Raw genomic sequence first — 72,089 nt, 5'->3', positions numbered from 1 at the left:
AAGAAAACCCGCTTCTCTTAAAAAGTTAAAAACAGAAGACAAATCAACAATTGCATAATCACTTAAGAGCAGCGCAGGGTGAAATGGGATGCACTGGTTGTAAAACTGAGTAAAATACTTCTTTCTTAGTTTTTCGAGTTCTGGGCATGATAATAAAATATGGTGTATTGTGAGCTCGTCTCCACATCTTTCAGAAAGAGGCTTGTCCTGATTGGTTAGTAAGAAATTATGCGTCAGGTGTATGTGTCCGATGCGGAGACGACATAAAATTACTTCTGTAAAACGTTCCTGGTGTGTACATGTCTTCCATTTGCCGAGGACAGGACAGGCTTTACGAAATGCAGCTTGTTGGTTATTTCATTATCCCAAGCTGTCTGCCATTTAGCCTTCAGATTTCTGTGTATTAATTTCATGCAGTCTTTGTGGGGCACGCTGACTTTTCCAATTTCACGCCCGCGAGCTTGTGCAGCACTGTTGTCGGCTCGTTCATTGTCGTCTATTCCAACATGGCTCGGCACCCAGCAGAATTTTATGATACGTCCCTGTGTTGTAACTTTTTCCATGTTATGTACTATGTTTCCTACTAAGGGTTCGACTGCATTTCTGGAATGTAGTGCTGTTAGCAGACTAATCGAATCTGTGTAGATTATGCTCTTTTCCAAACGGTTATTTATTATTCTCCTTACAGATACAGAGACACCATAACACTCTGCAGTAAAATTGGATGCACAGTTTGGTAGCCTTACTATCTTTTGCCAGTTTCCTTGCACTACCGCACTTCCGACGTAATCTGCTGTTTTTGAGCCGTCAGTGTAAAACTCTGTGTAGTTCGCATATTTTTCTTGTAGTGCCCGGTATTCATGTAATATGTGCTCGTGTGGCGTTTGTTTCGGTATTGTGTTAACGTGAAGTCGCACACAGTGGGAAGGCTGTACCATGGGGGCAGTGGGTCATACCCTGAGGCGACATCAGATCAGGAAGGCTATCCAGTTTTCCTAAAGTTTGGCAACAATCCTCGAAGCGGAGCAGCAGAGGTTTAACTGACTGGGGTTTGTTGTTGAACAGTGTTATGGAGGTGCAGTTTGTAACTATGGAATAACAGAGGTGTTTCGGCAAGGAACAGATTTTCAGGACATATGTGCATGTGAGCATAGTTCTTCTCTCTGTAAAGGAGGCTTCATTGATTTCGACATAGAGACTGTTTATGTGGGATGTTCTGTATGCACCAGTTGAAAGTCGTAAACCAAGGTTATGCACTCGGTCCAGTCGTTTTAGATATGATGGCCTCGCGGACCCATACACAACGCATCCATAGTCTAGAGTAGCGTGTACTACAGACCTATAGATTTGTAAGACATGTTCCATCAGATCCCCAGCGTTTTCGTGACAGTACTTTTAATATATTCACGGATTGGGAGGCTTTCTTTTTTATGGTGTTTATATGTGGCAGGAATGCGAGTTTCTTGTCAAATGTTATGCCCAAAAATTTATGTTCTTGCTTAACTGGAAGTGTAATTTCATTTAAGTACTAAGTGGGGTCAATCTGCAAACCTCTTCTGAGTGAAAAAAGAACAGCAGCTGTTTTTTGTGTTGAGAACTTAAACCCATTTCTTTCAGCCCAAATCGCAAGTTTGTTTAATGTCAGTTGAATCTGTCGCTCACAGGTTGATAGGCTGGAGGACGTGCATGCTATTTGGAGGTCATCGACATATAACGAAAACATAATTGACTTTGGAACTATTTTAGCTATATAATTTATTTTTACGACAAAAAGTGTAGTATATAAAATACATCCCTGGGGAACACCATTCTCTAGAATGAATTTTTTGCAAAGGGTGGAGCCTAAGCGTACCTGGAATGAACGGTCAAAATCTTTTAGGCAGTTCAGCATCCTTCCACGGATCCCTAGGTCCGCGAGGTCGCGGAGGATCCCAAACCTCCAGGTCGTATCAAAAGCCTTCTACATATCAAAGAAAACTGCAAGGCAGTGTTGACTATGTATGAATGCTTCTCTGACTGTATTTTCAAGGTGGATAAGATGGTCAGTTGTTGAACAAGAATTTTTAAACCCACAATGGTGGATATCAAGAAGTTCACGAGATCTAAGGACATACATCAGCCTAATGTTGACAACACTTTCAAACGATTTAGCGAGACAGCTAGTAAGGCCTATGGGTCTGTAACTGCTAGGGCAGGTTGGTGGTTTTCCCAGTTTCAAGAATGGTACAACAACGGCTTTTTTCCAACAACGGCTTGGGGCATTTTTCCTGAAATCCATATTTTGTTAAAAAATCTCAAAAGTGCTTCTACAGATGGCTGAGAAAGATGTGCGAGCATTTCATAATAAATTTGATCAGGACCAGGCACAGTCTGTTTGCCTGCAGACAGAACTTTTCTTATTTCATGAATTGTGATTAGACTGTTGTATGCTTCGTTTGTGCACGCGCTTGTAGGAAGTCTTTCTTTCTCCATAGTTTTTTGTTTTTTTATGAATTGTTGTGTATAGTGTGAAGAGCTGGAAACACTTGAGAAATGTTCACCTAGGATGTCTGCTTGTTCTTCTATACTTGTTTGTGCACGGCTGTTAGAAAGGGAATTGTGAAAGGGGATAATCCGCCCTTCACTTTACGAACTTGCTCCCACATTTTTTTGGATGTAATGGAACTGTTTATAGATGATACGTAGCTTTGCCATGAAGTTTTCTCTGCATTGCGGCGGGTATGCCGGGCGTTTGCGCGTGCTTTCTTAAAGTTTATAAAATTCCCTACACAGGAGTCACCTGCCTTCGCAGTGTGATATGCCTCAATCATTTCCCTTTTACTTTTGTTCTTCGCCCTCGCCAGTTACCTCGTACTCACTAATAAAGGCTTACTGTTGTGGTTAGGCTGGTTGCAGTAGTCTGAGAGATGCCCACTTTAAAGATGGTCACTTTAAAGGTTTCATCTGTCTGACTCGGCTTGAGCTGTGATGCGTGAGTTGAGTTTAATGGCGCATAAGCGACTAAGGCTATCATGCGCCAAGCTCAAGGTATAAGAAATTGTTTTCTGTAGATTTTTACAAAGGTATAAAAATATGGCGGTGTAGAATGCTTAAAAGGGTGTGTTGTGTTGGGTATCATGGCACATAGGCGGCTAAGGCCATAATGCGCCAAGCCCAAGGTATAGAAAATTGTCTTGTGCCGGATTTTATATAACAGAAATGAAGCGGTGGTGTAAAGGACTTAACACGTTATTTCACACCATCTAGTGAAAGTAAAAGGCAGAATTTTTCGGAAAGGCCAATGATAAAAATCTTTAAAAAAGGTCAGGTAAGCTCAGCGGCCATACTTTGCAGATGAAGGATGTCGAGGCGCCCATCCAGAGAGGAAGACGAAGACGTTCGATCTGCTGTCACCTCAGCTCTGTTTATTTACCTAATTTTCTCTAATTTACCTTGTTTTATTTGAATATTCGAGGGCGGCAGCATCTTCAAGGCGGTACTGCCCCTATGGGAAGAGTACGACTGCTCCGGCGCGGGCAAGCCTAAAGGGACCACGCCAATCAATGGAGGCTGGCTCGGAAGAGGCGGCCATGGCTTCCCAGGCTGTGGAGCGACCAGTACATGGACACGGCCACTCGTCCAGTAAGACCTCATCGCTTAGTGGGGCTGAGTCAACGATCGTGGACGGTGACGAGTCAGAGGCCGATATGGCTGACGTGGACAACGAGGGCTTCAAGTTGGTGAGTCATCGCAAGCAACGAACGGTAGGGATCCCGATAGTGGTTGAGCCTACAGAAAAAGGGGCTGATTTATGAGAGAAGAATCCCATCTTACTTTTCGCGCCCATTCAATCACTGCTGGGATCAGCTCAGATTCGAAGTCGGTTCACCATGCACGGGGCTCTTCAGCTGTACGTCTCGACGGAAGTGCAGGTTGACATGCTCCTGCAGAGCTCTCAAATTTTTCACATCAAAGTTAACGTCCGATTGCCTCATTCCTACATGAAGAACACCTGTGTTATTAAGGGTGTGCCAAAGTGGTATTCAGAACGCGACCTACTTGATTATCTGAAACCACAAGGTGTACTGCACGTGAAACGACTTGTGCGTCTTGTGGAGTCTCCAGGAAAAGAATGGGCTGCGAAACCTACCAACTCTATCGTGTTGACATTCGCTCCCAACTCAGAGCGCCCTGAAAAAATTAATCTGGGATTTACAAAACACGCAGTTGCAGAATTCACTGAAGCTCCTCCACGGTGTTTTAGATGCCAACGGTTTGGGCACGTGGCCAAAGTTTGCACAAAGGATCGACGCTGTAAGCGGTGCAGAGGCGACCACGACTTTAAAGCCTGCAAGGCCGATTTGGCTTGCGTCAATTGCGGCGGTGATCATCCATCGAGTTTCGGAGGCTGCCCCTTCCATGTGAGCGCTCTCCACCGTCGGATATCTTTTATTGCTGGTCCCAAAACCCCACCTACTGAGACGCATGTCCCAGGATTAGACTAGTTCCCAGTGTTAGAGTCTGATGTTGTTGCGTTACCCTACAATGTACCTAAGAGACCTGAATCCAGCAAGACGCCAAGGCCCAGCGCGCGCGAGTCGGCTGTTCGATCTCCACCAAAAAGTGTCCATGTTCCTGAGCGGCCGGATCACAGCCAGACTCCACGGCAAGAGGGACCCTCATATGCACAAGTGACCAAAAAAAACCAGCTGCTTCGGCCAAGAGTGTCTCCCCGTCGGCATCTTTTGTCGATGTTGTAAGTGAGTTTGATGCGCAAAATAAGGAGGTCAAAATTCAAGGTATGTCTGACTTTCTTCAGGTTTGTTTGGGGCCCTGCGTTCACATGTTCCAGCGATGGCGCCTGGTAACCTGAAGAAGTAACTACAGCTGGTGCTCTCTTTTGAGTCCCTAATTACTACCTTCGCAGCGAAATTCCTTGCTATCTAATATGAAGAAGGTTAAACCTCGTGGATCTCATATGCTTCGAAAAGTGCCGTTTATATTGCAGTGGAACTGCGCAGGAATTTTAAGTCGATTAGCTGAACTAAATCTATTTTTGAAAGAGACTTGTGTTCCAGTATTGGCCCTGTCAGAAGCTGGCCTGTCAAGCGGGAGATGTTTGACTGAATATGTCGCCCATAAAAACTGCAGCATAAATTCATTTTTTGCAGGAAGTGCTGCGCTTTACATAAGAAGGGAAATTCCACATGTTTCTCTAAGCGTTGCCGATCTTTGCACGGATGACATTGAGGTAGCGGCGGTTAAAATACAGCTCAGCTCTCGAACCCTTTTTATTGCACCCGTTTACGTATCTCCGTGGAAGAAGGTAGCATTGGATTTGTTTGTACAGCACCTCTGCCACCGCTGCCCAGCTCCTAGAACCATTTGCGGTGATTTGAATGCCCATCATGCCGTTTGGGGTGACAGTAACACGGATTCCCGTGGACGCAAACTCGTATAGGTTATTGACAGTTTGGACCTGTGTGTTGCCAATGACGGAAGCCCCACTTTCTTCCGGCCTCCAACCTCAGCGACAGCTATAGACCTGACACTGCATTCACCTGACGTCCGCGTGAGGTGGTTAACAGCGCCTGACCGCATGGGAAGTGATCACTATTCGAATTTGTGTTTGCTGCCGACTTTCGTATGCATGGTACTAAAATTTGCAATGTGGTCAACTGGGACAAGTACAGAGAGCACCTAGAACGTGTTTCTGGTGATGTTATTGACAAAATGATTTCTAGTAAGCTAGCAGCAACTATGGTGGTCAAGTTACCTGACCATATTCCGGCCCCAGATTTAAAACTCAGGAACCTTTGCGCAGCGAGAAAAAGGGTGGAGCGCCAACTCGTGCGGAAGGACGACAGGCAACTGAAGATGATAGGCTGAATTATGCTATTAGACAGCACACGAACAAGCTGTACAGGAGGTCGCAATGGGCCTCATTCTGCGCTAGTTTGACTGTGTTCTCACCGATGACGAGAATATGGCGAGTTATTGGCAGCCTTGCTGGAGAATCTCGCCCTTCGAAGCCTTTTGAAGCCCTTGCAATACGCAAGGAAAAGCCTATTGCATGCTTGGCAGAGGAATTTGCAGACGCACTCGTACGTGCTAATTCTGGAATAGATATATATACACCACCTGCTTCCTTCGGGTCTATCATGGACGTCCCGTTCCATGATAGACTGCGCTCAGTGGCCTGCGGCGCAGGTGTGCACCAGGTCCCGACGGCATCACCAATCAAATGCTGAATAATCTGCGCTTGCAACTCAGAAAGGAGCTCTTTAACTTCATCAATCGAGTTTGGGAGACTGGCGATGTTCTTCCGTCATGGAAGGTGGCATATGTAGTTCCAGTACTGAAGCCTGGCAAAGACATGACAGACCTTGCCTCGTATCGCCCTGTGTCATTGCCCTCCTGTGTAGCTAAGTTGATTCAGAAGCTGGTAAATGAACGCTTATCGTGGTGGCTTGAGGACAGCAAGGCACTGTAAACGTGTGTGACAGGATTCCGTGAGGTCTTAGTGCCCAAGGTAGCCTCTTAGACTTGGTCAGTCACATTGAACACCAGAGAGCTTTCGGCCTTTCCACCTTAGCCATTTTTCTTGACGTTATGAAAGCTTACGACAACGTGCTCCAGAGCTCAGTTCTAAACAGTTTGCAAGGCATGGGCATACAGGGTCATATGTTAAGATTCATTCACAAGTTTATAAGTGATCGCTTGGTTCGTGTACGGTTAGGGAGTACGTTAAGCACCGAAAGGGTTCTATCACGAGGTGTGCCTCAAGGAAGTGTTCTTTCCCTCACGCTCTTTAACGTTGTAATGGCTGGCCTTCCCGATTCATTGAAAAAAAGTTACAGAAAAATGCGCATGTCAATATATGCTGACGACATCTTTATTTGTATTACTGGCTACCAACACAAGCGATTAGCCCTGATAGCTCGACAGGCTCTACTTGCGGCACAAGCTTACTTTTAAGGTGTGTGATTGCCTCTATCAGTGGAGAAATCCGGCCTTGTTCTGTTTCCAGATTTAGGGAGACATCAAGCGCGGTTGAAGATAGACTAAGGTCACTCTTGGATCCGTCAATTCAACCACACGCGTTTCCTGGGCGTCATTATTGACTCCCGTCTACAGTGGCGAAAAGCTGTAGACGCGATTGTTTCATCTATATCTTCCCGTCTCAATGTTAGCCGTAGAATTGCACGTGAGGAATGGGGAAACCATCTTTCTTCAATGGTCAGACTTCATGAAGCGCTGGTGGTCAGTCGCATAATGTACCAATTACCTTTAATTTCCCCCTCAGTATCACAACTTGAACGTGTAGAAGTTGTCCACAGGAAGGGCCTAAGAAGAGCCATTGGAGTTCCCCAGACGGCTGCGAATAAGGCAGTACTTCACGAGGTCCTATCGAAACCTCTTAGCCTTATCGCTTCTCAGAGACTACTAATGCATCTTGACCGCCAAGGAGAGACGTTAGCTGGGCGATCCCTTCTCCAGCGGCTCTGCAAGAGATATGAGTCAAAGGCTTACTTGCATTAATGTCCGAAGGCAAAGGAAACGGTGGAAACCTTCCTGGTCTTTTCCGACCCTCGACTGTAAGGTCACAACTCCCCATGTGAGGGCAGAGCGCAGCTCTCCTTTGGCAGCAACGCGTTCGCTTGCACTTGAACACTTGGAAACAGAGTGTGCCCGCCATCTTCAAATTTTCACGGATGGTTCTGTGGACAAGCTCAAACAAGCTAGAGCTGCGGCTTTTTACATTCCTTCTTTGGACTGTAAGTGGTCCGTGCGCTTTACTGCTGTCGTGTCTTCCACAACGGCATAAAGTGTTGGTATTGAGGCGGCTTTATGGAAGTTAGGGTCTTGTCCCACTCAACCTGTTGTCATCCTGATTCAAAATATGCCCTTCAGAGGTTAGAGCGCGGATTCCCTATTGACGCCTTGTCTATAAGCTCTCTGCGCTTGGTGCCGAATCTGCACAGCAGAGGCTTTACTCTACATTTCCAATGGGTGCCCTTTCACACAGGACTCAACGGTAATGATTTGGCAGACAATCTCGCCCATAAAGCTCTCTCAAGGATTCTATAAAAAAGTACCTCAAGATGGAAAAAACTCTCCAAGAAAACGGTGCTCAATCATTTCAGTACCTTGTGGAGTGCGTCCCACAAGCCATGTGTGACCAAGGCATTGAGAAGATCTCAGGCGATTTTTCTACATCGAATTCGCACAGCCTCTGCTCGCACTCCTGCATGGATGCATAAGACGAGCATAGCATCGTCTCCGCTTTGCTCTTTGTGGTGTGTGCGGGGATATCGAACATTATATTATATACTGCCCAGAGTACAAAGCGGAAAGGTATGTGATGTTCGCTTCCTTCAAGAAGACAGGAACCCGTCACAGTACAGTTCAGGACATTGTCTACCAGAGTGGAAACCAGACATGCAGAAGGGTGGCTGCACGCCTTCTTTTAACATTTCTGCAGGACACGAATCTTATTTCTAAACGGCGGCAGCAGGAACCGACTATGGCCTACTGTGATTGAATATGTGCGTAGATGGTGTCTTTCGGAGTGGACTACGTTATACTGTGATTGAATGTGTGTATAGATTGTAGCACTACAATGACCTATGTTCTACTGTGAATGAATATGTCCATAGATGGTGACTTCTGGAGTGGACTGTGATGTGGACTGTGTGGATTGATTGCGCGCATAGATGGTCACTGTGGGAGATAATGTATGCTATTACAAGAGACTGTGCGCATGGCGGGGTAGATGCGAACGGCTTTAGGACATTGTTAATATAGAAGGGACGCTACGGTGGAGCAATTGCCGGCAGATAAAGCAAGGCTAAACCCACCTTTAGCATTTAACACCTCAACTCAGCTCAACTCGCCCGAACCAATGAACTACGCACCTCAACATTCTTCTCAGGGATGAGAAAGTGGCTGAGGTGTATTACATAAAAGTGAGGCATTCACCGTTCATTAAGACAACCAACCTCTCGTAAAAGTTAAAAACATAAGAAATGTCAACAACTGCATTATCACTCGAGAGTAGTGCTGGGTGAAATGGAATGCAGTGATTATAAAATTGACTAAAATACTTTTTTCTTAGCTTTTCTATGTGTGAACATGTAAATAAGATATAGTTTAGTGTGAGCTCGTCGCCGCATCTTTCACAAACCGGTTTGGCTTCTTTTGTAAGTAAGTAGTTGTGTGTCAAGTGTGTGTGTCCTATGCGAAGGCGACATAAGATTACTTCAGTGAAACGTTCCTGGTGTCTGCATGACTTCCATACCAACAAGGTGGGCTTTATGAAGTGTAGTTTGTTGTTCAGTTCATTATTTCACTCTTTCTGCCATTTGTTTAATTTCTTATGTATGAAATTCATGCAGTCTTTAAAAGGTATGTTCACATTTTTTATTTCACCATTTTGAGCTTTTACTGCTGCTGAGTCTGCTCTCTCGTTACCCTCTATGCCGACGTGGCTCGGGACCCAGCAGAACCTTATCATATGTCCTTGTGTTGTGACTTTTTTGTGCTGTGTATGATGTTGCCTACTAAGAGTTCAACTGGATTTATTGACTGAAGCGCTGTGAGTAGGCTGAGAGAATATGTGTATATTATACTGTTTTAGATGTTCTAATGTACTATTTTGTCCACAGCCATACGCACTGCGTAACATTCGGCAGTAAAGATTGATACATAACTTAGCAATCTTACTATTTTTTCCCATTTCTCCTGTACTACGGCACTTCCAACGTGCATCGATGTTTTAGTGCCATCTGTGTAAAACTTCATGTAGCTCTAATATTTCTCTTTCAAAGCAAAGTATTCTTGTAGTAGATGTTCATGTGGTGTTTGTTTTTTACGACAATGTGTTAGCCTGAAGTCGCAAGCAGCGGGAAGACAGTACTATGGTGGCAATGGATCGTGCCTCGGGGCAATTTTTGGTAGAGCATCAAGTATTCCGATTTCATGACATGCATCTTCAAAGCCTAGTAACAAAGGTTTGATCGATTGTGGTTTATTTTTCAACAGTCTTCTAGATGTGCACTTGGTAACTATGGGGTAACAAAGGTGTTTTGGTAAGGATCTTATTTTTAGCACAAAGGCACAGGTTAGTATTGATCTTCTGTTTGCAAGCGATGGTTCATTTGTTTCTACATATATACTATTTATGGGGGATGTTCTGTATGCACCAGTTGATATACGAAGACCCAGGTTATGCACGGTATCAAGTTTTTTGAGGTATGATGGTCTTGCAGACCCATACACAATGCATCCATAGTCCAAAGTGGACCGTACTACGGAGCGGTAGATCTGTAAAAAGCATAATCTGTTGGACCCCCAGTGTTTCCGCGAGGGTACCTTCAGTAAGTTTAGAGATCGAGGACCTTTATTTCTGAGGGTGTTTTTGTGGAGCAAGTATGTGAGCTTTCTGTCAAAACTCATGCCTAGGAATTTGTGCTCTTATTTTACTTGTAGAACACTCATTCAAGTTCAGGCTGGGGTCAATCTGCATGACTCTTTTCAGTGAGAAAAGGACAGAAACAGTTTTTGGTGGAGAGAATTTAAATCCATTTTCGGATGCCCCAAGTTGCTAGTTTGTTCATTGTTAGTTGTATCTGTCTTTCGCATGTTGATAAGCTGGAAGATGTCCGTGAAATTTGAAGGTCGTCAACATATACGGAATACATAATAGACTTTGGAATCATTCGCGATATTGAGTTAATTTTTAATATAAAGAGTGTGGTACTTAGAATACACCCCTGCGGTACGCCGTTTTCTTGGATGCATTTTTTCGAAAGCGTGCAGCCTAGACGTACAGGAAAGGAACGGTCAGAGAGGAAGTCTTTCAGACAGTTTAGCATCCTGCCACGGACACCTAGATTCGCGAGGTCACGAAGTATCCCATTCCTTCAGATGGTATCATAAGCTTTTTTCAAGTCAAACAATACTGCCAGACAGTGCTGTTTGTGTATGAATGCTTCACGGACTGTGTTTTCAAGACGGACGACATGGTCATTTGTACAGCATGCTTTTTTAAAACCACATTGGTGGATATCAAGAAGTTTTCGAGATTCAAGGATGAGCATTAACCTAATATTTAGCACACTTTCAAAACTTCTAGCAAGACAACTCATTAGTGCTATTCGCCTGTAACTACAGGCCGAATTTGGCGGTTTTCCAGATTTCAGGAATGGCACAAGCACGGCGTTTTTCCACGCCTCTGGCATTTTCCCGGACTGCCATGTTTTATTGAAGAGTTTTAGAAAGCTTCTACGGTATCTTCAGATAGGAGAGCAAGCATATCATAATAGATTTCGTCTGGGCGTGGTGCTGTCTGTTTGCCGGCCGAAAGTACTGTTTGGATTTCATGTAGTGTAATTTATTGTAGTTTTCATTTGCACTGCCACTTGTCGGCAGTCGTTGTTTTTCAGTTTTGTTCTTGTGCTTTAAGAATGATTGTGTTTAGTGTGAGGAGCTAGAAACTGTGGCGAAGTGTTCCCCTAGCTTGTCGGCTTGTTCGCTAATGCTTGTTTGTTTATCCGGAGCTGTTAGGAAAGGAATTGTGAAAAGAGTAAAGCTGCCATTAAGTTTGTGGACTTGCTCCCACATTGTTTTCGATGTAACTGAGCTATTTATGGACGACAAATAGTTTTTCTATGACGTTTTCTCAGCATTGCGACGTATGCACCACGCTTTTCCTCTCGCCTTTTTAAAATTTTTGACGTTGTGTGGGGGGCACCTTCGGAAGGTTCCCCAGGCTTTGCTTTGTTTCTTTTTTGCTTCTCTGCACTCTAGTGTGTACTAGAGCTTTTTATTTTGCCGTTCAACTCCTGACGATTGAGGAATGGCTAGACGTGCACCCGCAATGATACACGTAAACTTTTCATTTAGTTCGTCAACGCTAAGATTATCAGACAAAACTTTTCTCCAGACAGGCCTTTTCTTGAAATAGTCGCTAGTCCCATAAGTGCAGCTTCCAGCGGCGTGGTTTTGTTGGGATTATTGGTGGTGGTGATGCACAGTTAATCACCACTGGAAAGTGATCGCTCCCGTACGGGTTATCAAGAATATTCCACTTAAAATCGGTAAAAACGGATAGAGAGGTAAAAGACAAGTCTATGGAACTCATCTTACCTGAGGATGAAGAGCAATATGTGGGTTTGCCTGTATTGAGCAAGCAGACGTTGTTGCACGGAATAATATCTTCTAAAATCCGACCTCTAGTGTCTGTCTGTTCACTCCCCCTAAACGAGGAGTGCGCGTTAAGATCCCCGACTACCAGATATGGCTCTGGTATCTGCCTAAAAAGCTCCTCTAAATCTTGTAGTGTAACAGTGAGATGTGGTAGAAGAAATATAGAGCATACGATAATTGTTTTAAAGCTTAGCACGGTGACTGCAACGGCTTCATAATTCGTCTGGAGCTTTATTTCATGGGTTGCAACGCCGCTCTGAAGTACAACAGCAACGCCTCCAGAGAGCCTATTTGCGTGCTCACGGTCAAGGGCGAAATACTTTATACTTTTAAAGAATATTTTTATGAGAAGGTCCCAAGTTGGTCTCCTGCAGACATAGTGCTACAGGAGATAGAGAGTTCAGGATATCTGTTGCGTCACTATAGTTATTTAGAATTCTACGGCAGTTCCAGTGGATAAGGAACGCCATGATGATTTTGGGGGTTTTTATTGAGATCTTAGGTCCCTCCTTGCTGAGGGCCTGTTGTTGTGTTTTTTTTTCTTTTTTGAGATCAAGAAAGTTTGGCCTTCGCAGCGGCGGAAGTGAGCTCTGACTTGTGTCCATCGCCTCACTGGAGGCGTTGAAGTTCCGCGGGGAGCCCGCGGGCAGGGAGGTTGTGGGATTCTCCCGAACGGGGGAAGCCTTGCGGGCTGCCGACTTGGTGGCCGGCGGGCCCTTTTTTGGGGGTGGCATAGAAGCTTGCGCAGCATCTGCCAGGGGCGCGGATGGCCCTGCCTCAGCCTCACTAGGCGTGAGCTGGGCAGGTGCCGAAGGCCGCTGTCGTGTGCCGCGCCCACGCACCACATCGGCAAATTTTATACGTGCAGTGAAGGAGAATGTGCCCTGAGTCGTTGCGTAACGCTGCCTTGTCTCTTTAAATGTTATATTTTCTTTGGTATGTATGGTAATTATTTCCTTTTCTGTTTTCCATGCAGGGCAAGACCTTGAATAAGCGGCATGGTCGCCTTCGCAGTTTGTGCAGCGCGGCGCATCATCGCAGTCGTTTGATGATCATTGGAGGCACATTTGGCGCAGGTATCGTGACCGCGGCAGCTTTGGGAGCCGTGGCCAAACCTCTGGCATTTGAAGCAGCGTCGAGGGTTAGGTATATATGGATGGACGGGGATTTTTGCATATCCTACCTTGATTTTTTCGGGCAAGGTGCAGGAGCCGACGGTCAGAACCAAGTGCTTTGTCGCAATTTCCTTGTCTTCATTATGGATTTTGATTCTGTGTACATTAATCACATTCTGATCTGACAATCCTTCGAGCATTTCTTCTTCGGTTAGTTGCAAGAAGTCATCCTCAGAAATGACACAGCGCGCTGTGTTTAGAGATCTATGTAGAGTCACGGAGACAGGGATATCTCCAAAAGTTTCGATGCTTGTCAGCTTTTAAATCTGAATGATATCGATCAGTTCGATCAAAGGTCACCACTAGCTAGATTTTTCACTTTATACTTAGGGCCCAGAGAATCTGCGAGAACTTTGGATACTAGAAACGGGGATATAAGTCTGGCTGGCTTTTCTTTTTGTTCGCTAAGAACGATGTGGCACTTTGGGAAGGTAGTTTTCTTTTTGCTGAAAAACTGAGAGGTGACATCGGTCCGCCCTCTTTTCAAAGGGCGATTATTTGAAAGGAGAGAGGTAGCCATAAAAAAAGTGTGTTCTTTGGTCATGGTGCCAGCCACCCACCATTGAGCCCAACAAGGGGACGGGACAGGAACTTGTAAGCCCTGCCCACGCCAGCTGTACACCCTTGCTATACCCAAATATGGGCGACACAGGGTAGTTACGCCACACAAAGGTAACCCTTGCCGCCTATGAAATATGTAAGAAGAAAACGGGAAGAGAAGAGGAGACAGGATAGTTGTGAGAAAGGCGATAGGAAAGTAAAAGATGGAGAGGAGGACAAGAAAAGGTGACTGCCGATTTCCCCCGTTCGGGTCAGGCCGGAGGTGCCGTCTACAGGAAGCTGGGGCCAAAATGGTGTGTTGCCTCCGCCGAGGGGCCTTAAAGGTCCAAGCGCTCGACATCGGCTCAACCACCAGGATCCCCTTTTTCCCGGGTACGGCGATGCCACGCACGGCGAAGCGCGGGTGCTCGGCTCCATGGTGACGCACTGTTCACCATCATCCCCCTGCGGATGCTCGGGAACCCGTCGTGTCGCCACTCACTAACGTCTGCAAGCTGCAGGCACCCCCCTGTGGGGATTAGCTGTGATGCGTTTACTGAATTTTAGTCCTGTTTTGGTTGCCTGCTGATTAAGCCTTTTAGTTTTAAGCCGCGTTAGGTGTTGGCCACGAAATCTATAAGCTTTTATCTGCTTTTAGTAAGGGACACGGCTTTTTGCTTCGTTCTTTTTTACTGCTAGGTGCATGCTCGCCTGCTTCCTAATCAACGTTTTTGTTGTTGTAGTTTTTACTGTTTACCCGCGTTTCGTGTTGGCATCTCTAGTATTGGATGATCTGTATCTGTTTTTAGCTGTGACTCAGCTTTTGCTTCGATGTGTTTAGTGCTGATTGCGTGATCACCTGCTTGCTACTTTTGGTATTGAACATCTCCGTTTGGTCGTGTTAATAGAGGAGCTGAACTTCTCCTTTTCCCGCTTTTTGCTTCGGGCTTCATTGGCTCCCTCACTGTCACGTGGTTTATTATGGCTTGGTGGCTTCAAAATAAACAGTTGGTAGTCAGCTGTGGTCCTCTGTTTCTATGTTTCTGCTGTTTTCTGTGCCGTTCTTTTGCACTGCTCTCTAATGTTCCGCGTATGAACCAACTAGCCCAAACTCAAATTTTAGTCGAAAGCATTTCTTCTACATCGGGCACTTTTCTATGTCGACCCCACAAAGCACCAGACTGCCATTACATTGGTTAACCTGATAGCCATAACCACTTGCCATTCGAGGGTGCTGTCATTCTGCTTGAAGACGAAGATCTTCCCGTTTGAGGTTCAAGCCCTGTTTTCGATCTTGGAGCCGTCCTGGGGGCACGCACGACGTGTGGGGAAGATCCTGAAATCTGAATACTGGAGACGAGTGCAGCTATACCAACACTGCGTCAGATGTGCCGTTCATCATGAAAGTTTGGGTGCATGAACACCAGAAATACCAAGAACTGAAGAAGCTGGCTGCCCAAACCACGCACTTTTTGAGGCAACGTGCACGACTTCGCCTCCCAGCGAGGACAACCGTAAAGAACGTGGGGCAACGCTGTCACTGTTCTCGGAGGGGCCGCCCTGCCAAGCGACGTCCAGGACATCCTACAAAAAGGACAAAAGTTTGCCTATGAACCATTGTCCAACAGAGTGCAGATGCTGGTCATGGTTAGGGAGGTGGCAGGCAGATCCAGTGACCAGGAAAAGGACCGGCTCATCAAGGACGGTGTGGACTGCGTCATTCGGAATGAGAGTTGTGAGCGAAAAGCAGGTGCACCACTTGTTAATGTTGCCATGTGTTTAGAACAGAAAAATCTGTCCGTTTTGCAGTCAGACAAAGAAGGGGGGTTTGTTGTAATGCCTAGACTCACTTTGAATGAAAAATCAATGGCTGCTATTAATTAGAATTTCAATACCGTGCACTTCCGCGCAGCTAAACAGAAATCAGCGGCACTTGTCCTGTTAAAGCACTGCCACTTGAATCGTTTAGTGAAGAGTGTAAAGGGGGCAAAAGCAGGATTGCCTCGAAATATTTTTCACAGAAAAGAAACACAAAGCTGACTGCCCTCTCAGAACCACAGTTTCAAATAAAGGCACATGGCAGCTGTACGTTGGGAGCTACCTGCGTGACAACCTGAAATGCCTGGCCGGAGGGGAACCCCTTTCAGGTTCGCAGTTCGGTTGATGCTGTGGATGATTTGTGCATTGGTTTAAATAGAGCTGCCACTGCCTTCTCGCTTGATGTCGAGGACCTCTTTTATTAAGTTCCACACGATGGCCTTTTTAAAGCAGTTCGCCAGAGGATAGATGACACTGGAGTTGTTAACTTCCAGAATTCAACTGGCATAAGGGCTTACAGCCTTTTGGAGCTGATTGAATTTCATCTCAAGTCCACTGTTGTGTCATTCAATGACCCAATCTTAGTACAAAAATTTGGAACCTGTACCAGCTCCTCGGTGGCCCCGGTTCTATGTGATATCTACCTGGGAGCGATAGACAGAAAAATACGAGAATGTCTTCGTGACAAACATGTTAAGGTCTACAGATATGTAAATGATTAATTGGTTCGATTTGATTTGATCATCGATCATAGAAGGTTGTGGCCAAGTACTACACCAGGGTGGCCAAGTCCTGCTCTGGTGAGAGAGTGCGTTGTCGGTTTTGGTCACGGAGATCAGGCCGCACTCCAGGCCTGGTTATGCAATTCCATCGACACACGCATTTTTCTTTTCGAAACCCGGTGGAGAATTGCGCGGCACCAGGATTCGAGCCCCAGTCCTCTTGGATGCGAGGCGGATGGTCTACCTATACGCCATCGCTCCATCCCGCCTGGTACCACGCAGGTGATTACCTGGTAGTTTTAGATAACGTTGCCGCTAGTCGCCTGCATGAAACAGTTAACGACATTTCTGACATGTTCAAAGTGTAATCCGGTGCCCTGAAGAACTTAGAAATGCTAGCTGACAACAAAATCGAGTTTCTAGATTTGCAGCTCCCGTTCAGCGACGCACACTTTCGCTGATGCTAGAACGTCTGTCACAAGAAAGCCTGCTTCCTTTCAGAAGTGCCCACTCGTAACTAGTTAAACGGTCGATAGGGACAAGCGCATTTCAGGTCGTGTTAAACAAAAGCTGCGAGCACATGGCCTGCTTGAGCTTTGAAAAGCAGGTACAACGCCTGTACACTGCGGCAACTCACATTGCTTGCTCTGCAATCTGTGCGGGACTTTGCTTCAAAGGTTGAAAAATCAGGCGAAGGCTGGGAACGAAATAGAAGAGAGTCCTGTAGCTCTTGTACAGAAATAGAAATTTTTTACAGCATGGCCCCAAGTACAGCTTTGAACACATGGGGTAAGTGCGACCTTCTAGCATCCGTCACAGGGTGGCTGACAAGGCTCCAGCTGAAGAGAGATTGTTGCCTTCAGTAAAACGGTAGAAGCCTTCAAAGGAATTTTACTTAAAGGTCTGGTACCTTTAACGTCTTTAATGAAATGGCCAGTCATTTTCGTGAGTACGACCTTACTCTTGTTCAGGACAAGGAAGAGAGTGTCACAGTACTAAAACACGATTTGAAGGAAAGCGAAAACGGCTGTTAGCAATGTTTAGCAAGAGTTGTTGTCGGGCTAGTTGGCTTGATACTTGATATGCCATTAAAAGTAATGCACATAAAAGACGGCAAGAAGAGAGAAGGCTCTTGCTAAAGTGTTCTTTTTTGAAAGTTTTTTGCGCTCGTCCTGTTGTGACTTCTTTGGCGTCGTATTTTATGCGCATAACCTCTAGAGCAATAATTCACAGGCCGTAACTTCATAATCATCTCCTTCTCCTCCCACCTAACCTTCTGCGGCTTCCTGCTATGCTTGCCTTCTCTTGGAACCCATTCTGCTCCCCTCTATGACCATCAATAACCTTGCCTTCACGAAATATTCCCTGCCTGTTTCCGCGTCCGAATTTCGGCTAGGAGGTCATTATAGCTAGTGTTGTTTCCTGACCCGGTCTGCTCTCATCCTGTCTTGTAACGTGACAACTCATTTTTATTTCCATAGCTCTCCGCGCGGTCTTCAATATAAGTTGGGGGTTTTTCGTTAGCCGCCACATTTCGCCCGGCTCGGCTAGGTGTATTTTTCCTTTTACAGTACGCTACTTTTACTTCTCCAAGCGCCTGTTCATCCCAAGTATAACGAAATACGGCGCAACATGGGGTAGTAGTGCGAAGTACTCGTAGCTGCGCTTATTGTCGCAAATTTTGGAATGACATAGTAGCACAAAAAACGAACACGGACGTAGTGAGGGAACGGGACGAGTGCTGTGCTATCAACAAGCTTTATTGTACAAGGGGCGTTTGCGCACCATCAGCTTTCCCCATTCGCCAAGTCACCGACAGCAAACATTCATGGGTTTGGAGACGCGTATCAAGAAAAAACTTTTCATACCGGCGAAGAAGCACTGAGGTGTCACTAATGAAATCATCTCCTCGTTTATAGTAATAAAAGGCTTCTACAAGTTAGTTCTTTTTTGTCACGACTTTTCATTAAGGCTTTATATTCCGACAGGCGAGGCTCACCGGCGACACGATTCTTCACTGAGGATACTTCGCAGTGGTCTGGAAGAAGGCAACCTTTTCTTTTTATAACGAACGCTTGCTTTCGCGTTGGCGCTCATTGAGACATCGCCCGGTTTGCCCAACGTAGGCCCTCAAACGTAAACGGAAACGCATTTTTTTTCAGTCCACGTGGATTTGGCGTCTCCCGGCAGACTCTTGCAGTTTTCTTCCGCCAGTGCGTGAACACAGGCCGGCGAGCTCTCGTGTAGCCGAAAATACAGGTACCATGCCTACCCATGCTCAGATATGAAAATGATTGCCTCGTTCGGTTAAGGAGAAGTGATATTAGTTATGGCGAAGCTCTAACTCATCTCCAAGAATACTTGGGACGAAATGGCATGGGTCGTAGCTTTACTCATGAACTATCCAGCTGGGATAACAGCTTCAGTGTTTACATGTCATCATAACCTTTCGCCCTTTACATGTTTGCTGGAGATTTTTTTCGTTTGCTGGAGATACGTTCCACAGCAAGGAACGATTACCTACGCTATCATTTCTAATCATTCTGTGACTTTCAAGAGGGCTATAACATCTCAGCTAATCTGGTCCGCACTAAAGTCTTGTCACTGTGAAAGGCACGCAAGCTTTACGTCACAGGTGTTCAGGCTGTAGAAGCCAGGGTTCTCCGCTTGACTCGTTCTCGCCGTGACGCAGTCCTTGCTGGAAACGTTGAAGGGCCGGAAGCTCAAAAACAACCTTCCACAATGATGCAAAGAAGCTTTCAAGGCTGGAGGCCGTACCTCACATACACCTATCATCCCACAACCTGAAGATGGCGGCCAATAAGTATGCGGTAGCCGCGGTGTTTTGTCCAAGATAGCACGGTGGCGCGTGATCACTCACTGCAGGAAGAAAAGTGCGAGAGTGCGCCGTAAGACACTGAACACCCCACGCCAACTGCAAAAAAATATACGAGTTCCCGCATGCATGGGGCGAAATCTACGTTGGGCAAACCGGACGTTGTCCCATTGAGTACCTGCGCGTACACAGGCGTTCATTATAAGAAAAAAAACATTCCCTTCTTCCAGATTACTGCTCAGCCCGCTCGACGAATAATCGGGCGCAAGCCTCGCCTTTTTGGATTTAAAGTCCTAATGAAAACTCTTCACAAAACAGAACAGAACAAAACAGAACGTCAGCTTGTCCAAGCCTTTTATATCAAGAGACCCCGACCAGTGGACAGAAAGGCTAATTTGCCAGTCGTCGTTTATTTTTATCCAACAACGACTCCAGGTGCGCCCCTTCGCGGCCGCTCGAACCCGGCTGGTAGCGGAATGCCGGATTCCAGACACATTCCCATGTTGCGCTGCAGATTCATACGGCAGCATATACATCGTGGAGGGCACTGTAGCGGATGTCCATCTGGGTTACACTGAAATAAATCAGCATAATTATTCATTTATTGAGTTATGATTTCGCAGCAGACGCGTTGTTCCGTATTTTCCGACGAAAATGAATCAGGGAGCGCCATTACCAAAAAAAAACTTTAAAAATCCCCCTCACTTTTCATCTTTTTTTTCTATGTGAACGAATGGCAGAGAGAGCTGCCTGTTATCCACTCATCGGCCCCTACAAGACAACCCACTCTCTCCCCTTAATGCTCAATGGCCAAGTAAACATGGATTGCATGACTCAAAAGAGCGCATTTTCAAGACTGGCAGTCTCGGAAAAACAAGTCCAGAGTACGTCCTCAAGTTCAAGTGGTGGCCTTTCTTACCGTGCCATGCGAACAGATGCAGCAGCACGCGCTATCTTCTAATCATCTTCACTCCATCGTAATTGCAGCTCTACCTCTCAAAAAACGAAGCACTGATCTGTCTAAGGAACCAAGTATGCAAGTAGGATGAAAGCGAACACATACTCAACAATCCTGGAAAAAAAAAGTTTTTAAAAGGCAATTTTTTCATGTATTGTTAGATTTCATCATAAGACTCAATATATCTGCAGATCTCCCGTAGACAGGTTTGCATTTTTTGTTATTAACGTGTTTGGAGTCGTCAAAAGCATTCGCCATTAGTTTTCTATAGCAGTCTTACTGCTCCATGCGAGCAATAGAAAATCTTTCAAAGAAAATTTTTGTTAGACATCAGAGGAATAAGCCAATAATTTTAATAATCCCTTAGCAGTGCCTTAAAATTTTGTGATGGTCAATAAATTTGTCCAAACATGTTGGTCATGAAAGGACAAGAAAAAACCACAAGGTCGCCTTCATTGCAAGATAATCGTTCGGAAGCCAAAAGCATGTTATTTTTATCCAAAAAAGGGCATGCATAAGGAAAACATAAGCTAAAAGAGAAATACATGCACTGATTTTTTCCACAATTTCGGTAGCTGTGCCCGGTCAGGTGAAGTCTTTCGCCAACCTGGATGCGTGCACTGATTTGCTATGCAACACTGTTTCAACCAGTCAGTCTCCCCAAGAAAGAAGACAAGACCGCGGCGAATGCTGCCCCGAAACGCGAATGTGAATCGTCACTGGCTTCCACTTCCCCAAGTCATTGTGCGTTAAGACATCATACGCGGTAATCCTGAAAGCGCAACAAAATTACTGTGGGCACTTAAGTCTACTAACATACTTTGAAAGCCAAAACATTAATTTTTTTATATTTTTCTTTCCTTTCGAATGACGAATCTTCTGATTAGCAGGCAGCCGTAAGGCAACGCACAAAATCTGCTCACCTTTATTCGAAAATAAGCAACGGGAATTTATGGCTTATGGGTTGCGTGCTCGCCTCGCAACTTGAACATCCTTGGTGCAATTTCCGGAGTTTGGGAAGAATTTTTTCTGCGCTTATGACGTCATTAGTGGTTTTCCAAGACTCCGACAACGACGCCGCGTTTCGTTGCTAATCTGACATATGATGGTTTATGGTTTATGAGGTTTTAAAGGCCCAAAATCGACTCTGGCTATGAGGGACGCCGCAGTGAAGGGCTCCGGAAATTTCGACCACCTGGGGTTCTTTTACGTGCACTGACATCGCACCGCACACGGGCGTCTAGAATTTCGCCTCCATCGAAATTCGACCGCCGCGGCCGGGGTCGAACGCGCGTCTTTCGGGCCGGCAGCCGAGTTCCATAATCACTCAGCCACCGCGGCGGCCAATCGGACATATGAGGCTTTCGCCATAATCATCCGGAGCGCTCCGTTTGATTCACGCTCATTCAGAACGGCGAGGGTGATAAGGCTTCAAAGGACGTCTTCACGGCATGAAAGCTGGTGAATAGCATTGTGCACCAATTTATCACAAAAACTGTAAACAGGGCACCTAATATATGGAGTATGAGGTTTCAATCATGGTCATTTTCGCTGGCTTTTTTAAGGCTCACAAGTTAGACAACAAAAATTTCGTCCAAGTACTGATAGAATTTCTAAAAGGGTGGCTCTTAAGGCCAGTCCCTACTCTTTCCAGTAAATCACCTAAAATAAATATTTTACACTGCCAGCCCGGTCCTGTTGTTGACTGTCACCTAAGGATTTCCGGTTCTCTTACTTGCTGCAGACGGCATTCATGATCTATTTCGTTCTGCGAATTCCTCTCATAACTCCCCCTCGCTACTCCCAAAACCTGTCCCATCGTCCCAAACTGCCTGGTCTCTTGTCTGCTTTTTCCTTACATTGCCGTCGAAGCCGCTTGTTAGCACACTGCAGTGCGGTTTACTGTACTCGTTGTCGCTTCTAGGTCTTGAAGGTTTCTCTAATCTCGACGCCGTAACTAAATATTGGCGCGTAAGCATCTAATACCTTCAGCTCCTTTACACCAATACCGATGTGCATTCAAATTTGTCGCGTAACCGGCCGCGTTGCGTCATTTTGAAATGAAAGCTTCGGATAATGCTGACGTCAGTAACTTTAATACCAATCAACATTCTTACCTGTCTCAGGCAGCGTCGATGAGGCTGAAGTGCTTGCCGTCCATTAAGAGGGCCACCAGCTCTAGAATGAAAACAGAAAATGAAATTGAAAGCAGAGAAAAGGACACGAGCTGACACAAAAAAAATTGCCAGTGGTTTAGCTCTAATAAGCCTGGAGTGACGCGACAACTACAGCTGGCTGGGTGGAGCTTGCTCAGTTGAACTCCAACGTGCGTCTTTCGCCGCTCCGTTTCGCTGGGCTCCCTGCACCTCTGTCCCACATGACACGGCTCATGCGCAGAGCTGTTGCAGCTAGGTTTCGCCGGCGCGCCGCGCCGCTAGCAGCAGCAGCTGCCCTGCACCACGTGGCTGGTCACGTGGCCAACACGCGATGAAACGTGAGCAGCAACGGCGCCGCCGGCAGCTGCTCAGCACCACGTGACCAACCATGTGACAGCGTGGCGGCGCCGCCACGCTGAAGGCTCGAAATGCTACCGTAATGTAGCTATTACTACAAAAGTTGCGGAAGCTGATAAGCTAAAAGAAAATGAGCGCTGTCACCCTCACTAAAAATTGTTAAATCATGAGCCATACCTCATGTACAAGCTAATTTAATACTACACATACATCCGTTTTTACTGACGGAACTGAAGGAAGCTGCTTTAAATTACCGCTTTACTACAGCCATCACAGCCGTAACCTCCCGCAGTAGTGCAGTTTCATACACAATCGACAAATGTACTTTATTTTTGCACCGGCATAGATGATACCAAATCAAAAATTGTGAAACATACCATACGACTGCAAAGTGGGGAACGTTGTTCCCGTGCACAAAAAGGCACTACTGATCCGGCTCTGAAATTTCGCCTCTTATCCTCTGGTCATTTACAAGTGTACGCCGCTAACGCATTGGACATGTTACTTACTGCAAAGACACGAAATTTTTAGATTCTAATAGCTTCTATACATTGCAATATAGACTTCGCAACGAATTTTTTTCTGCGCAACTCAACCACCCATTTTACTTCCTGATATTAACACCAACATTGGTCGTAACGTACAAACTTCTGGCATTATTCTAAACTTTAGTAAGGCATTCAAGAGGGTACCTCATCAAAGCTTCCGCCTTAAGGTTTTTCAGTTTAGTCTAGATTCAAGCAACACAGCGTGCATTAATGACATATTCGCGCATCGCTATCAGTGCCTTTTTTAACAACCAACCGTCCACCCCGCCTCCTATGACCTCTGGAGCACTGCAGGGCTCATTCTAGCTCCTTCGCTTTTCCTCATTTACATTGACTTCCCCCTGAACGCATCTTGAGACAACCGCTTCTTCGCCGATGATTAATTTAACGTTGAGGGACTCAGCCTTTTGCCCAAGAATCCAATTTCCATGAAGTAGGTAAGGAAATTACGCCACGCGCATGCCTAGCCTCCCGTATTACACTATTTTACTACTTTTACTAGGCTCCGTCAGCGGAAAAACTCACAGGACTGTTACGACTGCTCACCGGTCGATGTTCACCGGTCGCTGTTTAGGTGTTTAGTTTAGGGGATATATTTCTGGCGGACTGGTGTAGTGTTCAAGTGAATAACCCCTGACCTGGCCAGGCGGCGGTTCGAAGCAGAGCCACGCGTAGGTTTATACAGCCGAGGTTGACCGTTACATAAGGCCACGTGATATTAAGGTCACAGTAGGTGCGCTAATGTCACGTGACCATAACATTAACACACCTTCTGGTTACGCAGATGGCGACGAGGCGAGGAAGCCAGGGGCGGGTGCCCATCGCTGTAAAATTGCAGGAAGTACTTCAGCTCGGCTTTATTGTATTGTATTGTATTGGGTTTTATGGCGCATAAGCAACTTAGGCTATCGCGCGCCAAACACATGGTATAATTTATTTCAAAAATTGGGTGCCCTCAGCGAAAGTCCTTGTCCGGAGAAGGACTCTGAGGAGCCCAACAAATGAAATGTAGACCTCAGCCGTCCTCCCAGGCCAGAGAAAACGGATGAGGTGCATCACAAAATGCGTAAAAGCACAGGGTAAGAATTTTTAGAAAGATCGCCGCTTCTTTCAGGAAACTAAAAGCAGATTACGCACCCCCCCCCCCCCCCCATGAGTGGCTTATTTCCTAAAATAAAATTGGTGTGGAAGGGAATGCGCTCATTGTAAAAGACAGTGAAATATTTTTCCCTTAGCCTTTCGAGTTCTGTGCACGAGAATTAGATGTGATTTACTGTGAGCTCATCTCCACATTTCTCACGTAAAGTTTTATCTTGTTTTGTCAGTAGAAAGTTGTGTTAGGTGTGTGTGTCCGCTGCGCAGGCGGCATAAAATTGCTTCTATAAAACGTTCCTGACGCGTGCATGACCTCCATTCTAATAGGCTTCACTAAATGTAGATTATTTTCTTCAGTATTTTATGAAGACTGCCATTTTTCTTTAAGTTTATTTTTTACTAAATTTATGCAATCTTCATAGGGTATATTTACAGTCCGGACTTCCTTATGACGAGCTTGATCAGCGCACGTGTCAGCTCTCTCGTTGCCAAGAATTCCGAGATGGCTTCGTATCCAACAGGGCTTAATTTCATGTCATTGTGTGTCAGCAGTTATGTTATGTATTATGTCTCCTATTAAAGTTCCTCTTACATTTCTGGCATTCAGTGCTGTGATTACACTGAGCGAGTTCATGTGGGTAATGCTGTTTTGAATGCGTTTTTTGACTATTTTTGATACAGCCATCGACATGGCATAACATTCTGCTAGAAAATTGACGCGCACTGAGGCAACCTAACTACCTTTTTCCATTTATCTTGCACTACAGCACTTCCAACGTAAAGTTCTGTTTTAGAACCGCCTGTATAAAGTGCTGTGTACTTTTGTACTTTTCGTCTAGTGCGAAAAATTCTTGTAATATGTGTTCGCGTGGAGAGTGCTTTTTCTGATATTGTGTCAGTGTGGAGTCCTCTACAGCAGCAAATGTGTACCAAGGTGGCAGTGGTTCGGGTCTCTGGGCAACAACAGGTATTGTGTCCAGAATACCTCAACATCATCATCATCATCATCATCATCATCAGCCTTACTACACCCACTGCAGGGCAAAGGCCTCTCCAATTAACCCTATCCTTTGCCAGCTGCATCCACCCTTTGCCTGCAAACATCTTAATCTCATCCGCCCACCTAACCTTCTGCCGCCCCCTGCTACGCTTACTTTCTCTTGGAATCCACTCCGTTACCCTTAAGGACCAGCGGTTATCTTGCCTTCGCATTACATGCCCTGCCCAAGCCCATTTCTTTCTCTTGATTTCGACTAGGATGTCATTAACCCGTGTTTGTTCCCTCACCCATTCTGCCCGCTTCCGATCTCTTAACGTTACACCTATCATTTTTCTTTCCATGGCTCGCTGCGTTGTCCTTAACTTAAGCTGAACTCTTTTCGTTAGCCTCCACGTGTCTGCCCCGTAGGTGAGTACCGGTAAGATTACGCTGCTGTACACTTTCCTCTTGAGGGAAATTGGTAAACTGCCACTCATGATCTGCGAGAATTTGCCATATGCGCTCCATCCCATTCTTATCCTTCTAGTTATCTCCCTCTCATGATCCGGATCAGCTGTCACTACCTGCCCTAACTAGACGTATTCCGTCACAATTTCTAGGCTCTCGCTGCCAATTGTCAACTGTTGTTCCCTTGCTAGGCTGTTGAACATTACCTTGGTTTTCTGCATGTTGATTTTTAGACCCATCGATCTGCTCTGCCTGTCTAACTCATTGATCATGATTTGCAGTTCACCTCCTGAGTGACTCAGCAAGGCAATGTCATCAGCAAATCGCAGATTATTTAGGTGTTCTCCATTTATTCTTATTCCCAACTGTTCCCAATTCAGGCCTCGAAATACCTCCTGTAAACATGCGGTGAACAGCATTGGCGAGATCGTGTCTCCTTGCCTGACGCCCTTCCTTACTGGAATTTTATTGCTGACTTTGTGGAGGACTATAGTAGCTGTGCAGTTGCTATATATATCTTCCAGTATTTTGACATAAGGCTCTTCTACCCCCTGATTACGCAATGCCTGTATGACTGCTGAGGTTTCCACTGAGTCGAATGCTTTCTCGTAATCAATGAAAGCTATGTATAGAGGTTGGTTATGTTCTGCGCATTTCTCTATCACCTGATTGATAGTGTGAATATGATCTATTGTGGAATACCCTTTACGAAAGCCTGCCTGATCATTTGGTTGATGAAAGTCTAACGTTTCCCTGACTCTATTAGCGATTACCTTAGTAAATACTTTTAGGCAACGGATAGTAAGCTTATCGGCCTGTAATTTTTCAAGTCCTTGGCGTCTCCCTTCTTATGAATTAAGATAATGTTTGCATTCTTCCAAGCTTCTGGTACAGTCGAGGTCATAAGGCATTGCATATACAGGGTGGCTAGTTTTTCTAGCACGATGTCTCCTCCATCCTTCAACAGGTCTGCTGTTACCTGATCCTCCCCAGCTGCTTTTCCCCTTTTCATTGCTTCTAAGGCTTTCTTTACTTCATCTTTCGTTACTGGCGGGATGACGCATTGCTGTGCACTGTTGTCTTTCTCATTAACGCTCTGATTACATTGGCTATTGTACAGGTCTGTGTAGAACTCTTCGGCTACCTTAACTATCTTATCCATATTGCTAATGACATTGCCCTGCTTGTCTCTTAATGCATACATCTGGTTTTTACCTATGCCTAGTTTCCTCTTCACTGTTTTTAGGCTACCTCCGTTCTTTAGAGCATGCTCGATTCTCTCCATATTAAACTTCCTTATGTTGGCTACCTTGCGCTTATTTATTAACTTTGATAGCTCCGTTAGTTCTATTCTATCGGTAGGGTTAGACTCCCTCACGCTTTGGCGCTTCTTAATCAGATCTTTCGTCACCTGAGATAGCTTCCCGGTATCCTTTCGAACTGTCCTACCGCCTACTTCTACTGCGCACTCCGTAATTATTGATGTCAGATTATCGTGCATTGAATGAACATCAAGATCGTCTTCCTCAGTTAAAGCCAAATATCTGTTTTGCAGCGCTATCCTAAACTCCTGTGCTTTCCCTCTTACGGCTAACTCGTTAATGATCTTCTTCACTAGCTTCTTCCGTTCCCTCTTCAAGTCTAAGCTAATTCTAGACCTTACCATTCTGTGGTCGCTACAACGCACCTTTCCGAGGACGGCCACATCCTGAATGATGCCAGGTTTAGCGCATAGTATGAAGTCGATTTCATTTTTAATCTCACCATTGGGGCTCTTCCAGGTCCACTTCCTGTTTTCTCGTTTGCGGAAGAAGGTATTCATGATCCGTAAATTATTTCTATCCGCGAATTCGACTAATAACTCTCCCCTGATATTTCTAGAGCCTATCCCATAGTCACCTACCGCGTGGTCGTCAGCCTGCTTTTTGCCCACCTTCGCATTGAAGTCGCCCATTAGTACAGTGTACTGCGATTTTGCTTTATTCATTGCCGATTCTACGTCCTCATAGAAACTTTCAACGGTCTGGTCATCATGGCTGGATGTGGGTGCGTAGGCCTGCACCACTTTCAGCTTGTACCTCCTATTCAGCCTAATTACTATAGCTGCTACCCTCTCGTTAATACTGTAGAACTCCTCTACGTTGCCAGCTATATCCTTAATAATGAGGAATCCCACACCTAGTTCTCGTCTATCCTCTAACCCGCGATAGCACAGTATGTGTCCGTCCTTTAGTACTGCATACGCCTCACTTGTCCTCCTAACTTCGCTAAGCCCTATCACATCACGTCCAGAATACCTAATTCCTGGCAAATGTCTTCAAAACGAAGGATAAGGGGTCTCGTTGCATTGGGTTTGTTAATAAAAAGCTGCTTAGATAGGCACTTCTTAACTATGGAGTAGCAGAGATGTTTTGGTAGTTAATGGATTTTTAGGGCGTATGCACATGTGATCATGGCTCTTCTATCTGCGAGGGCTGGTTCGTTACATTCTACATATAGACTGTTTTTGGGTGATGTCCTGTATGCCCCACTTGCAAGGCGTAGACTTGAGTTATGTACTGGATCTGATTGCTTCAGGTAGGACGGTCGAGCGGAATTGTGCACTATTCACCCATAATCTAGGCTAGAGCGAACTATGCTGCGGTAGATGTGTGAAAGGAAGGTCCTATCTTATCTCCAGCGTTTAAGTGAAAGCACCTTTAAGACATTTAATGGTCGATAAGTTTTGTTCTTCAGGCTCTTCATGTTGGGCAAGAAGGTCAGTTTTTTTGTCAAACGCTATGCCCAGAAATTTGTGGTCACTCTTTATCGGTAATTCGGTTTCATTGTGGTGTAGTCTAGGATCTGTCTGTATGCCACATTTGAGTGAGAAAAGAATGGCTACTGTTTTCTGTGGGGAGAACCGGAAACCATTTTGGGCAGCTCATGTTGAAAGTTTATTTATTGTTAATTGCACTTGTCTTTCACATGTTGATATGTTTGAGGACGTTCAAGCTATCTGAAGATCGTCGACTGAGACTGAATACATAATGTGCCTTGGAATTATTTTACTAATTGAATTCATTTTAACAGCTAAGAGGATCGTGCTTAAAACACTCCCTTGAGGCACTCCATTTTCCTGAATGAAAATTCTCGAGAGGGTTGAAACGAGGCGTACATGAAATGAACGGTTTAAGAGGAAGTCTCTTAGGCAGTTGATTATCCTGCAACGAATGCCAAGTTCAGCCAAGTCGTAGAGAATCCCGTACCTCCAGGTTGTATCATATGCTTTCTCTAAATCGAAAAAACAACAAATTGTTGTTTGTGTACAAAAGCCTCACGGGCAGTATTTTCAAGACGAATTAGGTGGTCTATTGTGGGGCATGCCTTTTTGAAACCGTACTGATGGACATCGAGAAGCTCACGGACTTCTAGGACGAAGCCTAATCTAATATTGACGATACTTTCAAAGGATTTGTAAAGCAGCTGGTGAGAGCTATGGGCCTATAACTACTTGAAGAGGTTGGTGGTTTTCCTGGTTTTAAAAATGGAACAATGATGGCCTTCTACCAAGCTTCGGGTAGTTTACCGGATACCCAAACCTTATTAAAAAACTTCAAAGTGCCCCTGCGGCAGGTTGAGAGAGGTGGGACTGCATCTGATAGTGTATTCTGTCAGGGCCGGTTGCAGTCTGTTTACCAACAAACAAGACTGTGTTGATCTCTTCAACTGTAAAAACATTATTATATGGCTGATTTGTATATCCACTTGTAGAGGGTCTTTGTTTCTCGGCTTTGTTTTTTTGTACTTTAGAACACATTCTGTGTAATGTAGTGAGCTGGAAATTGCCGAAAAATATTCACCTAGAATGTCTGCCTGTTCATCGATGTTTGTCTGTATATCAGGGGCTGTTAGAAAGGGAAGCGTGAATGGGGAGTATTTACCATTCAGCTTTCGTACCTTCTCCCACATTTGTTTTGATGTGGTTGAGCTATTTATGGATGCCACGTAACTCTGCCGCGAAGTCTGTTCGGCACTGCGGCGGATATCTCGGGTTTCTGCTCTTGCCTTTTTAAAGTTTATGAAATTTGCCTGCGTGGTGTACTTCCGAAAGTTTCCCCATGCTTTGTTCTGTTTCTTTTTTGCTACAACTACTTTCTTTTGTGTACCATGTTTTGTGGTTTTGTTTCACCACTCCAGAAGCTTGAGGTATAGCCAGGCGCGCAGCGGAAATAATGCAGTCTGTGACAACTTCATTAAGTTCATCTATACTTAAGTTGTGTGGATATATTTTTTCTAGGCTGGCGTTTTCGTGAAACAGCACCTAGTCTGCCAAATGGAGCTTCAAACGTCGTGGTGTAGGAATGATTTGCGGAGATGTTAGGTTGATAAGAATGGGTAGATGATCGATACCATACGGGTTGTCCAAGCCATCCCATTTAAAAGCAGTAAAAAGAGAAGGCGATGTTAGAGACATATAGGCAGCTCCATTTTCTTGACCTTGGAGAGCAGTATGTGTGTTTGCCCCGGTTGAGCATGCATATATAATTACCCAGAATAAAATCTAAAATACGGCCTCTAGTGTCCATTTTTTCGCTTCCCCACAAATAGGAAGGAGCATTAAAATCGCCGACTAACAGATATGGCTCTGGTAACTGTTTTAAAAGGTCTAAGTCATGGAGTGTTACTGTCATGTGTGGTTGGAGATATATAGAACATACTGAAATGGTTCTAAATGTACTACAGATACTGCAACGGCTTCAAAAGTAGTCTGAAGCTTGACTTCACGAGTGGGAACACCACTTTGAACAACTATAGCAGTACCTCCAGAGAGTCTATTTGCGTGCTCTCGGTCGTGGCGAAAGACTTTCTATTTACTTAAAATATTTTATGTTTTGATCTCAAGTTTGTGTCTTGGAGACAAAAAACAACCGGGGAACATAACGCAATATCTTTTACGTCACTGTACTTTTTTTGATACGCCTCGACAGTTCCAGTGAATTAAGAATGCCATATCTGGTGCCTTTTGGTGATGTAATTAAATACCTATGTTCCCGGTTTTGTGGGGCCTGTTATTGGAATTTTCCCTGCCTATTTGTTTTCAAGGGAGTTGCGCTGCCACTGCTGCGGAGGCGGGCTACTGCTTATATCCATCGCCTCCTGCGAGACGATGGATTTCCGCGGGCAACCCGCGGGGGTAAGAGTTTGTGGCTTCTGCCGATGGGGGGAAGCGTGCGGCCTGGTGGCTCAGGGCCAGCTGACCTTTCTTTTGTGATGGTAGGACCGCCTTAGCTGCACCTGTCAGAGATGTGGATGGCCCTGTCTGGGCAGTGGCCTTAAGTTGGAGTGGAGAATCACCACTCCTGCTAAAGTTGGTTCCGCCAGTGGCCGCCGTCAGGTGCACCTCTGGGATATCAATGGTGCCGACACCGGAGTGCCGTACGGGTGGGGGACGAGGCAGGCACACATCAACAATGCTGTACTGTGTGCCCACTGTCACCAGACGCCGCTCGGCCCCACGGCGTCAACACATGACCTGGATGTCTCTTCATTAAAGTTTTTTTTTTGCCTCAGGGTAAGATATTTTTCTCGCACTTTCAGATTGATGGTTTGGTTTTCTTTTTTGAATATCGGACAGGTTCGCGGGTAGGCTGCGTGTGGACCTTTGCAATTTGCACATTTTGTTTGTTACTTGGCAGCTGTCTGTATAGTGTTCGGTTTCGGCACATTTGCCACAGGTCTCCTTGCCTCTACATGTCTTGCTGCCATGGCCATATTTTTTGCACTTGAAATACAGTAGAATCTCGATAAACTGAAGTCGGTTAAACGGAACCAACCCTTAAATGTACAAACGCCTCGCAGTTGGTTGGTTTTTACTATGGCAATGTAAAAAAAAATCCCGTTAATCAGAACAAAAATTTTCCGACTACCGTATAACGGAACCGAAAATAGGCTCGAAACCGCAACTTGACGTGAACGCGCAGCCCCACCGCGGTAAGCATCACTCCCCCCCCCCCCCCCCCCTCACTCCCTCTTTACCATTTCCGTCTTTGGACGTTCCCGGTTTTCTCGCACACTGCAACCGCATCGCTTGCCTGCTGTCACGGTGTGTTTGCAGTTGTGTTAACCTAGGCTTAAGCCTTACATCCGCTGTTGAGCGTCGTCTGCGACATTTAGTCGCGAAGTCAGCATCCGATGGCAGCGCAGAAGGGACCTCACAATGCCCATACGTTAGAAAGAGAGGTGGAGATAATCAACGACTTCGAGAGTGGTCGCTTCACAAAAACAGCGCTTGCGACGAACTACACTGTCCCCAAGAGCAGCCTCACGAGGATACTTCAGGACAAGGATGAGCAGCGGCAGGCTTTCGGGACGTCACGCTATGGCCCTCAAAGAAAACGACTGCGGATGGCTAACTACGAAGATATGGAGAAGTGCCTGGTGGTTTGGCTGCGGAGAGCCCGCAGTGAAAACATTCCGATCAGCGGGTCACTCATTCACGCGCAAGCAGAATTTGTTCTGCAGCTCGGCATCGAAGGTTTCTCGTACAGCGAAGGGTGGTTAACGAGATTTAAAGATCGGAATGGCATAGTGTGTCGTGCCGTTTAAGGGGAGGCTGCCGCTGCAGACACGACAGCATGCGGGGACTGGCGAGCAAGACGGCTCCCCAAAATTCTGCAGAAGTGAGAAATTACTTTCTGAACGCTGTTCAGGCTTCTGCGAGATGTTACAGTAATGTCAATGTCGGCAAGTGTCTCTTGTTTGAGTAATTCGTCGCTCTGCTTTTTATACTAGAACTGTACAAGATCTCCTGAGGTTAGTTTTTTTGCTTCATATTCCTCGCCTAAGTTAGCCACTAGACACTTTTGTAATACAAACACTGAATAATTGCGTGGCAACTGGAGCGTTTTGCTCAACAGCGTGGACTATCAGAAACTGTGAGGAAATTTTCAGCAGATTTTGGAGTTGGAACTTTATTTCCTTCGGTGCGATACCATTTTCGGTTCCGATCGTTTTTTTTTTTTTGACAGGGGGAAATCGAGAATCCATGCGGCATGTATGGATTAAGGGTTCCTATTCGGCCCTTATAGACACAAGAAGGTCTCGAGCCCCCCACCTGGTATACGGATGGGGAGCCCGCCGGTCGGGGCTTGACCATGGCCCCAACCGCCACCGTTCATGTTTTCTACCCTTCACCTTACAACCTGTCGCCACGGTGCGGATTACAGATTCGGTATGAGGGTTAAGTGTCCGTGGTGGCGCCAAGCACCATCACCTTGAGACTCAAGGTCCCCTTGCGGGGCGAGATATTTCTCTGAGTTTAATCCATTACGCAGCAGCGCATATAACCCTTCTAGATTTTCAGCCACTGAAATTGAACATTTGATCAGCGTCCAGAGATATTTCACCGGCATTTCTATGCCCAAACAATAGACGTGACCTACACCCATGTTTTTTTCTCGCTATCTTTCTTGCAAGATTCTTCCGGACGCATCAGGTGCTGATGGCTACGCCTCTGATAGGGATTGTGATAGGATAGCTTAGGATACGCTTTATTGCTCTATCAAGGTCTTTCGGTCAGACGAAGGTCTTCATCTTCAAGCAGATGTCTCCCTCCATCTTGCAGAGGTCGGCGCCCCTATTCCAGAGCACCGCTGAGTTTGGCCGCTCGCTGGGCATGAATGACCACTCCTCTTTGGAGGATTGGGTTGCTGCTGGAGAGCACACTCTCACACTGCTCCGAACTCGGAGTTTCTGAGCCATGGAATGCTTTATGTTTCTCAAGCTCCCAAATAATATGGAATAGGGTGGGTACTGTAACGCACCATGGGCAGATATCCCTGTATTGGTTTGGGAACATTTTGCTAAGGATGTGTGAATGAAATTTAAAAGCGCAAGGGCACGTTTGGTCGTAGAGGGCTATAGCATAAGCTGTCTTGGCTGCACCACGTGGGAGGAAAACTATTTCCTAACCATTTCCCCCAAACGAAGGCTAGCTCCGGGTCTTGAGTTAGTTGAAGCTAATGAAAACGGTCGGGTACTTGGCGGCTTCGGGGATCGAACGAATACAAGACAGGTGTTCCTACTACAAGGCCACCGCTGCGGTCACCCTCCAAGAATATGATATCCCCTTGCTTTGTGCGCACTCAGATGCAGACTGTTCATCGCACTCGGCGATGCCAATTGATGTTCCGCTCTTGCACGTATCTCCATCCTCGTGTTTTTTAATGTCTATCGAGGACGCGCCCTTAGGACAATGGAAGGACCCATGGTTGGCCTAACTGGCTGCATGAATTGAGACCTTCTGAGTTTTTACCTTACGATTATGAACTTTGCATTATTTACTCAAAACAACGCAGCAGTGCAATGCAAGAGGCGTCTTCCATAATCTATTGCTCTTTCGTTTATGCATCGCAATAGTTATCCAATAATGAGCAATTTCTAAACTCAAGGTCATCACCTGTGTCAAGCCAATTGTGTTCCTTCTCCTTCCTAGTCCTTTATTAATCAAGTAGCATTATTTCTGTACAGCATTTGCCTAATTACTGCTATACTGCTTTGGACTGTACTGACTTGTTTTGTGCATGAAGCCAATTTATCAAGGGCCTATTTTGATTGCATAATGCTCAAATATGCTAAAAAATAACGAAGGCGCACACCAGCAAAATTACGCTTCGTTCACTGAGGAAAGCATGGGCCGAAGCACAATAAGTTCTTTGGAAGTGCGGTTTTGCGCCTACCAAAATTCCAGCAAAGGCTGCGAACCATAGTGAAATTACAAGTAGAAAGGTTACATTGTGTGCTCTCTATAATGCTTTATACAAGAAAACACTTATGAAATCGCAATAACGCTACATTTTACCCCTTATAACAGATTTTTCATTCCCGCATCATTGCTACTATCTGCCACGTCACTTTATATGTTTGCCGCATCTATGCTTGGCGTCTGTTTTTGTTTGCACAAACCAATCTGCTCTCGGCAGGTAATGCATCGCGGAAATAAAATTGAAGTACAGTAATTAAAAACCAACCACAGCTTAAGCAAAACCAATCTCACTGGGAAGCAACGCAATCTTCTGTCTGTCTGCATGGTATCGATTGCTTCATGCCTGACCAAAACGCACACCAAACTCAGCAAGCACAGCGCCTGTGTAGGCCTCCTGAAAAACTTGATTGTACTCAGTTCTGAACCGTCAAGCTCACACTTGGCCGCCACATCTAGTGCAGAGGCATTCTGGTAACAAGCGGCGAAATATACATGGCGATGTGCAGCTAGGGTGGGGGGTGAAGAGTGGCGAGGTTTATCAGGACGTTAGCCCGATTACGCGGCAATACCCCTCGCAATTGAGGTAAATGCAAAGATGAATGGAAAATTTATAAGTTATAAAATTTATCACACGTTCTTTTATTGCCTGGGTGTATATTTGCCACGTAATATATAATATAACATGGATTGGATTCCAGTGCACAAATTAGAAGTCGGCGGTTTTACCAAGCCTACTCGGAAAGAGCAGAACTACGGCGTGGACATTCGTACTTCTAAGGCAAGCAGTGCTAATATTTTTCTGTTTTATGATTGTTTGCTTTCTGTTAATTTTTAGTTCTCTTTTCTAAATAAAGTAAATAAAATATTACACTTACATTGCTAATAAGTTTTCTACTCTAAATATAGATGCGAATAAAATATCAAAAAGCAATATTATATAAAAAGAACAACAATCGGAGACCCTGCACGTTACAAAGGAAAGCGGTGATCGCTTGTGGCAATCCACAGTATGCGCATACTACGTGCGCAGAACCACACCAAAAAAATACGAAGATTCACAGAGCGCACATAAGCGGGCCGCTATGTAACTGGTAGTTTTTCTTTGAAGCAGAATTTATGGGAGTGCATTGTGACGTGCTAAAGTCATGATTCCGCTCAGAGGTATCACTATCTTAGCGATATTGTCAACAGATCTCAGTAAAGAAAAGGTGTCCATCAAAATATATTTAGCACAGCTACAAGCATTAGGCTCACTCTTTGCCTGAAACCTAATAATGTCGCTTTATAGGCTATTTGCGCCAAGATTGCAATTCCTTGCGTTGCAGAAATTATATCTCTTTTCTCGCTGTTTCTTTCTGAGTTGGCAAGCAGCTAGTGTTTTCAATGGTTTGTTTTTATTACGAACTCCAGACGTAATGAGTCTCCCACTGACTGTGCAAAAAAATTGCAAAATGTTCTATTTAGCGAAAATAATGCGTAATACCGTGCACGTACGTTCCCTGTTCAGCTATAGTAAAAAATTGAAATGGCAAAATTTCATCTCGTGTCCGTGTGGGACAGTTGCTTATTATCTGCAAGTACCAAAGCTGAAATAAGATTGATAAAGTTCAGTGAATTTTGTAGGGCTTCCTTTGAATGGCATTACAGTAATTTAGAATCCAGCATATTTCAAGAAACATTCTAAGAACAAAAACCATCACAATCAAAATCCACTTTGATCGGAAACCTGCGGAAACCATATATAGTAGGAGACAGCTTTAAAAAAAAGCAGCTGGTAACACTTAGCCAGGGTCCTCTGAGTTCTGTATTACTCCGCTGGCCAATCACAAAAGCAAAAGAAATCGGCTTTTTATATCGATCCGCTGTTCCTGCGGGTCAATCTGCGAAATCAGGTACATTACTGTATTAAACAAACGAAGGATCAGAGTTCAAAACCTCGCACTTTTTTTTTGTTACTTAAATATGAAGCTAGTCATAGGAAAAGTTACGCCGGAATACTTTTTTGTCGTAGAGGAATTCTGCGCGGCCGTCCAGAATGTAGGCGGAGCTTCTCTGCAGACTTAAGTTGTTGGTATGGTTTACTGGAGTTTAACGTCCCAAAGCGACTCAGGCTATAAGAGGCGTCGTAATGAAGGGCTGCGAAAATTTCGACCACCTGGGGCTTGTTAACGTGCACTGACATCGCTCAGTACACGGGCTTTTAGAATTTCGCCTCCATTTACCGCCGTGGCCGGGACTGAAGCCGCGTCTTTCGGGCCTGCAGCCGAGTGCTATAACCACTGAGCCATCGCGGTGGCCAGGCTTAAGTTGTATCCGACTAAAGCAGTACATCAAAATCACAGAACACGAAAAACGCGTTATGTATAGTGTGCTACGTATCCCTCGCCCTAAGGTTTTGTCCTAAACTTGTAACTCACTGGCTGAGAACAAATATGTTGGAGATTTTTTGCAATGTTTTAAATGTTATTTTAGAAAAAAGCATGAGCAACATGCATTCTTCGCAGAAGTAGGAGCACTTACTCGACGATAATAACCAGCACTGCCGCTAGGATAAACAGGAAAAGCAGAAATTTTCTTCGACGGGAGTTCATGACTGCTGAGCGTTAATCATTCGTATAATGCACAGTTATATCGGGTCGGAAATATGTCTCACATGATGAAAGATGCCAGTAAGGATTCTTAATAAGGGGTTCTTAGAAGTCAATGAGTCACGATTATCCGAATTAAAGGCAATTTATCACGAATGTTGCCAATTACCTGCAAGACAATAAAATCTCTTAGGCGAAATATAATTGCACAATCAACCGCTGCAAGCAAAGGAATAATGAGGCTGAAGAGAGATATTATTGTTGTGTTTATTGCATAAATTTAGGTGATGCGCCGATCTGTTATTTCTGACATGCATGCATATATTTCGAAGAACTCGGTACCATTACAACGTGTTACATGGATGACGAGAAAATACAAAATTAGGTAAGTATACGTCACGAATGCACGACCACCGCAATTTTTACATCATTATATGCGGCGGAAAGTGCCACATTACTTTGAGTCATGCATTTTCTGATAATTGCTGAGCAATTAAGACCGAAGTAAATTAAGAGCGAAAAGAAACCACAAACATTTATATTGTAGTACATCATTTTCTCTTCCAGCTGCAAGAACAAAACGTGATATGTGATACTGAGGTCTAGATGGTTCATTTGCACCGAAAGTGCAATTAACCGGGAAGACCGGCCGACCCCTGCACTTCACGGAAGCTTGAAGAGGAAGGAGTGGAAAACTTCACCCCACGCGCAAAAAAAAAAAGATTGATATTGCTAATCGGCGATTGGGGTCACGCCTGATCAGCCGTTAACCGCCTGCATGAGGCGTAGAAAAGTTCAAGAATAAACAGTTTACTTCATGCCGCAACCATATGCTATACACGAAAAACTCATTGCAGAAATCCGCAAGCTGTACCTCGGCGCCACTTTGAAAGTACATGAAATAATTTTCTAGCGCCTGCCAGGACACTGCGGTGTTAATGAAAATCACCAGGCAGACGGAGTTGCCCGTCCTGCCCACAATGACGGAATCCCGACAATATCCCTATAACGAGGGCTAGCGCAGCGTGTGGCCTTCGTTATTTGAAGCTGGAGCTCACACGTTAAGCGTGGAACACTGGAGAGTTCTGCAACCGTCGCCCCAGGGCATTGGACCCTGGATTGCGCCTCCGTCTTCCATGTGATATAGCGCATCCCGAAGCAAAATTACGGTGCCGTCTATGGCTCAGCGTTGCCTTCACAAATGAATATGCTTCCCGGATCGTGATGGCCGACAGCACTTCTTGTGTAAACTGTCTGCGAAGAGACAATCAGTCATATCCTGTATGAGTGCCCTGTCTTTGTGAACGAAAGACTTAAGCTGCGTTGTGCTCTGGAACGCCTTGATCCTCGCCCTTTCACAGAGAACAAGATCCTCGGTCCGTGGCCACAACAGGCTACTGCCATCAAGGCTTACAAGGCACTGTTTTCTTTTTTACGAACGACTGCCTTGATTGACAGATTGTGACTGTTTCCCGTTCCTTCTCTCTTCCCTCTTTAATACCCACATTCTCTTCCCCAATTAAGGGTAGCCGACTGGAAACCTTTCTGGTTAACATCCCTGCCTTTCCTTCCACTCTGTATCTATCTATCTTCACTAAGACTCTACATAATTTTAAATATAGGCTTTTGAGTTACAGAAGCGCTTTTTTCAGCATAGCATTGCCACTGAGTAGTACATCAGAATACAGCTAAGGTGTGTTAACTGGCAGGCTGGTCAACTTATATTGAATAGTTAACTAGCTAACCATTACTGTTAGGCTTCTCAAATACAGAGAATCGTCTAGCCCATCGTAATATCCATATTAGTTTTTAGGATTTTGAAATTTTGGCTACGTCGGGCGAAAATACAGGTGCTTTCGAGATGCTTCCCGGCTAGGGAACTTTTAATTCTTCGAAATAACGTATATTTGTAGGGCCACAGCGCTGAGGGCAACCGTATATTAGAAATTCTATAAACTGTTATGTATATCACTTATGGTCGGCTACACGCCTATCTCTATTCAGGGAGTCTAATAGTAATGGTTAAAAAGTTAGGCATTCAATATTAGTTAATCGGTCTGCCAGTATCGCGTCATAGCTGTATTCTAGCGTACTACACCGCTGGTAATGCTATGCCGACGAAAGCGCTCATTTGACTAAAAAATTCCAGTTTTAAAAATTTTGTAAAATCGTAGGTGAAACACCCAGTAGAATTTCTAGTCGTTCATTTCTTCGAGGAAGGTTTACGAACCCTTCCTCTTGTGTCGTTCGGCTTGGAAGACGGACAGGAGGCGTGCTTGTAGATGATGACAGCAGAGCATATATTTACAGCATACTTATACAGAGAGTTACACTGGAAGAAGCAGAAGTGAATTTAAAAAGAACAAACTTTGCGCTACTTTACTCATCGACCCGGCGGGTTAGAGCCTAAGTAGCACCACGTTACATGCTAAGCATGGAGCCCGAGCTCAGACTGGACTGGACTGCCCTCCATCCGTTCTCATGCGCTTTTAAACAATTAACAAAAGACTCAGGGCGGTCATTTTCAGTGGCCTGCCCTAAGCATTAATTCTCTAATCAAAAATAACATTCGTGATGGGGACTACCCCGTGGGTTGGGCTTAGTCTCGAACCCAGGGTCTCGTTAACGACACAAACCAAATCAAAAACAAATACGCCACCACTCCCTCTCAAGTAAGAGTATCCACACGCTCTCCCTTAGAAGCTATTTTTCCGACTTTCCTCAGGCACACCGCCACCCGCCCCCTTTTTTTTGCGCTAACGTTGCTCATCAAGTTCTTGACACTGATGTGCTCCCACCCATCAGTCCGCGTCGCCCGTGAGCAACAGAAGAGGGAGCGAAAGGGCCACGAAGCCGCCGCACTACCGACGGCGAGACACGGCTAATAAGAAGGAATGGGCTTGTTTGCCGCTTGTTGCCAGAAAAGCGCCGCAGTTGCCCTTTTGAGTGCTCTTTGCCGCTTCGGCAAACGATATAAGTAACGGCCCTGTTTTCCCACGGTTTGGGTGAGTACGTCATATTTGCCTTGACAGGTGTCAGTCATTACCAGCCTGGAAATACGCGTCAAATGCGTCAAACGACCCTATTCATTTCCCGTATTCACTCGGTAGCTCTCGCTTGTACTGGGGAGCCGCTTCCGCGTGTGCCAGCGTCCTGCAAAGGGACGCAGCTGGATAATAGCGGCGGCCTTACACACCCTGTATATAAAAAAAAAAACCGCAAATCCTGACAAGAAACAACATTACTGAGCTGCAATGCAAAAAACAGGAACATTATGATGACGGTTACAAAACAGATACAATGAGAAAGGAAACACAAGAGTGATGAAGGTAGACAAATATTACACGATGGTAAACAGAACGTGCGAGCAAAAAACAGAAAAGCGCTCGAGAAAGCGGGAACAAACTTTGGTTTATCTACGTAGTGGTAAGATCCGGTTGCAGGGGCCTGTCGCGCAGTTTGTCAAGATATTTCAGAAACTTTTCGGTTGATTGGCACAGAAAGTACAATTAGTCTGGCCAACCTGCCCACCATTGCAGACTCTAATTTTGGAAGGGGCGCAGTCACAAACGTTTCCGCCCCACGTGCAAAAGAACAGATTCGGACTGGTGACCGGCGTTAGGGCCCACGCCTGGTTAGCTGTTTACCAGATTCACGAGGGGTAGACACGTTTCGGCCGTAGGGAAGTTCGAACGTAGAGAACGCCATGCTTTCCTAGGGAACCGCCCTGCAGACGAACAAGATAGGCTCTATAAACCGGCCCTAGTCCTTGGGCTATTTTGTTCACTCGCGGCGGATCATATTCTTCAGCACCTCATTATGCTTTTCAACAAGGACGTTGGCCATTAGGTGGTAAGGCGAGGTAGTCTGAAGGCGAAGAGACAAGAGACACCTCATTTCCACCATGAGTTCTGATGCGAAGTTCTATCCTCGATCACTTAACACATTCTCCAGTGCGCCAACTCTGGCCAAGATTTTCAAGAGGGCCTCCTGTTGGAGCCAAGTGCAAAGTGTTATTAATGCCTCAACATGCATAACACTGCAAAATTCCAACATGCAACATACCATCAGCTGATCGGACAGTTCTATGTTATTCAGCCGGCGCGACGGCTCATTCATGGTGCTCGGCTGCAGGCACGAAATACGCTGGTTCGATCCAGCCCGTGGCGGTCGCGTTTCTATAGAAACAAAATCAAAAGGCCCGTGTACTGTGTGATGTAAGTGCACCTTAAAAAATTCAAGGCGTGCAAAATTTTCCGAAGCCTTCCACTACGGTGTCCCTCATAGCTTTAGTCACTTTGAGATGTTAAACACAATAAAATAATTTCTAAGACATTCCGTATTAAATGTTACCTGAAACATTCATGTATACTACTTTTTATAAATACTTCTTACCGTTTAACACGCGCTCAATGGTAGTGGAAAGGTTATCTCTCTTCCTGAAGCTTTTCGTGGCTGTGTTTCATTACTTTCCCTTCTCATCTTGTTTATGGTCACTGCGAGTTTGCATTAGCCACATGCAGTGATAATTTTTTTGAGCATGGTCAAAACAAACATTTCGCGGACAGTTAAGCTCCGCCTTTAAGTGTATGACACGACAATATTAACAGGTCCGGTCAGCGTTTCCTCTTTCGCTGGCAGGCAAGAACACTGTTTCCAAGCTCCGCTTTAAACGTGCCTTTCGAATGCACCTGTGGGGCCTAGTTGCATCGGGTCTCATTTGGAACTTATTGGTGAGGGTTCGACTCACGACCAATTAACCCAGTTTTAGAACGATAGCTTACTTCACAACCAATGCTGCAAAAGCCAGGGCATAGCTGAAGACTACAGTATAGGACACATGCGTGTTCTAAAGTAGCAAGCCCAATTTGGGCCAGCCCACTTGGTCCCCATAGGAGTCTGATGTAGATTCTTTAGGGGCTAGTCCTCCTCAAACGCACTTATTGTACCCTCAAGGCTTAATATGCAACGTTTTTTATGTCAGCCTGACCTAAGCTACATACTGATATTTTCTTTCTAAAGACGAGGGCAAATGGGCTATACAGGTTGCCCACAGTGAGCCCGTGTTACACTTGCGCGTTGCGCGTACAGCACATGTTCAGAAATATAAGGATGTTTGGAAAGTGTCAGGAAGCCCAATGCATTCTGGTAATCGGGTACAGCCATTCCCGTGCTTGTCTGATTATTTTTCACAGTTTATTTCGTTGCGAGAGCCCAAAGTATGTAATTAGAAGTAATCGAGTGAGATGCTGAGAATTATATTAGAAATAATCTATATAAGAGTAAGTTATGAGCGAGCATAACGCAAATTGCTTTGTTATGCTGCACGTATTATATCTGGTGCCGAAGGCCCCAGTCAGGTGACTTGTTTACCCTAGAACCAAGGCGAAAGGTGACATACAATTGTATTTGCAAAAACTCGAAACAAGCAAAAAAAAAATTGTGAATAAAAAAGTGCATAAATAACACAATGGACCCACGTCGGGGGCGTTAAACTCCGCCGTAGCCAATGCAGGACCGCCTGTGGCGAAGAATCGGCTGCTCCATGTGGGCTTGCAGCGTTTTTTTTTTCGCATAGCGCCCGCATTTGTGTCGCATCTGCCCAAAACCCCGACAAAGTACCGATCTGGGCACGCCCGCTTTTCATCCCTGCACGGCTGATGTGAGAAAGTAAGGTTTATCCCGCACAGAGCCCACATTTATGTTCTATCTGCTTTTAAGTGCCTTATCAGGGACCAATGCAGGGACCATGTGGGCGCGCCTTTTTTCCCGCCCGCCAAGGGCGATTTGAGACCTGCAGCGGTTTCATGTGGGCAGCCTCATTTCGGCTAGCAGAGGTTTTTTGAGCTCAGTGCCCACACTGATGTTTCACCCGCCCTCAAGTACCGGGCAAGGGAACGATGTGGGCTAGACGTAGGAATGTGGCTTGTGGTAGCCCTAGCAACACTGATATGGGATCCATGCAGACCAACAGGGGCAAGCCCAATTTGGACTGAACCACCTAGTCCCCACTGTTGCCCGACCTAAGTGCTTTAGCGGTTGCCCCAGACGTCTTTGCCAATGCGGGACCCACTAAGGCTCCCCGTTAAGTGCCACTTTGCATATAGTAGCTCACTGCAATTGTGCAAATTGGCATAGAAAATGCTTAGCAATTCTGAAAAGACCTGTGACTGCAAGAGGCAATGAAGCACTACCGCATGACTTGAAAGAGGTGTTTTTGATAATAAAGCTGGGGTAAGCTTGCGTCATCACTGCTTCGGTGAAGCTCTACTCTGAGTGCAATTTTTTTATTGAATTATCTGGGGTGGGTATTAATGTTTGCTAGGTCATTTGCAAGACTGCCTGCGGTATTTTGGACAAAGAAATTGAATATTCAAATATGTGCGTTTCATCCACCAATAAAACCAGTAGCAAGTAGCGCTTGCCCCATTCACCTGCTGTCAATTCTCTTTTATCTCGCGCTACTTGCATTCCCAATAACGAGAGGGGGATGGGGGCAGCTGGTTTAAATTATGTCTTTAAAATAATTTGCCCTTTCTCAAGCTAAGCTCGATCATTTTTATCATGCTGCAGATCTGGGACTGCCAGTCGTTCAGAGATAACCGCCAGTGTCATGGTTGCTCCTCAGGCCTAATGGCGAAGTGCTGTACGCCCACTGTACCGTCGGTGGAAAAAGTAATATACCCCGTTAAACTTCCGAGCCGTGCCACTCTTCGTAGGGGCGCCATCAGGCAAAGCATTTCTGGCGTCAAAACCGGCTCACTGCGCGGGTCGGGGCACTAGAAGTATTTTTCAGGTGACGCCCCTATGGAGAGTGGTAAGGGCCAGAATGGCAAGGGTCGGTTAATTTTGCCCCGAATGGTACGCGTATACGGCCGAAGTCGGCGAAGCCTGTTCCCACATTAGATCTGAGCTCTTTTTTCGTTTGGAGGCTGCAGTCATTCTCAGGGACGACCGCTCATGCAAAGACAGAGCAAATGCTTCCCTTCCACCGCATCTAACCGACCGCGAATGTCACCCAGCAGCGGAAATACAATTTGCGTTACTGAGCCTGAAAAAACGCTTCCGTACTGCGCCGCATTGCCACGGGCGCAAATTAGCAATGAAGGCACGAGTGTAAAAGCACGGAAACCAAGAGAGGATCAAGTGATCAAACTTTTCTCTTTGATCAAGTCGGGAGCAAGGGCAGCCATCCTGCCCCTGATCTCACCCTGTGCCAACTCTATGCTAACGCGACTAATGTCAAAGAGCGCCAGAGAAATGTTTAAGCTTCTTATGTCAAGTAAAATGCTATGCGATAATTATACACTTTGTATTAAAAACCTTAGCAAAAATTCGGTGCAAATGGCAGGATTAAAAATTGGAATTTAAAATGACAAAGAGAGTTGTGAGCTGCACTAAAATACAAAAAATAACATTTGTGTGGTATATAGTTAATGGCTGGGTTTTGTCACGAGCAAGAAGTCGAGGAGTTCCCTTCCACCGTGCTTGTCTACGGAGCCCTCTTTTCAGTCCCAAACATTTTAAAATAGTTATGTAAAAAAATTAAGGCTTTGTATGCTGATTAAAATTAAGATTATTTTTAAATAATGCCTGATGTCGTAAAATAATACAATGAAGCCATCCGCAGTAGAAGACAAATGAAATGGTATGTGGTTGTTGGGGAAAGGAAATGGCGCAGTATATGTCTCACATCTGGGCGGACACTTAAACAGCGCCGTAAGGGAAGGGATCAAGGAACTACTGAGAGAAGAAAGAGGTGCCGTAATGGAAGGCTCCGCAGTAATTACAACCGCCTGGTGGTCTTCATAAATTTTCGATAATGCGTACGACTACGAGTTTCATAAAATGGACAGGTTAAAAGAATGCGCTCAACTGAAAGCGGGCCGCTAGAGTTCTCGCATTCAGGCGGCTGTGCTCCCCCCCCCCCCCCCCCCAGAAGAAAAACTGTTAGGTGTTTGTGTCAGATCAGTAATCATGAATATATGAGTTTGTAACATTTGTTACTGTGATGGCAGTCCTCACATTTGTTCATAATTTGTTTAACTACATAAATTAATTTTTTTCGTCGTTCTATTCGGCCTGCCAATTCAACATCAGCTCTTGTTTAATAACTCTGGTTAGTCCTGTGAAGAAATTTTCATTTTGCACGTATTGCTCATCGTTTAGATTCCAGTCATGGGGTCAGCAAGCTGATTCCCTGCAATACCAACATGGCTTGGGACACAGCAGAAGTGTAGGCTGTAACCGCAAATCGGAACTTCAGGAAATTGAAGAGTGTACAGTGAAAAGAAGAATTTATTTTTCTTTTTATTAATGCTACTTTTGAACTCCTCGATTCGGCGAATATTACCGCCTTTGTATTTTTATTTCTTGTAATTTACAGCGCCATTAATGTGCTATATAATTCAACAGAGTGCACACTTCCTTTGGGGTTAATGGTGATGGCATTACCTTTTGAACCGCTCTGCACAATAAATGTAACTACACTGGCAGAGGCTAAATGTTGAGTGATGCTTTCTATACTACTAGATGCTTGTCATCGGCTTTGTTTTTCAATATTTGTGCCTGTGCAGTCTTGTCACGTGTATGCTTATTTTGTTCTACACATAACAATGCATTTACGACACACCTTCCATCTAGATTTCTGAGCCGGACGAAGTGCATATAGACGCTTGTGAACGAAGATTGCAGGGTACGCAAGAGCGCTTGCTTGGGTGGCAAATTTTTCTCTCCCCTATGGAGATTTCTAATTTGTCTTGCTTGGATTACGCCCTGCCTGATATACAGTAATCATTGCTAGAACTTAAACCATTCACGGTAAGTGCAATGTCGGACAACTTATGCGATGCGAATCAGTAGAGCCAGCTGTATGCAAAATAATGCGGTAATTAGCGCGTTTCGTACACCACTGAATAATAATCTTGCCAGGTATACTAATATTTTAAAGGGAACCTAAATGACTCAAGCAAGACTGCTTATCGACTGACGCTGTGAGGGGAATGACTGCAGGATAGATCACCGCACGTTAAACGGAAGAAGAAATAGATCAGGCGGCATGTGCAAAAAAGAAACAAATGTAAGCCTTAAGAGGAAAGGTTTCACGAACACATGAACAGCAAAGAAAACGAACAAAGACAACACTCGCGCAAGACAAAGGAGAGCTTGAGGAAAAAAAAAGGTTCACTTGACGTTCTATGTTCGGCGAAGTGTTCAGCGTTCGACGTGTGAGCTTGGTAGAGGGTGCGTCGGGCAAGGAGGTGTGGCAGGGCGTCGGCGCAGTCTATGGGCTCCGGTCGATGCCCTGTGGAACACAGGCGCGGCCCCCAGGTCAGGTAGCCCGGGTAAGCAGCGGTGGAGACAGAGGCGACCCGTGCTCTGAGCCTGCCGGAGAGGAAGGAAACAGCGGCGCCTGCGTCTGGTGGCTCAGGCACTCGACGACGGCTGTCCAGGTCTGGTAGCGCGGACGGCTGCGGCTGAGGCCCAAGCCTGGAAACTCGGGGAGCCAGCAGATCTCGAACACGTCCATCGCCGACCGTGTTGTTGTTGTTGTTGTTGTTGTTGTTGTTGTTGTTGTTGTTGTTGTTGTTGTTGTTGTTGTTGTTGTTGTTGTTGTTGTTGTTGTTGTTGTTGTTGTTAGCCTATCAAAAGATGGCACATACCCACACTGGGGGATCGGCCAAGAATCGGGTGTCTATTCACCTGAACGCAGTTAACAAAAAGGAAAAGCACGTGGGAGCGCAACACCGGTGAATTTTTCGTCATAAACAGGAAAGGGATGAGTGTTTTGAGTTTAAAATTTTAAGAATAGTAATAAAGAGCGGGATTAAATATTAATTATTTAGTCAAAATGTAATAACTGATAGAAAAGAAAAGTTTGGAACACTTAGCAAGACAGTCGGTGAGATTCTATCAGGAAATTTAGAACAGCGGTACAAACAGATCTGTGGCTGAACCCAAATGTGGTGGCGCCAAATGATAGCAAGAGCGGGCTGCTCAAACTAAGGCCAAGATGCTGCAAGGGCTCCTCCAGCAACCTTTTTCTCAGAGTGTTGAATCGGCGACAATACAGCCAAAAATGTTCTATAGATTCAGGCTCACGGCAAAATGCACAAAGGGGAAAGAGCGCCAAACCCGACTTGTGTAAATAGAAATTTAGAGGGGGGATGCGGCAGCGCAGCCTCGTCAGTGAAACTTCAAGCTGCCGAGAGGAACAAATTTTCCTGTTCCAATAATATTTAAGGTGCTCATAATCCGCCGATGTTAAAAGTGATTTGTCTTGCGTGCTTAAAAACGCTCGTCGCCGAAATCTAGATGCTGTAATATAGGCTGTAGCCGGGATGATTGGCAACACGGGGCTGCTGAGGGAAGCCTTTGCGAGATTATCAGCAATCTCATTTACTGTCACACTGCTGTGACCGGGAACCCATACTAAATTAACAAGGCTCAAATGCGGAGGAAGTAGGGATAAGAAAGTTGTTAAAATGGGACCGTCAACATGTGCAGCGAGGGACGAACACAAAGATAAAGAATCAGTAATTACTGCAACTGCTGTAATAGAGGGGCCTAGCTTGCGTAGAGCAAGTACAACTGCTAGAAACTCTGCTTGAAAAATAGGGGTTAAATCTGGAAGGCGCAGTGAAAAGGATCAGTCTAAATGCGAGCAAAATATTCCCACACCTGCTTTTTCATTGCATTGCGATGCATCAGTGGCTATTGCTATATCTGTAGGTAGGGTCCTCAGATGATATTCTAGAAGACCATTTAGAATACTCGGTGGCAAAAATTTTGCATTTTTTGAGAATATGTCGTCGAAAACAATGTGGATAGCGGGCCCATTGCGAAGCGCAGGAAGGATATCATAAATGTTTACATCTGAAGGCTGAAGTAATCTTTGCACAAACACTACCTGAGGGGAATTGAAACGAGACCAGGGGACACCAAAAAAGGAGGTCGGCTGAGAACAGAAAAATGCTTTGGGAACGGTGGAAATGGGATTCATAGATCTTGAGGTAAGTTTGCACAGTTAAAAATTGAAGTCGTGATAAGAGAGACGGAATGCGGGCTTCAAGGTACAGCATATTGATAGCCACAAATTTTGGAAGGCCGAGGCACATGCGAAGTGCTTCCCTCTCTAAAAGGACGAAAGGGCGAAGTTTATATGTAGCCGAGCCTGAAAACAACACTGATGCAAATTCTAAAATTGGCCTGACATACATTATGTAGATCATTAATAGCGCATCTCTGCGCATGCCGTACCGGTGATGACATAATCTCCATAACATGCCCACGGCACGAGCCCCTTTCGCCGCGACATGTTCAATGTGAGGTCGCCAGGTGAGTTTGTTGTCATAAATGACCCCTAGGTATTTTAGGGATTGAACCTGCGGTATTATTTTTAACTGGCAAGTGAGAGAGACCACTACAGGAGTGAATAGAGGGAAAACAAGAGTGGCGCACTTGCCAACATTCAACTTCAGGTGTAATGCGCTCAACCAGTGCTCAAGTGTATTCAAATATGACTGCAACAGACCATGCAGAAAATGTATATCCGGCGCAGCAGCAAAAAACGCAATGTCGTTCGCGTAAGTGCGTACATGGCGGTGGAGAGGAATTGAGCTGAACAGAATATTAAAGAGCACAGGAGAAAGAACAGCTCCTTGCGGTACACCTCGCGTTTGTCTGGACCTCTCTGAATGAACACCATTATGTACGCAAAAGAATTCCCTGTTATAAAGAAATGCAGATATCCATGCAACTATATAATCTGGAAATTGAACAGACTGTAGCCTATGTATCAGGATGGAGTGTTCTACGCTGTCGTAAGCTTTGGCGACGTCTAACGTAACCAAAGCCGCGACCAGGCGTTGACGACGAGCAAGGAGAATTCTGCTCTCAAGATCAGCATGTACATTCGATATCGAACACCGTGGCAGGAAACCGAGTTGGCACGGGCTGAGTATAGTTTTGCAGTCCACAATGGCTGACACCCGAATTAGTAACGCCCTTTCTATCAACTTTACCACGTTTGATGTTAAAGAAATTGGCCTAATATAATCCAATTCATAGCCATCCACCCTGATTTTTAAGTAAAGGGATCACCTTGGACAGCTTCCACTCAGAAGGTATCCAAGCGTGTTTGAGAGAGTAGTTTATTAGGTGCAATAAGGAGTTGGGAGACTCTTCAAATAGAATCTTGAGCATCTTTGTAGTAACACCATCAGGACCAGGAGCAGCAGCTGGCAATCTCTGGGCAACTTGTGAAAGCTCTGATAGATTTACTTGTGAGGCATTATCATTTGGCACGACTGGTGCAAACAACAATGGCCGCAAAGGTAGTAAAGACGAGAACCGCTTTTGCAGGCCTGTGGCTATTAATTCAACCGCCTGGATAGCTTCTACAGGTGACATAACTAATGACTGAAAATTATGAGAGGACATGAGCTGTTTCCTAGACCGTAGAAAACCGAATAGTGCCCGTCGGTTGACCGCCTTTGAAAGATAATCGAAGTGTTCTGCGTCATATTTTTTCTTCGCGCGAGAAACTGTGCGTTTAAAGGTGGCTGCAATAAATTTATAATCACTCCAGTTATTCGGACATTGGTTATGAAGAAGCTTTTTCCATGCTGCCTTCCTCCGCCTGTAATCTCTTGTACAGTCCGCATTCCACCAGTTAGAAGAATTCCCTTTTGTTGGCCTCACCAGGACCCCGACTTTTTACGGCTTTCCTTTATAGCCAGACATATGCTTGCTGACTGGTGGACCTCGGCGATGTTAGACACTGAAGCAAGGGCGGAGCGCAACGCCGTCTGAAATCTGTCATAATTTACATGTGACCGCAACTGAGAAGACGCCGGAGAAACACGACATATGATATCAAAATGAATAGGTATATGGTCACTTGAGGTGCCGCTATCAACAGTCGATCAATTCGTTACGCCAATTCCAGGACTAATGAACGTGAGATCTGAAACAGATTGAGTGTGTGAGCGAAGATAAGTGGCCGATCCTGTATTTAAGCACATCAGGTTGTGATCAGAAACCCAGTCCCAAAGGCGCTTGCCGCATGTATTAGTCCTAAAACCCCACGACACATGGTGAGAATTGAAGTCCCCAGCCACGAGAACTGGGTTTTTACAGTTAACGAGTAAAAAGCCCAAAGGTCTAACATCCTGGACTCCAGTGAGGAAATAATAATTTGCTATTGAAAATGGAGAGCACCCAGGAAGTACAAAGTCTAGTGCCAAAATCTCACAGTCAGGAGACATTTGTTGAAAAGATACCACAGCCCTGTGGCAAAATTTTGAAGAGACTGAAGTTAGTAAACCCCCGCCTCTTGACTGGCGGTCTAGGCGAAATGAACGGTAATTTTTGATATGAAAATGTTTGTCGGTTGAAAGCCACGTTTCTTGCAGAATTATGACATCCGGATTAAGCTGGGTAGAAATGCAGTGTAAATCTGTGGAAGCGGAAAGAATAGAGCGACAGTTCCACTGCAGAACTCGTAACGACGCTATGGTTGCGAAAGTCTAGCAGCAGCAACTGCCTGCTCCAAAATGGTATCCTTGGGTTTAGTGCCAGGCTTCTGCTTCTTTGATTTGGGCTGGGTACCCAGAGAAGACAACGAATGAGACATGGGGGACCCACTGCGCTTAAGAGGCCGCGCATCAGGCTCCACCATCTCGGAATCATACATTATATCAACATCCCTCGAAGTACCAGAGATAGGTACAGCGGAAGGGACAGAAGTTTGTTCCTGGGGTTGTGATGCTACTGGAAATGGAGACGGGATAAGAGGAGAGGTAATTGCTGTCGAAAGAGGTGCCAAACCGGCCTGCACCGCATGTGTAAGCTGAGTCGCTAGAACGTTTGTAAGGCACTCCGACACACTTGCGACAATCTTCTCTACCATTTTAGACATGGAAGCCTCCACAGCAGCCGCAATTGCCTGGGACAGCGTTCAGTCTAACATGACACCTTGCCGAGCGATCACACCGGCATAACCGTGGGCACGTTCTTTGACCTCTGAAATAGCGTCACGGCGCGAACAGCGTTTCCTGTCAATTATCTCCAGAATTTGGATTTCCTGAGTTCGAGAGGGACAATATGAGTAGTTTGCACAGTGAGCACCACCGCAAAGGCAACACTTCTCATTCCTCCTGTCCTCCCCCCGCACGCGCTCTTCGCCACGTTCCACTTCCACTTTTTTTTCTCGAGCGTCTTCGCCCACCGCTGTGTGGCGCCAGTTCCTCACAGGCACTGCAGCGCTGGATCGAGCGTGGTAATCAAAGATTCCGGGCTGGAACGCGGCTGTACAGTCTGTGTCACCATTGTGTACAGCGCTCGATCCCTGCGCACCACACAGTAAAAACCGAAATTATATAACGAGCCGTACATTTCTGAATCAGTTTTCATGCCTGTTTATGTTCGAGAATGTCATTTACAACCAAATCCGCCTTAAGGGGGTGTCTTGTTTGCAGGGCAGTGCACCACTTGAATGCTCTACTCAACGGTGACTCAGAGTACTTGAGAGGCGAAGGTACTGGCACCTCACTGCGAACCGTCTCGTGACCGAAGCTTGCTTCTTGAACATGTTTTGCCGCATTTGAATAAACTACGCATGCCTACCTAGAACCAGGAGTACTTCCATTGATCGAATATGCGTTCCGCACCTTTGAGTGCTGGCTCGGTCATGATCTCAATGAGATTCGCTCGGATGATTAATAAAGCAAACTAAGTGCTTGTTTTTCGCCCAAACGCACACGCGCACGCGAGCAATTGGGTAAATCTGCTTGCAATCAAGTGCAAGCCGTTGACCCTGGCAAAGCTTTATAAGTGTTATGTTGCTCTTTTCACGGCTCCAAAACCAATTTTTCGCCGGTTTTCGCTATTCGAAAAACAGTAAGAATATACAGGGGTGGTATTCATCAATTGATTAGTGCATTCCATTGCGCGACAGCTTGACACCACACAGAAAATCATCAAATTGCCGCTACACGAGACGAAATCAACGAAATCACACAGCCAGCAGCGGAATGGTGCAACCACGTCCAGCCACGCTCTTCGCTTCTTTGAAAGTTCATATGTGACGAAGACCAAGAGAGGTCTATAAAAACCATTACTTTAATAATATACTAGATATTTCCCAGAACAACAGAGAAGCTGCCCGTTACAAACCACAGAAATGCTTATATAGGTTTCCATCACAGCAAGGGAGTACTTTAGAGAAAATCGCCAGTTTTCTTGTTTTCTTTCCTTGTCTGATAACGGCAGCCTTGGCAGGTGGCCTGCGCAGCAAATAAGTTCTGGTGCATTGTTACAGTTTACCATAGTGTTTTTCCTCCCCTCCTAAGTGTTCCTTAGCCCAATTCATGCAGCTTTGTTGTCCAGCCGTCCGGTGTGCTCACTAGGGCCATGTACCGGCAGGTTACGCCAGGTGTATCCTCCTGCGAGAGACATCATTTTAACATGTGTATTTCAAGTATAGCACGTCGTAATAAGCTCGCTATAGGGACATGCACCGACAGATTACGCCAGGTGTACCAGCCTGCGCGAGACATCATTTTCTTACATGAAAACTGAGTTGCACGAATTCCTTTCCTCAGAAGAAACCAATTAGACAAACGCAACGGACGTGCTCTCTCGCTTGGCGAACAGGTGACGGCAGCTCCAAACTGCACTGCTCTAACGCGCTCGGCGGTTCCGGCGTGATGGCACGAGAGCGAGGCAAGAACGAAAGAGAGAGAGGGGGGTATGATTCAGTCTGGTTAGACTAGATTGGACCTTATAGTCTGGCAACACTACAAGCTGGAAACACTGAGAATTCGGTAGTCTGGCAACATTGTAGTACAGAAACACTGGAATAGCAGACGTCGTATACATCTCGCGATGCCCTACCGCTAAACCGTGTTATCTAGCAGCCTGCATAGTTGACTAACATTAATTATTGAGAGGAGTGTATGCTGTCAGTGTGATGCACATGTTGGGTTTTGTAAGGCCGCGCTTCATCAACGTGTTTTTTTTATTTCTTTAGCTCGAGGCCCCTGCGGGCCTCTGGTGTACGCGGAAAGTTCCCAGCAAAGCACCGAGATCTCCACCCACGTGTCCCGCGCAAACAATAAAAAAGGCACAGGAGTCACTGCCTGCTTGACAACATCGCAGTGACGGCCGAACCAGCGCACCAAGAAAACAGTGTGTGAGCCGGGAACAGGCTGTTCTACGGATATATGCGAACTGCCTTGTGTTCTGCGAAGAGCCCTTTCTTCCGCTGACATTCTTGATGGCGACGAAGCGTTCCAGGCCTCCGCCATCTGATATCTCCGCGAAAGGCCAGAGGCGACGGGCACGTGCGGCAAGAAAGAAAAAACATCACGAGAGAAAGGCAAGAAATCCCGCGGGAAGAGGGTTTTCAGAATCTTTTCGTTATACGTTTCTTTTTCTTTTAGCCATGCCTTCTTCTCGAGGTTGTGCCCAAAAATCAGGGGCTGTAGTGAACTCCATTGGTTTCGATGCCTCGAAATATGCTCTTCTTAACTTCTGTTTGCGAAACTTACAAAAATGCAAGGAAATCCATTGGAAGTCAGTCTTGTCTAGTTTAGCTAGAGGCTCCGTGCAGAGGCGCATAATTCTACAAGTACCTAGGCTTTAACCAATGGTTCAATAAGTAAGGTCTTGTAGAGTGTTCTGTTTGCGAGAATTCCTTTTGTTAGTTGCACTGCCTGTGCGACTCAGCTTCTGTAACTCAGTTTGAGCTTGTACATGTAAGTAAATTTATTTCCTCGTTTCAACTTCTGCATTCATCAATCGCCTCCTTCAACACCGCCGAATTCATCTTTAGAGCGGCTCCTGATCCGCTCCAAAGAAAGAGAAAGAACCATCTTGAAATTAGTTGTGGTTTGAAAAGTCATGCTTTGTTTTCCATCTCCGCAGCATTCAACAGTATTGTGGTGGAGTGCAGTTCACTACTCTTGCTCCAACTCGCACTAGCCTGGTGAGACCTCTTATTGCACATGGTAATTAAGATTTTAAGAAATGTGTCTTGTGCCTGTGGCTAATTTAACCTTTATGAGCTATCATTTGATTTTTCCAACTAAGTTTACTTTCAAGCACACAGACTCTTATGTTAAAAGTAGTGAAAGGGCTTAAATATCGAATTCATTAAACACAAAACGAAGAGAAGGTTGTGGGGAAGCGTTATGTTCTGCCACATTTTCGACAGGAGAACTGGTCTTTGTCTGGGGCAGTGTTAAGTAGGTATTCAGAGTGGCTGCTAAATATTTTGAGTCTAATTGTTTTGCAACCACCTGGTGGTGAAGGATGTGTGCTTCATTTTACCTGTGCTTGCTTCGCTAGAGTACAAATATTCTTTGTTTGCACGTGCCTTCCTTTAGGAACCGGCGCACACTTGCACATGCACTGCTGCCAAACTCACAATTGCAACTCAGACCACGAAGGAGAGCCTGCATGCAAGCGAGAGAACAAAGGAGTGCCAGTCTGTTGGTAAGCAAGCAGCTGTGTTGAGTTAAAGTATTCCTGTACTTTATACATGTATGTACAACATTAAGAAAGATAACACCAGCCAAAAAAAGATGCACACAAGAGAACAGGATAATGACACTAAAGAGGTTGGGCTTCTTTTGTCATCTTCGCAGTTTCCTGTGTGCCTTTGCTTTTGGATGGTGTTAACTTCCTTGGCACAATCCACCAACTAGCCCAACAACGCGTTTCATTTGTAAAACTGCACAAATGTATGGAGTAATGATTGTTTTACACTGTCGTAGCTACACAGGTATCCCTGGGCCTGGAAGTGCTGGTTTTGGCCCGGACTCAGAATGATACGTATCCGCTCCTGGAGGCTCCAGCGAAAAAATGTGTGTGGAAGCAAGCGAATAAGCACACTGGGGCACTCTTACTACCGGCTACCAGCTTCAGGTCTCGTGGGGCCTGAATCCCGCTGCCGACCATTGCCTCAGCTATTGAATTGGCACCGCGGTCCCCAATCGCCTTGGTGGCTTTGCCATCCCAGCTTGAGGAATCTTTCAGCGACTGGCAGGAAGATAAGAAAGAACTTTCGGCAGAGCAGGGCACGACGTGCATACCATCATTTAATGACACCTTCAGTAGGTATAGAAAAAGTGCCGCTGCTACTCAAAATATATCGCCTGCTCAGATAGTCTAGTATATGCTCGTAGTTAGCATACAGGCGCACTACTTTCAATAGAGCAGCACAATAGCCATTAGTTCTCAGCGCATTTCACTGTATATTGTATTGCTAAGTGAACGCGCGTAATGAGCCTGCACCTAGACTGAGACCTCCAACAACACTTCTGCCACAGGGGCCACTTGCACAAAACTTTTTAGACCAGGCTTAATCTAGTCTTCATGCTAAATCGTAACTCATTGGAGGCTTAATCTTCCCTAGACGACAAGTCGCTGGCACGAAAGAAAGACTGGAAGTAGACAAGAATGAAGTTTGGAAAAAGGCTGGAACCCAAGCTGCAGTCGAGCATGTCTAGTCTCAATCTTCTCCAGCCATATCCAACATGTCAGTCTTGCGTTTGGTCCGCCTCGAGATGCTCGCCGAGCGCCTGTTGCGTCGTGAACGTGTGTTCTGGGACCGGACCAACATTTTCGAAATTTTCGACGAGGGCGAGCTTCGAAGGCGATTTCGGTTTGGACACGCTGGCATCGCGTACATACCCCGCCGAGCTGCTGCGCGACGACCTCGAGCATCCAACCTGCCGGAGCTACGCTTTGAGTGTTGAGCAGCAAGTGTTGGTCGCGCTGAAGTTCTTCGCCACCGGCGGCTTTCTGATCACGGCCGGAGATACGCTCAACGTGCACGAGTCGACTGCCAGCCGCACCGTTCGGCGAGTTGCTCTTGCCCTCGTCCACCACAGCGCCGCTTGGATACAGTAAGCCGCGCTTTAACCCTTCGCGATTTTTCCTAGCTTTATTGCGGACGTTTCGGCTCCCTGCAGCCTGCTTCTACGACGCCGTGTGCAGCGGCTGCCTCTGCTTCCGAGCCAGGCAGGCGCCTCCATGCAGGCGCCCCTATGCAGGCGCTTTCGCAAGGAATTTGGGGCACGGAAAAGTACGGAAGAAACGCTCGATAGCAGTTATCGCTTTTGGTTGCAAGAAAACAAGCAGCGCACAGTGTAAAGAAACGGTGTAACATGACCACTTGCACAGAGCATTATCACGTGCTGCATAAAATTGTTAATGTTGCGATCGCAAGACGGAGGTGCAAAAATCGCGTTTTGGGCAGCAACTGCGCAGTTTATCGTGTTCCCAGCAGTGGGCTACTTTTCGCCTGCGGTGTCGTGAGATTTGCGCGCTAGAGCTAGAAGTTTTTGTGTAGGAAGGCTCGGAAGTGCCCTCAAGTGTGACAGTGTGATCCCGCATGACATCGATATGGAACAAAAGTTATTTGTGTTCTGTATTTTCCAGCTAGCCCTCGGCGAACGAACTGGCTGAGCTGCAGGGCAGCTTCTACGCTCTGGGCGGCCTCCCCTGCGGGGTGGGCGCAATAGACGGCACGCACGTGAGGATCCAGGCACCCGGGCTGAACGAGGAGGCGTACGTCAACAGGCATTTTTACCACTCCATCAACGTTCAGCTCGTAGACGACGCTAACTGCCGTATCCTCGACGTCGTCGCCAAGTGGGCAGGTGGAACGCACGACGCGCGGGTGCTTGCCAACAGCACCCTTGCGGAACGCTTTGACAGGGGATTGTACACCGGCCTGCTGTTGGGAGACAGCGGGTACCCGTGCAAGCCATGGCTGATGACCCCATTCAGGACGCCAGACACTCCTAGGAAGAGGCGCTACAATCCAGCGCACGGCACTACGAGGGCAGTGGTGGAATGTTTCGTCAACGCGCAGTCAGCATACGAGAAAGTCTTGCTTGTCGGTTTTGCCTTTCCCAGTGCACCGTGCGCACGAGCGAAATAATGAGAAGCCCGTGCTTAGACGTTGCTAGGCATTCTATGATTATATCGTTATGTTAAAATCATGCAATGGTATGAGTGCGTTGGAATATTCACCAGAAAAAAATGTCCGCACAGTCATTTGTACAGGTCAATTGCTCATAGCCTTCAGTTACCTTCCAAGTTATTTTTCTGCTGTTTATCTCCAGCGGTTGACATTTACCATTTTGTCACAGTGCAAGCAAGTGGCGACTTTTGAATTGGTGTAACTGTACTGCCACATTTTCTAAGGCTTTTGTTTAGTCATTTGTTGATTCACATGACATTATAATTGCACATAATAAAACATGAATCAGTAAAGTACGGCGTGAAATTATAGCCCGAAGCATTCACAAAGGCTTCATATTAGTACATCTTTTCATGAACATGAAAACTGTGCAGTCAGCACTAAGGCTGTGTTCCTCCTACTTGCTGTATGTGTTCATTCCAGTGTTGTCCTCAATCAAACTCATGGCAACCAACACAAAGGATGGGACAGGTGAACAAGAGAATGAGCACAGACCCATCATTTTTTGCCTGTTCCATCCTCGGGCTCTCTGTCGTGATTCTGCACGAGCCTGCCCAATCAGTCACCAGACCTCTAAGAGTGCCCTCATTTTCTGCCGTGATATAAACAAGGAAAAATAAAACTGTATACCTTGATCTGCACAACAGATAATTGCACTTGATGTCCTTCATAGGGCTTCCATTCAATTACCGTAGTGGCTAGATTTATGTAGTGTCTCAGGACATGTCGCTCAATTAGCGGTGGTACAAGAGCACTGCCACAATCTTCTGTTACAGGACCATAGGGCAGCTGAAAAGAAGATTCCACTGCCTGCATGCAGAGCTGCAGATGGCTCCAGACCGATGCCCTGCCATCATTGTGGCGTGCTGTGTGCTGCACAATGTGGCTAAAAAGTATGCATGCCACTGTGTTGAAGCGTGCCAGGTGCCACCAGAAGTTGCGGCTGTGCAAAACTGTGGAAACGACGATGGCAGTGCAGTCCGCAGTGCTCTTGTGCAACAGCACATTTCTCACTGTGAGTGGAACTCAATTCATTGAAATCCTGAGGTTAAATGTGTGGTGAAAGTATCTCAACATGCATATCTAGGCAAACTGACAATGCTACCTAATCTAAATTCCTCCTAAATTAGCTGCTTTCCCGGGGCTGCAACTCATATTCTATGCAGATGGTATCATTTTATGAATGAAAACTGGCAGCAGTGGTCAGATAGAGGACACACTGCAACAAGCTGTAGAAATTTATTTATGTTAACATAGTGCAACCTTTATTGGGGCTATTGCAGGAGTGGGGTTAACAACTCGTGTAAAAACGGCAACATACATCAAAAACGTACACACGCGCACACTCACACAAAAGATTGCACCTAACATGTTTGAATACATAGTGCAAACAATGTGATAGGCTGTAACTAATAAATTGATACAATGAACACAACACAAAAGGAAACGTCATGTGGCACCGATCACTGTTAAAAATTGCTTCAATGGAAGAGACCGCGTTATGCCAGGAATTAAGTCCAATGTTCAATGGTACCAGGTGAAAAGCTGTGTTTGAAATTATTAGTACCGGCAAAGCATGGCTCAACATTAAGGCTGTCATGACTCCTCTGGGTGACCGGACAATATCGGGTAAGATAAACGCTAGTTGTGACTTGATAAAGTGAATTGACGATGCAGTGCAAGAACTGCAGTGAATCCACATGACGGTGAACGGACAAGGGGGTTATATCAAAAGCAGACAAGGCACAAGAAGGTGAAAAATGCCGATCATATTGACGGTATATGAACCTGATGGCTTTCCTGTGGACGGTCTCAATTTGAATAATTTCACATTGTTAATGATTATTCGAGACGGAAGATGCATATTCAGTTGCGGGACGAATTAAGGATTTGTACACTAATAGCTTAGTTTGTTTCGGTGTGTTTTGGTGCATTAGGTAACGTTGTCCTCAAATAATAGAAGACCTGACTGGTAAAGTAGCGAATCAGAGACACACCACGAGGCCGTCGAGCCAGAAATTACAGAAATTACAAACATCCGTTTCATTCAACATCTGGGAGGAAGGGCTTCCTGTGAAGCAAGTTCAAACTATAAGAATCCTTGGACTCTTCCTTCAGTCAAACAGGAAGGACAAGAGACATTATAAAGAATAAAGACAACCGCCAACATGACAGTAAGACTAATAAGACAAATTGCTAACAATAGGACACGAGGGAAGGAGAAAACTGTGCCGAACAGTACAAGCATTTGTACTAAGCAGGCTTCTGTGCGCACCCCCATACTTGTAGTAGCACTGATAAAGCCTGATAAAGCCAAACTAGAGGGTATAATTAGACACGCATACAAGGTTGTGTTAAGGCTACCGAAGTATACCTCCACCAACAGGCTGCAGGGCCTAGGAGTACACAACACCCTAGATGAAATTAAGGAAGCATACTTAACAATGCAATGAGGTCAGCTTTCCCACACCAAAGCAGGAAGGGCCATATTTCATCGCCTAAGAATAGGCATCAAGCTGCCACCAGTAGACATCAGGACACAAATGACTAAACGCATCGCTCAGGCAATACTAGTTGCGCCACTACCTAAGAATATCTGCTCACCACGATGAGAGAAGGAAAGCTACGGCAAAAGCTCTACACAGAATGTACAGCTAACATGAACAAGTGCTATATGCCGATGCCGCAGAAAACCCACAGAAACAAGCGTTCGCACCATCGGCAGTGAACACGCAAGGCCCCCCAGACTGACAGTCTCCGGCACTACTAAAATGAGCCTCAGAAACGGCAGAACAAGCAGTCTATTGCCCTTGCCATCATTATCACGAACGCTGATACTATACTGATTCTAAATTTACTATACGCCGTTACGGGAGGAGAATAATTTCTCGGGCGGCAATGAATACATGGGAGCAAACAAAAAACTTAGAACTATCTTTCAGTGAAATATTTTATGTATGCACACTAGCAGTAATGGTCATTAAATATTCTAGTATTGACACATGCTTCCCGCCCAACTCACTGCATCTCTTTTCTTTAAAGGAAGCATATTTCATGGGAATGCTGGGCTAAGCAAGCTGTGATCCCTATTGCACGTAAGTAACTTATTTTACTCTCAAAACATATCACAAGCTACTGCGGTGGCTCAGTGGTTATAGCGCTCGGCTGCTGACCCGAAAGACGCAGGTTCAATCCCGGCGGCGGCAGCTGAATTTCAATGGAAGCGAAAATCTAGAGGCCCATGTACTCTGCGATGTCAGTGCACGTTAAAGAACCCCAGACGGTCGAAATTTCCGTCGCCTTTCGCTGCAGCATCTCTCACAACCTAGGTCGCTTTGGGACGTTAAACCCCCACAAGCCAAACGAAAACATATCAGTCAGAACGCATCACAGTCAAAATGCATCACATTCAAAAATATCAGTAAAAACGTATCACCAGAAACGGTATAGCGCTGTCAAAATGCATCACACATACTGTGCATGAAATGCACAGTGGAAACTTCTCTACTTAAATCACAGAGCAACTACGGGTGAAAATATCTCCTGAGGTTGCACATGCTGTACAATAAACATTATGCAGTACTTAACAGAATGCATTGTTGGGAGAGTCTGTCAGTCATGATGAACAAAGGGTGCTGCACACATGTAAACAAGTACGAGAAGGATATACAACAAGCGCTTGATGTGTAACCTTCGCGTCCTTTTTTATGTGTGCAATACATATAAACAAGGACATGCATAGGAGAGGTACAAGTAAAACCGAAGCGGTGGCCTTGTGGTAGAGCATTTACCACGCATTCGGGCGGTGCTGGGTTCGATCCCCAGTGCCGCAGGGTACCCACCGGTTTTCTAATAAGTATAAGATTTCCCCCGGCCTGCCACTCGGCTCCTTTGGGGTGAGATGCTTGGGAAAAGGGTCCTGGACCGAACCGTAAAAAAAGGGCCACAAGTGGGCTTTTACCGCACGAGGTGGATTAAGGGTTGCTTGACGACGGAACTTATCTCTGATACGTCAAGGCAACGGTTTCGTCCAGGACCTTTTTCCCAAGCATCTTACCCCTGAAGAGCCGAGCAGCAGGCCGGGGAAAATCTTGTACCCACCACCTCCCAAATGTGAGGCGGATACTCTTCCACAAGGCCACCGCTTCGGTTGCACATGCTGTACAATAAACATTATGCAGTACTTAAGAGAATGCATTGTTGGGCGAGTCGGTCAGTCATGATGAACAGAGGGTGCTGCACGCATATAAACAAGGACATGCATAGGAGAGGTACAAGTAAAACATTATAGCTAAACACTTCAAATGTAATGATGCTCGCCAAGACACCCAGTGACAAGTTTCTAAATACAGAAAGTTTGTGAGCTCTGGTGCTCCCTGTGCTTTTGTTTGCCGTTTTCTAAATCTATCTTCGCACGTTCTGTCTGGACCTGTGTCGGTTCTGTTAGTGCATCAGCGAGGCAGCCATACTTTTCAATTGTTTTAACAGCTGCGTCGTTAAACTTAATGAAATGTTCGGCTGCATGCACCATCTTAGTTACTGCATCTGCTGCAGTCTGTGCTGTTGCCTGAACAGTCTCAGCTGCCCTTTTTTGTGCCTGTAGAGAAGCTGTCTCCAGCTCAACATTCTCACGATTAAGTTGGATGACCTCCTGTAGGTGCCCAGCCTGCTGCATTGACCGTGACTGCCGCCGGCAGGGCTGCAGGCTGTCCCTCTGCTGCTGATGGCCGCCGTGTGCTGGTGACTGGTGTGGTGTGTTGATGCTAGTGGCTGCTACTGCTGATGGGTGCAGCCTCGTTCTCCGTCGGCTGGTCCTGAAGGTGGTGGCCGTTGTGTGTAGAAGCTTCTTCACCTGCTGCTGTGGCTGTCTGGCAATCCTCTGCATCTGACTGTGTGCTGTTGAAGGATAGTGGGCTTACTAGAACATAAGCAGCTGTGACGACAGTGCCTAGGTCTTCTGCTGGTACCTCAGCAGCAGCGTAAAATGTGTCCTCGTCAACAGCATCAGGAACATAAGTCATAATTGGTGTAGTACTCTGTGGAGTCTGTGCCAGTGTTTGCGGTCTGCTGTCCAGATGGCCCTGGCACAGCTGCATCACATGACAGCACCTGCTGGTCGCCTGTGGTGCCCCTGTGCAGATAAGACAAGCTTTCTTAGTAGTGACGTTCACTAATATGAATTCCAGCTGACTAAGTTGTCAGTATATTTCTGTCATTAGAGAAAGCTGCCCGTCTGTTTGCAGAGCAGGAAATGGTAAACAATGCAATAACAGTCAGGAGAGAGCAGTTTCCTCATCTTTCCACTTCTTGTTTGCTGATTGTTGTTGCACTCTTCGTCATTCTCTGCCATTAGCCAACTAGCCTAACAAAATGCTTTGTTTACTGAACTGTGTGACATAGCAAAATGAAGGAACTTCAGCTTTTTTATAAAACAAGTTCCAGTTGAATGTTCACCTTTTGCTTCTCTTTCCAGAAGGCAACAGCCATTACATTTTGTTGTAATCAAACATGATGGAGGGCCAGGAAGGGTCAAGCAGTATGGTTCAAATTATCCAAAAGTTTGAATTACTTCCGTTCGAAATATCGAGCTTTCAAAGCATTAGTATGTACGTAGTGTGATGTACACCCTTCCTCACAAGTGCCTGGGGCACTGCAGCTGCGGCTGAGCCAAGTAAACCGTTCTCCCAGTGCTGATTTTGCTCTTGTTCACTGCGAAGCTAGAGATTGTGAAATGGAGCCTGCTAGCTGCACTGTAGTGTCGCCTCTACTGGAGCCTAGCATAATCAGCATCCGGATGACATCACCTCTACAAGAGCATGGCAGTATCGTTGAGATCACAACATGTTTGTGTCACTAATTAACAGAAGCAGTGGCTGTGTACTTTGCAGAGACTTAGCTTGCAAGTGTACTGCTTGTGGTTTCGTAAGGCATCACATTGAAGCATGTGGGCCTCGAATGTTTCTTCCACCTAATGTTCTTTGCAAGCAAACTGCGAAGACTGCTATCATGACTCCTGGAATTTTGTGCGCTACAGTGATTGCTTGATTATAACAATACACCCATGTCCACTGCTGCTTGGAATAAAAAAAGAATTCTTACTCGCTCAGGTCTATGCCACCTGACAGGCCCACAAGCACGGGGTTCTGAGGTCCGAGGACATCCCTGACTGCTTCCAGCTGGGCTGGAATCTCGTGCTCATTCCGGCCGGCACCTGCAAACATTCATGAGACAGTCATCAGTCCTTTTCCACCAAGAAAAGCAGTGCATAGTTGCTGTAATATCTTTTTGCATCACAAAATACTGCAGTGAGATTCATTATAGAACATGCATATGAATGCACCTTTATAAAAAATGCATTACTTTGTATGCAGCTGAAACACTGTCACGAAAAGTTAATTCAGTATGTACTCTTATCAGTATAGTCTGTTCGCCATGTAATTGATTGTCTCTGTGATGTGCCTGCTATGTCAAAATTGCAAATATTGATTTTCTGTGAATTATCAGATGCTTCATGTTGCTCTTGCATTCATTGCAGATACAAACATTGTATTACTGTTTTCTAATGTTTTCTTACCGGCATATTTGGCACTGAATGCTTGATGGACTTGCTACCGCGCAAAATAAATTTTCCCTTCCCTGTTCTTGCTTCGCATGTGCTACTGTACATGTGCTTGCAGAACAAGGCAAATAAAACGCAATCAAGTTGCTATCTGTATACATCACTGGCTGCCCGCGTGCAGCGTAAGCATTTGAATAGAAAACAGCAACATAACAAAATACGAAATGGTAGCAACCATGCTTTTCGCTGAAGTTTTACTGCCTTTTTTTGCTGCACATTCCGCTAAAACGTTGTATGCTCGACAGCCGGACACACCACCCTCTTTCATGCCTTGTCCAAGCATCGCGCATATTTACGGCGCTGGCGATTGACGCGCTGAAACCAATTTTGTCGCGGTTAACAGTGCATGTTCTCGTGGCACGAGTGACGACCGACACGGGTGAAGGTGCGTGCTACAAAGGACGTGATGATCAAAGAAAGCATCGAGCATTTGATCTACTTAGTTGAGCGCTGTCTATAAATGCCGCTGCGCCAAAAAAATATTGCGCCTGTTCACGGTTGCCATCGAGATATTCTGAGGTGGACAAAACTGATAACCACCTGAGTGCACAGTCCGATTATTCTATCAAAGAAATGAGTAGGTAAACTTTTTACTTACCAGATTGCCGGTCGTGCTGGCGGGCCCACTGCAGTGCAGTCTTCAATTGCTGCTTCAGGTTTTGCCATTGTTTTTTACATTCTTTAACGCCTCTTCGGACTCGATGCCTGCAATTCAGTATATAAGTTATGCCTGCCCATGCCTGTTCGCGTTTTTTTCGAGTGATGGAGGAATTAAATTTGGCGAATAGTGGCGTTCTTTGCTCACCGACGAGACGAACTAAGTCCAATTTCTCATCTTCTGACCAGTGTGTACTTTTCATGCGTTTGTTTGCTGGCTGGCTGTCCATGCTTGCTGGCCGTTCACTTGCGCACAAAAGAGTCTCGAATGCTTGAAGTTCGTGCATGGGTATCCTGACATTTGAACCCGGCTCCGCTGCTTCAAGGGCGACAGCGGGCAGTTTGGTTTGCAGCTTAAATTTAAAGGCCCAGTGGGGAGAAGAAGCTTCGGGACGGAGAGCGGTGATACTGATACCAAGGGTAGGAAAAGGGTATGGACTTAATTCCTGCGATTGTGATTCAACCGGCTTCTGAGAGCTATGCAGGGATTACTGCAGCATGCTGTTGCTTTTGGTTCTGCAAACTGCCGACCAAGTCCCTGTGCAGAGGTTACTTTCTGAGCGTTTTGCATTGTTCGCTGTACGGGATCGGTGGATGCCCGCGGATTTGTTCGGACCATCCGTCTTTTTCTGACGGCCCCCGCGTCCAGAAGCGGCGATTTCCTTGTTAATCCCCGTCGGTGTGTCGGGAAGAAGCGTGCATGCAGGCTGAGGCAGGTGGGCCAAGGCGACGGCAAAGCTAGAGGGAAGGAGAGGGGACATTTTTCCCGTAACTCCCACAGGTCCCCGTTTTGTGGCGACAGTTAATGCGGCTGAGCGTGGGAGATACGAGCCTAAATTACAGGGTGCAAGCACACCTTTCAAATTTAACTGAAATACCAACAAAGAGCACTTGACATCACACCTCTTGCACTATAATATGTCCATCGAAATAATTTCAGGGTTCCTTTCAGCATGCACTTTTATTTTTTTTTAACAGCATTTATCACAAGTGTTTTTATTTGAACAGATAGGTGCAAAATGCACTGCTTGCAATACCATGAACAAGTGACATCTTCACGTGTGGTACACAAATTGCAACATACAAACATGATAAATATGACAAGACTAGCAGCCTACGTGTTACCACAGCTTCTACGTGAGTTATGTAAACATAAAACACACTTCAGCCCATATTAAACCATGGTACACATCTAAAGCAATGCGCTGTACGTGTGTAATACATTTCGCCTGACTAGAAAATGTGTATCACCCACAAAATGTATGAATATCAATACGACAACGTGTGATGAAATTCTGCTCAATCGCAAACCCTAGCAGTTCCGAGAAGAATGACGCCTCAACGGAATGCATCATGAATATGGCAAGTTGTGCAGTCACAATGACTAACATGACAAAATTCTCATGCATCATCATCATCAGCCTGACTACGCCCATTGCAGGGCAAAGGCGTCCTTCCATGTCTCCCCAATTAACCCTGTCCTTTGCCAGCTGCGTCCACTGTGCCCGCAAACTTCTCTCATCCGCCCACCTAACTTTGTTCCACCCCCCTTGCTATGCTTTCTTTCACTTGGAATACACTCCGTTATCCTGAAGGAGCAGCGGTTATCTTGCCTTCCATTTACATGCCCTGCCCAAGGGATATTGGTAAACTGCCATTCATGATCTGAGAGAACTGGCCATATCCGCTCCACCCCATTCTTATCAGTCTAGTTTTTTTCCATCTCACGATCAGCTGTCATTGCCAATTGTGAACTACTGTTCCCTTGCTAGACTGTAGAACATTACTTTGGCTTGCTGCATGTTAATTTTTAGACCCACCGTTCTGCTCTGCCTAACTCGTTCATCACCTGAGTGACTCAGCAAGGCAATGTCATCAGCGAATCGCAGATTATTTAGGTACTCTCCATTTACTCTTATTCCGAACTGTTCTCTATTCAGACCTCGGAATACCTCCTGTAAACAGGCGGTGAATAGCATTGGAGAGATCGTGTCTCCTTGCCTGACGTCCTTCCTTATTGGAATTTTAATGCTGACTTTATAGAGGACTATGATAGCTCTACAGTTCCTATATATATCTTCCAATATTTTGGCACAAGGCATGGTAAGCCCCGTCGTGGCACCCCAGTGTTTGTTTGAAGTATTCTGCTACCGATGTGGAGCAGGTTAACTATCAGCCATGGCGGTCACATTGCGATGGACAAATAGTGTGCGTGCCCTACGAAATGTGTAGACACGTTCAAGAACCCCGTGGTGTAAATTAACCCGGAGCCCTCTACAACATTGTTCCTATAAGCACGTGTCACAACGTGTCGTTAAAGCATACAATTAAATGAATGTGCAAAGGAGGAAAATAATGAACATATGAAAAACCAAACACTGACTAGATATAGCATACCTTGCATGTCTTGCAGAAGGTAAAAAGGTAACATCTAAAAACAAAATCAAAGTAGACAGTACATATCACACCTTGTGTGTGTCTTGCAAAATGTTGCAAGGCACCATCACAAAAAATTTGCACACACACTTCAGACTGGTTATGTGCAGGAATGTGAAAGCACGTGCGTATGACACCACCTGGAACGCTGCACGAGAAATGGTTAGTTGCAATTATGACACGAATGTAGCAGGGAAAAGTTGCGCCATATTGAACTCAGCCTGTGGGGGGTGTATAAGGCGAATGTCATGTATATGACAGTCAGGAAAGGCGGCCCTCGGCTTGCCATGTGCGTCATGCGACCATGTGATGATGGCAAATTTATCCTGACATGACTGGGATTTTCTATACCATCTGCGAGTGCTCATACATGCCGTCAGGTTTTCTCGTAATGGGACTAGCAATGCTTCCACATTGAAACACAAAACCAAAGTGGACAACGAATATTGCACAGCCTGTACACTTCACACAAGTTAAAAAGTACAAAAGGAAAAAAAACATTCATACATAAGCCCCATGCAACTGGCAGGGAAATAAAAAAATATTCTGCACCTTGCAGAAGGAAAATTATTATATACATAACGCCTGCACCCGGCAGGGAAATAAAAAAATATTCTGCACCTTGCGGAAGGAAAATAAATATATACATAACACATGCACCCGGCAGGGAAATAAAAATATACTCTGCACCCTCCAGAAGGAAAATAAATATATACATAACGCCTGCACCTGGCAGGGAAATAAAATATTCTGCACCTTGCAGAAGGCAAAAAATGAAAGAAAAAACAGGTAAAAAAGAAAAAAAAGCCCCACCGAACAAGTTACTGCGGTGGCTGTACCTGATTGTTCAAGACACGTAAAATCAAGGCCATCGCAAGTACTACTTGCTCGGTGAGGCGCACTGTGTCGGCCCTTGCCGCATCAGCAGTGCGCACCATGTGGGCCTGACGGCAGCAGTCAATTGTGTCACTGCCGCCGTCAGGCTGCGCACTGCTGCTGATGTTTGCCTCTGTTCCTGCACATAAAAGGAGCTTCATTTGCACACTTCACAGACATGGAGGGCTCGTTTCACATAAAGATGACCTACTGAAATGTCTCTAGAGGTCAGGCATTGGATTCGAACTGTGAATGTAGATACAACATGTTGCATGCAGATGCTTCTCCTTCACTAAATGTGGTGGGTGTTGTCTGCACATACCTCCAGGAGGCGCGCATGAAATGTGACGTCCTCAGCACTGTGGGCTTCGAGGAGGTCGTTGGTGCGCCGCGTCTCTGCTAGGAGCTGGTGGACCTCCTCCACCCGCGTGCTCTGCTGCTGGTGACACGGACGGCCCGTCACCACACCTGGCTGCTCCTGTGTAGCTGTCAAAAGGAGAAAGTGACTGATTGTACACTTGTCATATAGTGGAGCACGATTTGAAATAACCTGACTGTTTGGTGCAATATCTCTGAGGGCTGTTGACATGCATACTGGGGAGCAGTACATAAAAGCATTCATAATCAGCGGTATGACAAAAACAGTATTGTTTCAATGTGTACATTTGTGTAACCATCGCAGACACCACAGTTTCCGTTGTAAGAGGAAAAAAGCTTGCACAAGGTACCAGTGGTGCATATGAAAGACTTCTGTGGGTGGCCGCCATGGTGGCTGAGTGGTTATGGCGCTCAGCTGCTGGCCCGAAACACGCGGCGGTCGAATTTCGATGGAGGCGAAATTCTAGAGGCCCGTGTACTGTGCGATGTCAGTGCACATTAAAGAACACCAGGCAGTCCAAATTCCTGGAGCCCTTCACTACGGCGTCTGTCATAGCTGGAGTCGCTTTGGGACGTTAAAGCCCCATAAACCAAACCAAACTTGTGTGGGTATTCTAAAGTGATACTGATAGACTGCTCCTGCAAATGGTATTAATGTTAGGTAGCTTGCGAAATGGATAATGTGCAGCCTGATATTGGAATACCAACTCACAGGCTGTGTCACAAGGTGCGCCCTCCTCCTCCAGCTCTTCTTCCGAGGGGGTGGCATCTATGTGAATTCATTCCACAAGACAGCACTGCTTAGTGGACAGTTTCAGCAGAACATGTATTGGTGCAAACCACACAGTTACTAGGTGCTGAGACACAATAAGGAACATAGCAGTACCAAGAGGGCAAGATAGTAGAAGGTACATAAGTCGAGGTTGCATTTGTTAGCTCAGCATCCGCATCCCTCCCTAACTAAAAGAAAAACCACAACGAGGTCAACAATGTGCACAAGTTGTTAGGTGTACATACCAAATGACTAAAAATTCACTTACCTGATGGAGAGCGCGCCTCTGCCTGCTGCAGGCCGCTCGTCCCTGGCATCTCCCACACGGACACACGGGGCTGGTTCTGCAAGAGGCAGAGCGCCCCACGTTCATGCACGAGTGTCTCGAAGTTCATTCTCTTTGTGCATTGCTCACTGTACATGGCCCCGAGGTTGACATTCATTATTCTTCATTATCCTCCCCTCTCATTCCCCCTTCATTATTAGTAACGTCACCGTGACATACCACATACCTGGCTGGACGAAGAATACATAGGAGCTGCGACGCCTTGCACGAGGCCCGGCGACCGCAGCTTACACAACCGGCCTGCCAGCCCCTGCAGCCTGCCGCCTTTAGTGTCCCTGCGACAGGATGCGGAGAGACATATTCAAGGGCCATTCGACAGACCGTTGTTGACACGCTCACCTTCCCGCTGCCAAAAACTGCGCCTCCTGCTTCTTGCAGCGGGTGCACCACACTTGCCAAGTGTGGCGCCAGCGGAGCACACTTTTGGCAACGGGGCCCGCGGCGTTCAGCAGGGCCGCAAGCTGCTGCCACAGCTCGCGCCTGCAAGCCGCCGTGTAGCCCCCGGAAAGGGGTGAGGCAGCGTGGGCGAGAGCCGGGTGCTCCTCCATGAACTCCACCATTATCAGGTATTCTTTCGAGACACGTGCGCTCGTCTTCTCAGACATGGTGAATGGCCGTTTCAGATGATAACGGTATGTCATGCCAATTCCTACAGCATTTCAAGGTATCGGTCAGGGAATGAAATAGGGAATAATGGGGAATGTACAACTTGGCGGCAGCGATCCGGCTGGCGTACCTTAAATGGCGGCCAGGCTGCGGTACCAATGTTGCCAGACTGCACACTAGACGTCTACAGACGAGTTCGACGGACACAGTGTTGCCACTTTCTCTCCATCCTCCTCCTCATACACACGCCCCCCCCCCCACACCCTCTCCATCCCCTTTCAGATACCGTATTTCACGCTACGTAAGGCGCGCGCTGTAGCGTGTTCGCCGCTGGGCTTTCAGATGCCGTGGATAATTCTAGCACACTTCGCGAAGGGTGCCGTCGCTATAGCCGGCACGCTTCCGACGGTCTCTGGGCAGGCGTTGCATAATTCCTGCACGCTTCCGACGGTCTCGGGAACTCCCAATTTAAGCTGCACTGCTCTGGCGCGACCGAAACTTTCGCTCTGCGCGGCCGCTATAGCCGGCATGCTCACGAATCCGGCAGGCGTTGCATATTTCCTGCACGCTTCCGACGGTCTCGGGAACTCAATTTAAGCTCCACTGCTCTGACACGACCGAAACTTTCGCTCTGCGCGGCCGCTATAGCCGGCATGCACACGAATCCGGCAGGCGTTGCATAATTCCTGCAGGCTTCCGACGGTCTCGAGAACTCCCAATTTAAGCTCCACTGCTCTGACGCGACCGAAACTTTCGCTCGCCGCGGCCGCAATAGCCGGAATGCACACGAATCCGGCAGGCGTTGCATAATTCCTGCAGGCTTCCGACGGTCTCGAGAACTCCCAATTTAAGCTCCACTGCTCTGACACGACCGAAACTTTCGCTCTGCGCGGCCGCTATAGCCGGCATGCACACGAATCCGGCAGGCGTTGCATAATTCCTGCACGCTTCCGACGGTCTCTAGAACTCCGAATTTAAGCTCCACTGCTCTGACGCGACCGAAACTTTCGCTCGCCGCGGCCGCAATAGCCGGCGTGCACACGAATCCGGCAGGCGTTGCATAATTCCTGCACGCTTCCGACAGTCTCGGGAACTACCAATTTAAGCCTGAGCCGGTGAGCCGCTAGGCGGTGTACGCATACTGGTGTGGCTTACTTAAAAAAAACTGACATTTGAGCTAGTTGGTGCACACTTCTGGGAATAACAGCGCTGAGACGAGCGACAAAGAAAGAAGACAACAGGACTGGCGCTCAGAAGCTCAATTCCCAGAACCTCAATTACTACAGCATTTTAACCACTTTTTAAAATGCAGGAAATTTTGTATGTGCTAGCTTCTTTCGTGCATGGTTATGAAAGATTGCATACATTAGACGAATCGTTGATCTTATGTTTTTGTCCGTGCATACCCACTGCGCTCTAACGAGCCTGCAAGGCACTGAGAGTAAAATGATTGTGTTTTACTCTCCTCTGATGTGAGATTGCATAATTGAGACCGGCAAGAAATTGCCACTGTCGCATGAGAGAGAATTCGGGCGGAGCAGGCAGCAGCGCCTCTGCCTAGACAGGTCTTGGTGGCTCCTCTCGGAGCCGGTAAAAAAAATAGCGACAGCGGGTGCTGTCGCTGAAGTCGGCGTCGCAGAGTCGACTTCAATGGGGAGTGCAGATCGGCGGCTGCGTGGCGATGGTTTAGAGCGGGTAGCGCCGTGCAATCGCCTCCATCAGCCGCAGAAACGGGTCCTGGCACTTGGTGCGACCGTTGATGGATTGCCACCACTGCCAGGATAGGTGCGACTGCAGCAGGGCCCGGGAGGTCTTCTGCCCGTTCCACACAAGCTTACGCTTCACCTTCTGCCACGCACTCTCGATCCTCTGAGTGTTGGCCCCTGTGAGCGGGTCGACGAAATTGGTGGTGTGGTTGATTGTGTGCCAGTCTAAGTTTAAGGGAGCTCCGTTCCTGTCTTGCAGGCTGGGGATGCAGTTGTAGGCGGCCCATTCGTCGCTGTAGACAGTGGTGCCTGGCATGATGTTGGCGGCGATGATTGGGCCCAATGTTGCGGCGTCCCTTTTCTCCACTTGGAAAAGTCTTAGCTCTCCAGTCTGTGACCACACCATCCCGAACACCCACGGGCCCTTGTGGGCCACACCACCGTAATTGTTGCGGTGCCTCGGGGGTATTGCATCGCCGGTCAGGAGCCGACCTCTGTTCGCCTTTCGCTTCCCCCGCAAAC

At 46.1% G+C, this 72,089-nt stretch overlaps 2 protein-coding genes across 2 annotated transcripts in view; both read right to left on the bottom strand.

The window, feature by feature from the left end:
• Positions 1 to 61,252: 61,252 nt before the first annotated feature.
• LOC144134120 (uncharacterized) lies at positions 61,253 to 69,051 on the bottom strand. Its single transcript, XM_077667096.1, has 6 exons — positions 69,024 to 69,051; positions 68,850 to 68,906; positions 68,082 to 68,245; positions 64,389 to 65,185; positions 63,271 to 63,382; positions 61,253 to 62,302 (listed from the first exon to the last, which is right to left on the bottom strand). Exons 1-4 carry the CDS (start codon positions 69,049 to 69,051, stop codon positions 65,114 to 65,116), a joined length of 321 nt encoding a protein of 106 aa, XP_077523222.1. The 3' UTR covers positions 61,253 to 62,302; positions 63,271 to 63,382; positions 64,389 to 65,113.
• Positions 69,052 to 71,547: 2,496 nt separating this feature from the next.
• Positions 71,548 to 72,089, bottom strand: part of LOC144134927 (uncharacterized) — an 881-nt gene continuing 339 nt past the window's right edge. The window contains exon 1 of the mRNA XM_077667730.1: positions 71,548 to 72,089. This exon is cut by the window's right edge and continues 339 nt beyond it. Coding sequence (XP_077523856.1) covers positions 71,548 to 72,089 — 542 coding nt within the window.

The sequence above is a fragment of the Amblyomma americanum genome, chromosome 5 (assembly GCF_052857255.1).
Source record: "Amblyomma americanum isolate KBUSLIRL-KWMA chromosome 5, ASM5285725v1, whole genome shotgun sequence".
Classification (NCBI taxonomy): Eukaryota; Metazoa; Arthropoda; class Arachnida; order Ixodida; family Ixodidae; genus Amblyomma; species Amblyomma americanum.
The sequence above is the reverse complement of the archived record's forward strand: the minus strand, read 5'-3'. Positions and strand labels throughout refer to the sequence as shown.

Bases quoted from the DNA above. Each gene is read 5' to 3' on its own strand.
- LOC144134120 (XM_077667096.1), bottom strand. From the start codon at position 69,051: ATGTACCTTCTACTATCTTGCCCTCTTG. The intron at 68,246-68,849 runs GTGAGTTGGTAT...TCCTTTTGACAG, and splicing joins CGCACCTTGTGACACAGCCT to CTACACAGGAGCAGCCAGGT. The intron at 65,186-68,081 runs GTATGTGCAGAC...CCTTCCCTCTAG, and splicing joins TTCATGCGCGCCTCCTGGAG to CTTTGCCGTCGCCTTGGCCC.